General features: G+C 36.8%; 4 protein-coding genes across 4 annotated transcripts; 1 reads left to right on the top strand and 3 right to left on the bottom strand.

Annotated features, from left to right (window-relative positions):
- Positions 1–3,328: 3,328 nt before the first annotated feature.
- On the bottom strand, positions 3,329–4,258 carry LOC136151113 (putative olfactory receptor 2W6). The gene has a single exon (XM_065912047.1). The coding sequence runs from the start codon at positions 4,256–4,258 to the stop codon at positions 3,329–3,331; it is 930 nt and encodes a 309-aa protein (XP_065768119.1).
- An 18,546-nt stretch (positions 4,259–22,804) lies between these two features.
- On the bottom strand, positions 22,805–23,746 carry LOC136151106 (olfactory receptor 2B6). The gene has a single exon (XM_065912039.1). The coding sequence runs from the start codon at positions 23,744–23,746 to the stop codon at positions 22,805–22,807; it is 942 nt and encodes a 313-aa protein (XP_065768111.1).
- Positions 23,747–31,879: 8,133 nt separating this feature from the next.
- Positions 31,880–32,836, bottom strand: LOC136151233 (putative olfactory receptor 2W6). Its single transcript, XM_065912179.1, has one exon. The coding sequence runs from the start codon at positions 32,834–32,836 to the stop codon at positions 31,880–31,882; it is 957 nt and encodes a 318-aa protein (XP_065768251.1).
- A 19,138-nt stretch (positions 32,837–51,974) lies between these two features.
- On the top strand, positions 51,975–52,937 carry LOC136151232 (olfactory receptor 2B2-like). Its single transcript, XM_065912178.1, has one exon. The coding sequence runs from the start codon at positions 51,975–51,977 to the stop codon at positions 52,935–52,937; it is 963 nt and encodes a 320-aa protein (XP_065768250.1).
- The last annotated feature ends 4,451 nt before the right edge of the window (positions 52,938–57,388 follow it).

Raw genomic sequence — 57,388 nt, 5'->3', positions numbered from 1 at the left:
TAATGCTGCTATAAACACTGGAGTTCATGTATCTTTTCCAGTTAGTGTTTTGATTTTCTTTGGATATTAACATATATATATATACATATATATATATGAATAAAATTCAGCATAAAAAAGAATGAAATTCTGCTATTCACAACAATGTCAACAGACCTATATTATGCTTATGGATTAATCATAAACTCTAAACTTTAACTCCTCAGTACCAATTCAATTGATATCTCAATCTTTTGAGAGATTTTGACATAGTTTTTAAATTTCCCTCCCTACATAAAGGTTTGTCAAATACCTTTAGGGGAAAATTGCCTTGTAGTTCAAGCTCTCAATTCATTTTTGTCACTTTGCTGTACACAAGTGACAAATTTCTGAGTTTTTCTCCCTCTCTTCTCTTCTAATGGTCTTTTACCAGCTAAAGGTATCATCTTCTTATTTGCGTACAGAATCAGTAACTTCAGGGAAAAAGCAACTTCAGCTCACTTTTTCACAAGTTCTTCACTAATTGAACATTAATTGAATCAATACATTTTATCTTTGTTGTTCCTGTGGCTGCCTGGTATTTTAACACAAATGATTTTCTTTTTTATTATGCCTTTTCTAGTTTTTGAAGACTTCTGAAAGCAATTCTATCTTGCCTGGAAACAGAATTCTTGATGCAGATTTGAGCTAAGTTTGTAGCTAACAGCACAGATTTTGCTGATGTAGGTGGTTTCATGGGCAATGTCAGAGGTGGATTTACCATTAAACTGATTGATCTTCAGACCTTTCTGTGGGCCCCTTCTAAGACTCTGGAAAGGAAGGATCCTAGCAATGTGTTCACATAAATGCATGTGTTAGAAAAACTTGTAAAAATGAAAAAGAAACCAAGACAAAAAACGTATCCATAATTAGTTAAAACCACTAACTCCAATTCCCCCATCATAATTCTCATGTCAACTGGTAATAAAGTAGCTATAAGAATTTTTGTCAACTGACTAAGAGAAAGTTGTTTTAGAAATATAGTTATGAAGTTCACAGTCATTTTCTACATGTAGGTTAGTAACTGTTAGCCCTTCTGATATAGGAATGCTCTGATTCTAATGATTTTTAGGAATGCTCTGACTTCTGACTCTGCTGACTTACCCAGGACCATGATATAAGGTACAGGGCCAGGATGTAGAGATGTCTGATGATGCCAATCACCTGAAGTATGTGGACTGTGGGTAGTTATTAAACAACTGTTCAAGTCTTAAAATGGATACATAATCATTGTAAGGATTCCAACTAATGAAGGAATATATTTTCAGGCAATTAAAAGAGAATCCAGAACACAAATGAATACAAACAACTTTTTCAGAAAGTTGTTATTGCTCATGTGAAACTTGCAAGACTGTTTTGCAATGTTCAAATAAAATGAGTGATGTGGTGCGCAACCAGTACAGTTCCATCTCTGGAGGCAGTAGCAGCTTAGAACTCAGCCCTACCTGCCATCTTTGCTCAACCCCTCACCCTTACCACCCCCAAGCCATGCATAACCCTCCCTGTACCGTCTTTGGAAAGGAATGGCCAACTGAGAAAAATAGAAAGTAGAAAATCTTAAATTTTTTAATTAAATTTTTTAATTTTATTTTTATTGGAGGATAATTGCTTACAATATTGTGTTGGTTTCTGCTGAACAAAAACATCAATCAACTTTAAGTATACGTATATCCCTTCCCTCTTGAAAAAAATAGCATTTTAAACAAGAAACCAGAAAAAATAAGTTACTTTTTATGTTTTAAAAGTAAACATACTTTTAATTTAAATTTTCTATCAATTATAATTGTGATATTTAATTTCACACAGAATGGATGTGAATAGCTATGTCTGTGGAATTTGTGCCCTCTGTCTCAAGTTGATAAATATTATTTTCAATAAGCCACATAATGATGAGGGATAGACTCATATTATAGATTCATTCCTTTGAATAATAATTTTTAAAAAATGATCTAATACAATAAAATACTCCAGTGGAAAGAAACTTGAAAAATTTTGAAGTTCTCACCAAAAATAAGATTTTTATTAGCAACTCAGTACTTGGAATGGTGCTAAGAAAGAATAAAAAATAAATAGCCTTATCATCGAGGAACTCACAGTCTAATAGAAAACATAAGAAACCTAAATATTATAAAATTAGCTAGAAGAATGGTCATTTCATTGTATAAAAATACAATAGTTTAGAAGAAGTGACAAAGCATTTTAAAATCAAAGAGTCCCAGATAACTTTACAAATATTAGAATCTGCCTGGGTTAGGAAGATCCCCTGCAGAAAAGCATGACAGCCCATTCCAGTGTTCTTGCCTGGAGAATTCCATGGACAGAGGAACCTGGTGGGCTACAGTTCATGGGGTCACAAAGAGTCAGAGAGGATTGAGCCGCAGAGCACACACACATCATATTAGAGTTGACCACTGGAGCACGGGAAGGATTTGATGGGGCATTTGCACAGGACAATGTGGGAAGGGGTGATGTCATCGTATTAATAATAAGGAAACATTAGGGAGAATGGTGAGAATTCTCACATAAGTCTATGGCATATCCAGCATGATTGAAAGAATGTACAAATAAAGGATATAGGCTGGGGCTCATTATTAGGTCACCCCTACACACACCAAGCAGTCTAACAAAGTCACTGTTAGTGGATAATGGAAAAGGTTCAGATATTTATACAACACTTCTGAATTATCTTCTGAGTTATCTTCTGTGTGACTCAGGTTCATTTACATAGGAACTCTAGACTATTGTAGTGGTAGTGTTAGTCTGTCAGTTGTGTCTGACTCTTTGCAACCTCCAAGACTGTAGTCCACCAGGTTCCTCTGTCCATGGGATTTCCCAGGCAAGAATACTGGAGCGGGTTGCCATTTCCTACTCTAGGGGATCTTCCTGACCCAGGGGTCCAACCGGGTCTCCCACATTGCAGGCAGAATCTTTACCATCTGAGCCTCCAGGGAACAGTTTTGCCATTTAAAAAATCAGGATGAAAATAGCTATAAAGTTTTTATTAAGAGACTTGAAACTACTCAGTTTTACCACTTAGGATATATAGTGGCTTTCCCTGGTGGCGCACACGGTAAAGATACATCCATATTGTATGTACCTAAGGTTCTGGGTTGATTCACCTTGACTCTGGATACACTGCAGTGTATTTATCCACATTTAAAATACAAACCCAAGAATGTTTTATACATTGGCTAAATTTATTTTAAGCACAAAATAAACAGTAATGTTTGGGAAAAAAATTTCCTAGGACATTATATAGAACTGTACTGAACTGAACTGAGGACATTATAACTGAGCATACCTCTATATCTCATTGTTGCCTCCCCAAAACCTTTCTCAGCGCCCCTTTCACCTCCTTATTCCTTAAGGTGTAGATGAGTGGATTCAACATGGGAGTCACCAGGTTGTAGAAGAGGGTGAGAAACTTGCCTTGGTCTTGGGAAGAGCTGTTTCCTGGCTGCATATACATGTAGATGATGCTCCCATAGAACAAGGAGACCACAGTGAGGTGGGAGCTACAGGTATTGAAGGCCTTCCGGCGCCCAGCAGCTGACTTGATCCTCAGCACAGCTGCTGCGATGTAGCCATAGGAGACAAGAATAAGAGTGAGGGGCAGTAGCACAATGAGAATGGCAAAGGTGAAGGCCAGCATTTCCACTGCGCGAGAGTCCACACAAGCCATCTTGATCAGTGCCGGCATTTCACAGAGGAAATGGTTAACTCGTCGCTGACCACATCTGGAGAGGGTCATTGTCAGTGGGGCCATGACGATGGCATTGACCAGTCCACTTCCCCAGGCCACAGCCACCAGTCGTAAGCACAGCTGGGGGTGCATAATGACCGTATAATGCAAGGGCTTGCAGACCGCAGCGTAGCGGTCATATGCCATGACTGCCAGAAGGATGCACTCGACTCCTCCAACAGAAAGGAAAGAGAAAAGCTGGACAACACAGCCCGCATAGCTGATGGTCTTATCAGGGCCCCAGAGGTTAACCAGCATCTGGGGGATACAGCTAGTACTGAAGCAGAGATCTAAAAAGGAAAGATTTGCCAGAAAGAAGTACATTGGTGTATGAAGTCGAGAGTCTAATATGCACACAAGGATTATGGCTGAATTTCCCAGGACAGCCACTGAATACAGAGTAAAATTTACTATGAAGAGCACCATCTCCAGCTTGGGACGATCAGAGAAGCCCATTAAGATAAAATCGTACTCTGAGCTGTCATTGGATTTTTCCATTGCCTTCTTTTCATATCATCTGTATAACTGGTAAGAATGAAATAAAGAATACTTAATTTTTATTTTCTGAAAACCACTGAAAATCAGGATTTTTAAGGAACATGTAAGACATCAAGTCTCGCAACCCATTCAATATTTGAATAGCTTCTGCCCAGCCACATAATTTGTTTATCATTTGTTCAAACACATAGGCAGATTATTTCATTGTTGGAAAATTCAGAACTAGAATCAACAGCTTTTTATCAAGTAGAAAATTTCCCCTTATTCATAAGACAAAGTATTTTAATCTTATTGAACATACATGTTATCTTAATATCTCTTAATATGACCATCATTAAAATATTTTAAACGAATTGCCACACCTAATTTTTCTTTAGGCCAAAGCATTCAGTTTCCTTCAACAGTTCTTATAACAAGGTTATCAGGTTTATTATCACCCTAGTAGATCTTCCAAATACCCTAAATGTTGACAATGACCTTCTGGAAATCTGACAACCAGAACTAATCTCGGTATCCAAGACATGATTTGAAAATCACAAAAAAACTGCCTACCATGATCTGGACTGTTATAATCTTATTAATGTTGTTTAAGTATGTATTTACCTCATATTGTCATCATTTTCACTTAGATTATTATTGCATCTACTAAACATCCCAGTTCTTCCCATGAAATGCTGTCAACTCAGATCTCTATCATTAATTTCTTTGAAAGAAATAGAATTCTGCAATCTAGATTTCTAGGGTCAGAGAGGATATTCTATCCAGTAACAAAATGACAACTTTGGGTATAATCTGTCTTCTCTTAGGCTTTTAGAAACATCAGAACAACATGGTTATCTTACAGAAGAAAAGTGCATGGCAATCAGGATGAATGGAGAAAAAAGGAAAGATAGTGAGGTCCATAAAGAGTAACTTTAAAAAGTAAATTAAAAAAAAAAAGATTGACTCTAATATGGCTAAGAAGAATAAAGAGAGTTCTGGATTCATAAAAGACAGATTTTTATTTGGAATGAAGACCATTAGGGTAATAATGAAACTAAATATCACAATTATTTTCTTAAACAAGTACAATTGAAAGAAAATTTAAATTGAGTATATTTACTTTAAGTATGAAAGTAACTTCTTTCTTCTGATTTCTTGTTAAAAATGCCAATATTTTCTTCTTGATGATTATGAAGAAAAATAAAATTTTGATTTGTTTAAAAAAATAAAAACTGCTAAAAGTAAAATTTTAAGAGTCCCTAAACTTCCAGAATTGATTAGCTATCTGAAATCTCAAAATCTATGTCTACCATAATTTTTTTTCTACCACAATTTGTAATGCCATTATCTAGTGTTATTATCATATAAACTGTATACCCTCTGTTAGGGAAGTAGGGTAACCTTTTTAAAAAATATTATCTAAAGAGTTCCTGGAAAGACTGTATCCACAGAAGAATAAAATGAGGAATTTAATTATTCTGTGACATCAAACACATGCTTACCTAAGAATATAGAAATGTTGAATTTTTTAAAAAAATTTTAGTTGGGTGATTTCTGAGGAATTTCCATGAGAAGGATACAAGTGTGAAAAAAACAGAACACTGGGCACAGAAGAAAACACACCTCAAATTCTTAGTCCTGTTGATTCTTTGACAACTTAGGCATAAATAACAAGAGTAAAATTATTAAATGAATATTATAAAATATCTAGATTGCTGTGTGATTTAGGGGATCAAGACAATTAATAATAATATATTCAACTAGTAAGTTTGAAAAAAATAAAGGAAAGTAGTGTGTATCATAGTCACAAATATTTTTATTTTCTGAGAAAAAACTTATCTTTGGTGAAAACTTATCAACTTCAAAGTTATTATAACAAATTTATTTTCCACAGCCAAATACAGTATACCAAAGTGAAAGAAAGAAAATTTTTCTTAATTTTTCCTAGTCATTTAGGCTTACCTGTTTTCAGCTTTCCCAAGTGATCTAGGGAAACCACATTTTAATATTTTTTTTCCCCTGGTTGGGATTTGTTTTCTGGGATTTTGTGGAGATTGTGCAGTTAATATAGGTAGAAAGTAACAATAGGGTGATATGAGACTAATGCACCAGAAATCATATAGAAGTGGTTACAAAGATCTTAATTTTGTCAAGAAAGGGGATGACAATTGAGCTCCGAACTGTCTCCCATGCATTAGAGTCTAGTTTCCTCCTGAAGATAAGAGTTGTAAAGGCTGTGTTAATTCCTTTTCTTATAATTTGAGTAAAGTGATGGAGTAATGGTATATCACTGCCTCATAGAAAAGGCAAAGTGGAATAAGTGACATGCGGTAGTTAAATTATGGAGAAAAGAGGCAATTGAAATAGAAAATAGCATTAGCATTTCTTCTGTCTGCCTGCCATTTGGGCCAAATACCCAGCCTGCAGGAGGCCTTCAGGAGCTGTCAGCTAAAGCCCCAGAAGATAAGCAGTGCAGCTGAGGACACTCTTGTAGACCCAGATTGAAAAAACAAAAACAAAAACAAACCAACCGGAGGACTAATTTCTTAGCACCAAAAATGGTGCCTGAAAGCAGGCATAACATACTTTCTTCTTGAGATCATGGGGACTGAACACTCCTTTGGGTAATTAGCTGGGCTGCCAAAGGGAATAGAGTTTATTCTTAGGGGAAATCTTGCAATAACATCAGATGATTGAGAATCAAAACTCTTAGGTTCTTTTCTTGCTTTCTGGCTTCGGCCACAGTTGTCCATATCCTCATGATTTGAACCTTTATTTCTGTGGAAAAGTATTCCTGGTATTTGGTGGGGCAAAAAAATCAAGCTTGGCAACACAGTGCAAATATGAACAGCTTTTGGAAATCTTTTTATTCCTAAATTGAAATGAGACTTAGTCTTTTGTCTAAGGAAAGAATTTGAAAGTCTGTTTTTTCTCTATTTTAATCAGTTTTTTAAAAGATAATACAAAAAAACATATTATGTTTCTTTTTGTCACTTGACTTATAACCTTTATTTTTACTTAGATTGGTAAAGTTACTAGAATAGAATAAATATAGAATAAATATATGAGATTTGTTTGAATGATGTTCTTTTAATTGTATTCAAAGGAAACATGGAAACCACATTGATTATCTCTTGGAGAAGATAAAACTGTGGCTCCCCCCACTCCAAACCTCCAAAATGATACCATCATCTCCACAATCAGTGAAATGAAAGCCTAATCAATTCCACTAAGGGTGGTGCAAAACCTGAGAAAAAGCACTAATCATAGTCACCGATGTGACCCATTAGAGCTTATATATTTTCCCCAACCTGAAGTTATTTAAAACTCGGTGGTGGTGGCAGTGGTTTAGTCACAGCATGGGTCATAGCTTCATTGAGTTCTGCAAGCCCCTTTGCCATGACCGGACAGTGATACCTGAAGGGGAACCTCTATACTTAAATCAGTTCAGTTCAGTTCAGTTGCTCAGTCGTGTCTCACTCCCCACAACTCCATGAATCGCAGCACCCCAGGCCTCCCTGTCCATCACCAACTCCCAGAGTTTACTGAAACTCATGTCCATCGAGTCAGTGATGCCATCCAGCCATCTCATCCTCTGTCGTCCCCTTCTCCTCCTGCCCCCAATCCCTCCCAGCATCAGGGACTTTTCCAATGAGTCAACTCTTCACATGAGGTGAGCAAATTAATGGAGTTTCAGCTTCAGCATCAGTCCTTCCAATGAACACCCAGGACTGATCTCCTTTAGGATGGACTGGCTGGATCTCCTTGCAGTCCAAGGGACTCTCAAGAGTCTTTGTCAACACCACAGTTCACAAGCATCAGTTCTTCAGCTCTCAGCTTTCTTCACAGTCCAACTCTCACATCCATACACGACTACTGGAAAAACCATAGCTTTGACTAGATGGACCTTTGTTGGCAATGTAATGTCTCTGTTTTTTAATATGCTATCTAGGTTGGTCATAACTTTCCTTCCAAGAAGTAAGCGTGTCTTAATTTCATGGCTGCAATCACCATCTGCAGTGATTTTGGAACCCAAAAAAATAAAGTCTGACACTGTTTCCACTGTTTCCCCATCTATTTCCCATGAAGTGATGCCATGATCTTAGTTTTCTGAATGTTGAGCTTTAAGCCAACTTTTTCACTCTCCTCTTTCACTTTCATCAAGAGGCTCTTTAGTTCCTCTTCACTTTCTGCCATAAGGGTGGTGTCATCTGCATATCTGAGGTTATTGATATTTCTCCCAGCAATCTTGATTCCAGCTTCTGCTTCTTCCAGCCCAGCATTTCTCATGATGTACTCTGCATATAAGTTAAATAAGCAGAGTGACAATATACAGCCTTGATGCACTCCTTTTCCTATTTGGAAGCAGTCTGTTTTTCCATGTCCAATTCTACTTAAGTAACTACAATCAAAACAATAAGATATTATTTTTCTCTGATTATATTGCAAATACTTTTCAGCTTGGTGACATTCAGAGTTTGTGAAGATATAAGAAAATGGCACTCAAACGTAGTATTTGCTTTAAATTTTTGAAGGATGATTTTGCCAAATTACAGGTCTTTGACTCATTACTTTCACTTCATGGGATTAGCCATTAGGATTATCTTTATAAGTATACATAAAGTTCTATGTAGCAATTACATTGTAGCTAAAAAAGGAAACAGACTAAATGTCCATTGGCTGAATAGTGGTTAAATAAATGTTTGCAGAGTAGTAAAGTAACAGAAAAATCACATACACAAAAAACCCTGGTGTGTTTTATTGATATGGTCGACAAAATAAAATATTTAAGTATATTTAAGTATATTCTGTATTAAATATTTTAAACATATGTATTAACTATATTGACCATACTAAAATTATATTAAATTTAAATTACATTTAAAACAATATATTTAAATTAATAAAAGTAATAAACTATAATCACATTAAGTATATAAAATAAACTTTTCAAAGTTTCAAAATTTCAGATATAGTGCATTCCCATTTCTATGGTTTACATAAATATTCAAAGATAATTAGAGAGCTTGAAGGGAGTGGATTTTCAGTCTTCTAAATTAAAAAAAAATTAACATAACCATATAAAAATGTAACATATAGCCACGAGTAAATGTTACCTTAACATTTAAAAGAGTTAAACAAAATTGTGGAAGTGAATAAAAGCAATTTGACTGCAGTTTAATATTTAGGTTAGTCTCTAGGACAATTGTAACCTCCCAAAGAATACAAATGTTTGCATCACATCCATAAAGCATAAAAATTATTACAAACAGTTGCAGACATGTGGTATAGAGCCCATGATTTTGCCTTTTAAGACAGGATCACATTGATCCAGAGCTCTGCAGCTGCCAAGTTTTCTGACCCACATTAATGTAACCACATAATTAAATTCATCACTTCATTATTTCCTCACAATACCAGAAATTTGGTAGGATTTAAATAATTTTTACTGTTTCACAGATTGACATCTAGATAGAGAAAACATCTGATTTTCAAAGTCAAAGCAGAAAAATGATTTGTAGAACTGAGACCAAAAATCTATTACACTAGAGACTTTCATTTCCCTGTAAATTAAACTTCACTTTGATTCTATAAGCTCAAATGGAACTTGTAAACAAAAAATATTTTTACACAGATGGTTAGGTTTAAAAAAAAAAAAATTAGCTTGATTTCTTTCTTGGTATTTTTCAAGGTAAGTGTGTGTGAATAAATTTGGGAAAATGTTAGATGTAATAGTACATTGCTTTCTATGTTTAAATATTTTGCAGTTGTTTATATGAACATAAAATTGATAAATCCAAACCAAGAAGAAATGCAGGCTTTTGTTTGAGTCATTTGCTTTCTTCTTGTCTTCTAAATGAAAAGAAAATGTAACCTGCCAATTATTTCACTGAACAAATGACTTATTTGTCTTAACAGTTATGTTCTAAAGGAGATCAGGAAGAAAAGATAAAATTATAGATTGAAAAAAGTAAAGAATGTGAAATGTTTGGATCTATTGAGAAAAGTAATTTCTCTTAGGCCATTTCTATTTTCTTGTAATATTCAAACATGGCTACATTCACTCATGTGTTTCCCTCTGGATGATTATGGAAAATCTGAAGGGATTCTTAAGGTCATGACAAGGTCAATGAGTAATATTTAAAACTATAGCAAGAGGGAGAGCGATTTTCAACTTCTGCTGCTCTTTACACAAGTTGGAAGGAAAACAAGACCCTAGAGATCTCATTATAATGACAGAATTGAACTACTGATAATCATGATCTTGTTTTCTCTATGTCCACAGGGATTCAACTCTTTGAAGAGTAGAGCTGATTAACATGCTCTCCCCATGCTGTATGCAGTTATTAAAAAGTTTCAAATGAGTTTCATTATCACTCACAAAATGGAGCAGTCTCTAGGGTTTTAGAGGAGAATCAGTCAGTTAAGGACCGATGGCAGTGGAAAGCTAACGTGACTCAGCTCCCATCACTGTTGTGTTCCCTTTGCTTTACAAATGCCTCTAAGAGCTACCCAGCAGCCCTGAGGATTTACCCAACAACATCATGCACTCCATCAGATCTCAACTTTCCCAACATAAGTAGAATAATGATCCCTTTGCTTTTAAATGGCATTTTGTTGAGCAGGGATTTAATGGGAGTTTCTAGGAGGCCTGTTCTCTGATCAGTGACTTTTTGTTCTTTTGTGCTTTATCTTCAGCAGCAATTCCCATAAAAACTCCTAATGCAGAATTACTCCAGGGATTCAGTAAACTTTTATTTATCAAACATGTTTACAGGCATTGTGAAAGACAATTTGTATATGAATAAACATTATGTTATCTGTCTTTGAGGATTTCACAAGGAAAGTAAGGAGGATGATAAAGAAAAGTTACAACACTGTGTCAAAATTACCACCCTATTCAAGACAGAGAAAGAGATGAATATTGTGTTATTGGTTCTATTGTACTTCTTGATTGCACACTATTTTTCCACTCTACAATATATTTATTTCTCATTAAGCATTGTGTTTACTGTTGTATTCCCAGTGCCTAGCAAAGTTAGTGCTTGGTCATTAATCAGTAATTGTCAATTATGTCAGTCAATCTATAAGATGATAGTAAATATAACATGCTGAAGACTTGCAGTCTTTTACAATGAACATTTTGGGAAAAAAAGGTATAGGTAATTTTTAAAGGAATAGGCTGTAAGGGCAAAAAGGTACTAGCTTGCTTCACCAATTAGAATAATAAAGAATGCACTGAATAAATCATTACAGTAAAGAATTTACTTCTGGTGAGAATGGATGTTAGTTGCCTATGAGGGTTTGAACAACAGAGTGTCGAAGGATATCAGAGTTGTTTATTGCTGCGAGGTCCTGGGCAAACCTACACCTCTAGTCCTAGGTTTTCTCACCAGTGAAATAGGGGTGTTAACGTGGGTTAGTGTAGGAATGAGGCCTTGACCATGTAATCTTCTGTTATGGGCTTTATGACTTGAAAGACCTTTTAACTTATAGGGTATTGACTAATTCTAGGAAGAGGTATGAAGGATCTATTTGAATCTTGATGGGAGGTGTGCTATGAATTCTGCCAACATCAGTTGGAGATTTTTCCCATAAAGTAGGTGGCAGCTGATTTCATTAGGGACAAATGAACAGTGCTTCCAAAATCAGTTCCAATCCTGTCAGAGACTGAACAAATAAAAGATGTCTAAAAGTTATTTAATTCACCTGGTTGATTACTTTGATGACAAGTGTCCATTTCTAGAACTTTTTCCCCTTTTGAGAGAAAGAAATTTTGGCATGATACTTCTCTTAGAAATCTCAGCCTAATAAATGGATAGGGTGGACGTAAGAGTCTGTATCTCTCTAAAGGCCTAAGCTAAAGGAAATAAGTTCAGAGATACAAATCTCGAGGTTCATTGGAGATCTCTACTGTGTGAAATTTCTCAGTTCTCCCAGTCAGGGGCTGTTTTATTGTAGTGAGGCTGAGCACCCAGAGTGTGGCTCCAGATGAATTAGGACTAGAAGAGATTCATCCTCAATCAGGAATAATGTTTTCTAAGTTAATGTTTAAGGGGACTTCCCTGGTTGCTCAGTCAGTAAAGAGTCTGCCTGCAATGCAGGAGACACAAGTTAGATACCTGAATTAGGAAGATCCCATGGAGAAGGAAATGGCAACCCACTCCAGTATTCTTGCTTGGGAAATCCCATGGACAGAGGAGCCTGGTGGGGTACAATCCATGGGGTCACAAGAGTTGGACACGACTTTGTGACTAAAGGATTGGGAAGAGCACCTAAAGTTCTTTGGAACACTGTCTTTGAGAATTGGGAGGACTTTGGAAAGGTGAGCAGAGGTCTAAAGTTTGCAACAGTATTGAATAGCAGAAACTAGGAGGATTTAGTTTCACTTAGGAGGCTTCATTTACTGTAATTAAAAATTTTGATCATCTTTCTTGTAGTTGACTCATCTAGAGTATGAAAAAGCTGGTTTGCCAGATTAACTAAATCTGGATTGGACACAGTTTCTTATTCTATCTTGGTCCCCTTTTGACAAGACAGGAGAGTCCCAGTTCATCTATTAATAAACATAGAGTTAAGAGCTACCTGAGCAGAATGAACATCTGAAGGAATATCAGAATCTTCAATAAAAATACTGTGAAGTCCACTATAATATTCATAACCAGGTTCATCAGATTTTTTTGTGCAAACCTTCTCCCATCAACAAAGTTGAAAAAGCCAATCATTTGATGAAGCTGCCTAGCATTTGCCCAAGCCTGAGTATATAAATTAGTGGACTGATCTCCCGGTTGTAATTCTAGAAACCTTTTGGAATTTTCCCAGTTAGTGAGTTTCCATTCAATGCTGGGCCTAGCCTTCACTGCATATACACTAGCTGATACTAAGTCAGAGAACTCAGATTGATAGATTTGAATGACTGTATTAAATTCCTCAGCAAATCTGTGAGACTATTTGGTTTCTTTAGGAAAATCCTTGACTTCAGCTCAAAGTTGAGCTTTAGTTCTGAAAATATAGGAAACTGTTTAGCTTCTGGATCCTCAGAAGGCTTACATTTAAAGGGACAGGTTCTGATAATTCAGAGGAAAGGGGAGTGTGGAGAGTTTCAGAAAAAGGGGAAGTTTTGGTGACAGAATTATTGTGGGGGACTTGAGGATATAGTGAAGGCACAGGTATCATAGAAGGGAAGGAAGATAATGATGCCATAAGTGGAGCCTGAGACAAAGAAGGCAAGCTAGAAGAGCCTGAGCCTGCCTGAGCCATTTTATTTTTCCTTAGTCATTTCTTTGCCTTCGTTAATTTTAAAATCCTACTTTGCAAAGAGGCAATTTTAGACTACAGATTTGAGGGAAACCTTGAAATATCAGTTAAAATAACTATTCCATTCAGTTCTGGAAATTTACTGTGTTATCATAGGCCAATTCAGTTTTGAGGAAACTAAATTTAGGGATTTCAAAAGTCCCCCATAATGACCATTGATATTCCAAATTGCCTTTGGTCATGTCTGTCCACTTAGTTACAAATGTGTGGAAGGAAAGACCACAGTTAGGTCAGGGTGCCTGTTCTGTTCCATTCAGTTCAGTCACTCAGTCGTATCTGACTGTGACCCCATGGACTGAGGCACGCCAGGCTTTTCTGTCCATTGCCAACTCCCAGAGCTTCCTCAAACTCAAGTCCATCGAGTCAGTGATGCCATCCAACCATCTCATCCTCTGACTCCCTTCTCCTCCCACCTTCAATCTTTCCCAGCATCAGGGACTTTTCCAATGTGTCAGTTCTTCGAATCAGTTGGCCAAAGTACTGGAGTTTCAGCTTCAGCATCAGTCCTTACAATGAATATTTCAGGACTGATTTCCTTTTGGATTGACTGGTTTGATCTCCTTGCAGTCCAAAGGACTCTCAAGAGTCTTCTCCAACACCACAGTTCAAAAGCATCAATTCTTTGGCACTCAGCTTCCTTTGTAATCCAACTCTCATATCCATGCATGACTACTGGGAAAACCATAGCTTTGACTAGACAGACCTTTATCAGCAAAGCAATGTCTCTGCTTTTTAATATGCTGCCCAGATTTGTCATAGCTTTCTTCCGAGGAGCAGGTGTCTTTTAATTTCATGGCTGCAGTCACCAACTGCAGTAATTTTGGAGCCCAAGAAAAGAAAGTTTCTCACTGTTTCCATTGTTTCCCCATCTATTTCCATGAAGTGATCGGACCGGATGCCATGATATTAGTTTTCTGAATGTTGAGTTTTAAGCCAGCTTTTAAGAATCCGTCTTCATTGTGGGAGACCTGGGTTTGATCCCTGGGTTGGGAAGATCTGCCGGAGAAGGGAAAGTCTACCCACTCCAGTATTCTGGCCTGGAGAATTTAATGGACTGTATAGTCCACGGGGTCACAAAGAGTCGGACACGACTGAGTGATTTTCACTTCACTTCATTTTCATTTTCCTCTTTCACTTTCATCAAGAAGCTCTTCAGTTATTCTTTGCTTTCTGCCATAAGGGTAGTGTCATCTGCATATCTTGAGGTTATTGATATATCTCCCGGCAATCTTGATTCCAGCTTGTGCTTCATTCAGCCGGCATTTTGCATAATGTACTCTGCATAGAAGTTAAATAAGCAGGGTAACAATATACAGCCTTGACATACTTTTTGCCCAATTTGGAACCAGTCTGTTGTTCCATGTCCAGTTCTAACTGTTGCTTCTTGACCTACATACAGATTTCTCAGGAGGCAGGTAGGGTGAACTGGTATTCCCATCTCTTGAAGAATTTTCCAGTTTGTTGTGATCTACACAGTCAAAGACTTTGGCATAGTCAATAAAGCAGAAGTAGATGGATTTCTGGAACTCTCTTACTTTTTCAATGAGCCAACAGATGTTGGCAATTTGATTTCTGGTTTTTCTGCCTTTTCTAAATCCAGCTTGAACATCTGGAAGTTCTCAGTTCATGTACTGTTGAAGCCTGATTTGGGGAATTTTGAGCATCAGTTTGCTAGCGTGTGAGATGAGTGCAATTGTGGGGTAGTTTGAACATTCTTTGGCATTGCCTTTCTTTGGGATTGGAAAGAAAACTGACCTTTTCCAGTCCTGTGGCCTCTGTTGAGTTTTCCAAATTTGCTGGCATATTGAGTGCAGCACTTTCACAGCATCATCTTTTAGGATTTGAAATAACTCAACTGGAATTCCATCACCTCCACTAGCTTTGTTCATTGTGGTGCTTCCTCAGGCCTACTTGTTTTTGCATTCCAGGATGTCTGGCTCTAGGTGAGTGATCACACCATTATGGTTATCTGGGTCATAAAGATCTTTTTTGTTTAGTTCTTCTGTGTATTCTTGCCACCTCTTCTTAATATCTTCTGCTTCTGTTGCGTCCATACCATTGCTGTCCTTTATTGTGCACATCTTTGCATGAAATATTCCCTGGGTATCTCTAATTTTCTTGAAGAGATCTCTAGTCTTTCCCATTCTATTGTTTTCCTTAATTTCTTTGCACTGATCCCTGAGGAAGGCTTTCTTATCTCTCATTGCTATTCTTTGAAACTCTGCATTCAGATGGGTATATCTTTCCTTTTCTTCTTTGCTTTTAGAATCTCTTCTTTTCTCAGCTATTTGTAAGGCCTTCTCAGACAACCATTTTGCCTTTTTGCATTTCTTTTTCTTGGGTATGGTCTTGATCACTGCCTCCTGTACAATGTCATGAACCTCCGTCCATAGTTATTCAAGCACTCTATTAGATCTAATCCCTTGAATCTATTTGCCACTTCCACTGTATAATCATAAGGGATTTGATTTAGGTCATACCTAAATGGTCTAGTGGTTTTCCCTACTTTCTTCAATTTAAGTCTGAATTTGACAATAAGGAGTTCATGATCTGAGCCACAGTCAGCTCCCAGTCTTGTTTTGGTAACTCCAGAGAGCTTCTCCATCTTTGGCTGCAAAGAATATAATCAGTCTGATTTCGGTGTCGACCATCTGGTGATGTCCATGTGTAGAGTTGTCTCTGTGTTGTTGAGCGCCTATAGGGGGTGTGCTTTCAAGAAACTTAACTGGGATCTCATTTCCTCTAGAGTGGAGAATAATTTTCAAATAACTTAAACAACTTACAGCACAAATGACTCAATTCAAACAGCTTGCAAGCCAATCCCAGCCAGAATTAAGAATGCAGCTGAGTTCCAGAGGAATAATGGGTAAGGCTTTTTTTTTCCCCCAAAGGATAGGTGGAGGACTTCCCTGGAAGTCCAGTGGTTAAGATTTTGATCTCACATGCTGAGTGGTAAAAAAAAAAAAAAAAAGAATAGGTGGAAGGCTGAAAGACCCAGCACCATTTCAGAGAAACAACCCCTATTCAGGAAGGAATGTTTTGAAAGCTAACTGGCTTCAGGAGAAGCAGCCCCTGTCCGTGAAGGATTAGCCTGAAGGCTAGCCAGTGTCAGTGAAGAGGTCTGATCCCAAAATCGGGCCAAAGTGCCAAAAGAGTACTTGTATGAGGAACAGGGCCTTAACCAAAAAGACAAAATCTTTAAATAGATCCCAAATAAAGCCTGGAGAGCTTCAAACAAGACAGAGAAAGGAAAAAACAAAGAAAGAATAAAAGAAAAGAAAGGCCACTTTCAAATCCAGAAGACATAACTTCAAACTCTGGCGTCCCTTAAAAAAGCAGGGAGTGACAATGATCTTAACTGTGCGTAACTCATCTGTTTGTCCACCAATCCTGGAGACTTCAGAATCTTTCCTGGTCCCTGTCTGGGTCAACAAGATATTGTCCTGAAGCAAATGGACTGCTAGATATTTCTCCAACAAAAATGGATTTACTTGAAATCAGTGGAGAAATGCAGTTCAGGGTCTGCTATCCTACCAACCCACATTCAAGTCCTTATAAAGCAAGGGAAAGCGAATATTTTACAAAGGAAAAGGAAATTAGGAAGGCGGTGGATAAAAAGAATTCATGGCTTTTCATTAGCTGCGTCTGCCAGTAAAGAAGAGAAGTCTTTCTTCTACTGGGCTCTGCTAACAATGCAAAGTGTGAGAAGGGGTGATAGCTCCCCCTTCTGATGTCCAGATTCTATTTAATGGATGTTTCCATTTACTAACTTTTTACTTAACAAAGCCAGTCCTTTCAGTTGTTCTTTATACTCCATTCTACCTCACCTATTCAAGGGTGTTAATTCCATATTTATCCATATTTTATCCATATCCATATTTATCCAGAAATTTATCCATATTTCTATTATGTCACCAAATTCTGTTATTTCATCCTTCCCAGGAGAAAACAAATATACCAGTAATTCTAACATCTTAAACAAACAAACAAAACAAAACAAATACCTCAAACCTTTCCTGACCTCACTTCCCCAACCAGGTGCATTTCTAGTAATCATTCCCCTTCACAGAAAAATTTCTCAGAAATAAACTCTTTTGGACTTCCCTGACAGTTGGGTGGTTAAGATTCCCTTCCATTGCAGGGGCCATTATTTTATTCCTGGTTAAGGAAGATCACACATGCCATGCAGTGCAGCCAAAAAATAAATAAAATTGTTAGTGCTTTATAAAGGAAATAAAGTAATTCTATTTCTTCTATTCTTTTTAAATCTATTCTATTCTGGAATTTGACTCCACCACTAAACAAAAACAGCTTTTGTTAGTGTCAGAAATTGCCTCCAATTTGCCAAATACAATGGCGAATTTCAAGCTTGATCTTACCTCTCCTAGGAAAGCATTTGACCCAACTTGTCACTTTTTCTTCCTTATTACACTTTCTTCACTTGACTACTTCCATCAATAAATACTAAGTGTATGTTGAAGGGGGAGGGAGCATGAAGAAGATGTCTTTTATTGTTTGTCTCTAGACCAAGAGGATTCATGTAGAGAGACTGCTGTCTGGTTGGTTGCATGGAGTTCCTAGACTTTTAGCTAACTGCTGGGAATGACATAAATTTTGGAGATGTCTCTGTTTTGGAGGCATTGAGCATATCTGTGCATGTGTGCAGAAAGAAAAATAAATTAGTATTTGATAACTCTAAGAGCAGACTACAGTCTTTTGATAGAAACCACACAAATCAAGTCTAACTCTTCCATGTGACATTTTCCCATATGTTTAAATATATTTGCCGTTTCTGTTTCTCATTTTGTTCCTCTGATCCTCAGTAGAAATGGTTATCATGCATATAATTTTGGTACAAAAACTCGTTAGACAGAATTATAAGGATGTTATTGTTTAGTCACTAAGTCACGTCCAACTCTCTACCACCCTTTGGACAGTAGGCCACCCGGCTCCTCTGTCCATGGGATTGCCTACTCAAGAATACTGGAGTGGGCTACCATTTCCTTCTCTAGGGGATCTTCCTGACTCAGGGATCAAACCTGGGTCTCCTGCTTTGCAGGCGGATTCTTTGCCCCTGAGCCACCAGGGAAGTCTTATCATAAGGATAGATATACTTATGATAGGGGGCTTCCCTGGTGGCTCGCAGGTAAGGAATCTGCCTATAATTCAGGAGATACAGGAGATACCAGTTCCATCGACGGGTGGGGAAGATCCCCTGAAGAAGGAAATGGCAACTCACTCCAGCATTTTTGCCAGAAAAATCTCATGGACAGAGGAGCCTGTCAGGCTACAGTCCATGGAGTCAAAAGAGTCGGCCATGACTGAGCATGTACACATATTTATTATAAGGATTGAACTGAATTCATTTATTTATGCTTGATACAATGAATACATGTCCTCAGTTGTATTCTTAGGGAAATAACTTCTAAAACTATAATTTCTACTATCCCGTAAAATGTTTTAATAACATGCAGTAAAGGCTTTTGTATCAATGTTCAATCTCATCCTGTAGATTTAACATTCTTGATTACTCTTATAATTAGGTTTATATTTAAATTTAAATATATGTCTCCTATATCATTTGCAATTTCTTTCCCATTGTGTCATCTATGAATCTAATAAGGCTGCCTTCTTTGCCTTCATCTCAGGTTATTGATAACTGTATATTAGCAAAATTAATATTTATATCTTATTACAATAAGCTTCTCTTCTTGAGGAAAGTTGTTCTATTAATCAACTTAAATTAGACATGAACAAATAGAACTCTACTATTTTTCCTAATATTATAAAAGTATATCATGAAAAACTTCTCAAATTTTAGACTGCAGGTAAGATTATATTTATATTCAAAACATTTCTTTATCAATCTGACATCTCTATAAAAATATATGTAGGTGAGCACGTAGAGAAATTAGAACCTTTGTACACTGCTAATGGGATGTAAAATGGTGCAGTCACTATGGAAAACAGTAAGGCAGTTATTCAAAAAATTAAAGACAAAATTTCCACATGATCCAGCAGGCAGTTCTTCAAATTTTAAAAGTAGAATTTCCATATGGTCCAGTAATTCCACTTCTGGGAGTATACCCAAACTGAACTGAAAGTGGGGTCTCAAACAGATATTTGTATACCCCTGTTCATGGCAGTATTATTCACAATAGCCAAAAGGTGAAAGCAAACAAGTGTCCGTTGAAAGATGAGTGACCAAACAAAATGTCGTATATTTATACAATTAAATGATATTCATTTTTTTAAAAGGAAGAGAATCCTTACATGCTACAAGATAGATGGATCTTGAAGACATTATGCTAAGTGAAATGTCAGTCACAAAAATACACAAATACTTTATAATTCCACTTCTCTTAGGCACTTAGAGTAATCAAAATCATAGAGACAAAAAGTAGAATGGAGGTTGCTGGGAGCCTGGGTGAGGGGAAAATGGGTATTTTTTGTTTAATAGGCACAGAGTTTTAGTTTAGAAAGACAAAAAATATTCTGGAGATGGATGATGGTGAAGGTTGCACAAAAGTATGATTGTATTTAATGCCCCTGAACTGTACAATCAAATATGGTTAAAATCACAAATATTATGTTATATATTCATCACTACAATTTAAAGAAAGCAACATTCAGAATGTGCTTGTTTTGCTTAGTTGCTCAGTCCTGTCCAACTCTTTGCGACCTCAGGGACTGCAGCCCTCCAGGCTCCTCTATCCATGGGGATTCTCCAGGCAAGAATACTGGAATGGGCTGCCATGCCCTCCTCCAGGGAACTTCTAAACCCAGAGACTGAACTCTGCTTTCCTGCATTGCAGGCAAAAAAAAATTACTTGGATTAGGAAAGTAGATTCCTAAAGATTCTAAAGTTCTCAGAATTGCAAATAAACAAAATTAGCTTACATTTACAATTAGTAAAATTAGACCTTATTCTAAATGAATATATTTGTTATATTTTTAATAATCACAAAGTAACTAAAAATAACTTAGTTATAGAATTTGCCTGTAAATCATTTTCTACCACTATAAAATCAAACCAAACATATGAAATTGCTGAATCAATTAATCCTTCATTAGGAAAAATTAAAAGCTATTTCAATTTTATTTTTCTTCTGTATTCTCAGAACTCATCAAATTTCACCGACTTTGGTGCTGAAATGCACATTTGCTTCTAGATATTTGATAAATTATTTATTTGGACCTTTAGCAGTGAATTTATCTTCAATGAGAAAAGTAGTATCTTATGTTTACATTATAATCTATTAGCATTTTGCTTCCATTTACTCATTTAGTGATACTTATTTCTCATAAGAAGGAGAATAGAAATTAGGACTTGACATATGCGATTTATTTCTCATATCACCATTATTCTGTGGCAAAAGTACATGATATCACTGTGATGTTTTAAGGAGAAACATAATAAATGTATGTTTCAATTATTGTATTTTCTAAATGTGTTATGTATTATAGAAGAAAACAAGGGAAAAAAAGTGACAGAAGCACAATTAAATATCTATAATGTGAACAAATCACTTAATAATCGAAAGAACCAACTGATACATAAGCACATGTAACCCTCAACACTTTGATGACTCCTAAAGGTGATATGGTAAAATGTACAGTGTGGTAATCCAATACTTATGGTATAGACTATGTTCTCTCAAGAAGACTAAAATGCGATGAAGCTGTTGTTCAAGAAACATGTGTATGAAACAAAAAATCATTGGAAATCATTAAAGATGTGCTATTTTAAACTCTAGGCTGTGTTCTGGAGTTATGAGAATGGTGAAAATATTAATAAATGGGGAGAATATGAAAAATATTTCAAGGAAGTGAAAATTAATGAATGCCTAGGATTTGATCTATGAAGGAAATAAAAAAGAATGTTTCTAACGAGGAGGAAAACATGAGGGTAGAGAATGGAAGAACTTCCCTGGTGGCTCAGATGGTAAAGAATCTGTCTGCAACGTGGGAGACCTGGGTTCAATCCCTGGGTTGGGAAGGGATCCCCTGCAGGAGGGCATGGCAACCCACGCCAGTATTCTTGCCTGGAGAATCCCCATGGGCAGAGGAGCTTGGCAGACTGCAGTCCGTGGGGTCACAAAGAGTCAGACATGACTGAGTGACTAAGCACAGAGAATGGAAAATCTGAGTTTAATCCTAGAATAAAAATCATTGTGACTTATAATATTATGTTGACATAAGTGTGGTATTGAAAATTTTAAACTAGGGTTGTTAATTTCATATCCAAATTTAAAGTTGTTATATTTCAGGGTTTTGGTAAATTCCCTCGAATTGTGTGAAAAAAAAAGTGTGTGTGTGTGTGTGTGTGTGTGTGTGTGTGCGTATGATATTACCAGAGAAATGATTGCTGGCTTTTGTCATATTCTTAGAAAGGTCTAAGTTATGCCAAATTATACAAACATAAAAATAAAGTTGAAAATATTGAGGTTATACAGTTTCTTGTGAATTGGAAGACTAATTCTGGATACTTGTTCAATAAATAGGTTTAGGCAACAAAAGGCTAATGTAACTTCCCATCAATAAACTTTTATTTGTGGGAGGTAATCAAAACAGTTGTGGCTCAGCTGGTAAAGAATCTGCCTGCAATGTGAGAGACCTGGGTTTGATCCCTGGATTGGGAAGATCCCCTGGAGAAGGGAAAGGCTACCCACTCTAGTATTCTGGCCTAGGATATTCCATGGACTCTATAGTGTATGGGGTTGCAAAGAGTTGGACATGACTGAGAGACTTTCACTTCACAATCAAAATAGTTCTCTTGAGGGATGATGGAAACAAGACAAGTCGAAGAAAAGTTAATAAGCTGCATGAACACTAAACATTTACAAAGTTTATCAGCATATTCCTCATGTCAAATAACAAAATTCAATCAAATGAATTTTAAAGACCTAGTTGGCTTTACTGAAGGATTCATGAATCAGGTAGCATCTCTCCGAGCAAATAAAAAATACCTCTGCCTAGCTGTAGAAAGGAAAAAAAATTAAAGGCATAAAAGGGGCAAAATGACAACAACAAACACCCAAAACCCAAAGGAAATTATTAGCAAAAAATGCTTTGTTTCAGGCAAGGTTGCCCTTAGTGTTAACCAGATAATTCCAGGTTGTCTGAGTAAAAGTTACATTCTTGGTGGACTGAGATGGCAACTATGTTAGCTATTCAAGTCTTTGTACAGTTACATGGACTTAGTATAACTGACTCCATTTTGGGCCTATTTTTTCTTTTTAATATTTATTTCCTGATTGAAAAGACTCTTGCCAGTAACCTTTTAAAGGCCTCCTTTACCTCTTTGTTTCTAAGCGTATATATCAGGGGATTCAGCGTGGGTGCAACAATTCCATAAAAGAGGGAAACCATCTTTCCCCGGTCCTTGGAGCTGGGTGAAGGTGGTTGCAGGTACATGGAGATGGCTGTACCATAAAAAAGTGACACCACAATTAGATGGGAGCCACAAGTTCCAAATGCTTTTTGTCTGCCTTCAGCAGATTGGATCCTCAACACTGCTCGGGCAATAAAAGCATATGATATAACAATAAGTGTCAGGGGTACTAGATGGAATAGCACACTTACAAAGAAGAGTTCAGCCTCATTTGCTGTGGTGTCAACACACGACAATTTGAGCAGAGCAGGGACTTCACAGAGAAAGTGATCTAGTACAAAGGGGCCACAGAGTGGCACTTGGAGAGTCAGGGTAGACAACCACATTGAGTTGCTGAAACCAGTAATCCAGGAGGCAGCTGCCAACTGGAGGCAGAGCCTTTGGCTCATGATGACTGAGTAACGGAGAGGTCGACAAATAGCTACAAATCTATCAAAGGACATGACGGCCAGCAGAACACATTCGGTGGCCCCCAAAGCCAGAAACATGAACAGCTGGGCCACACAGCCACTGTAACTAATTACCTTCCTGGTGCTGTGTAAATTTACCAGCAATTGTGGAACCGTACTTGTGGTGTAGCAAAGATCTAGGAGTGACAGATTGGTAAGAAAGAAATACATGGGAGTCTGGAGTCTGGAGTCCAGGCGTGACACTACAATAATGATCAGATTCCCAAAGATAGTCACCATGTAAGAAATGAAGAAGACCACAAAAAGTTGAAACTCCAGCCATGGTCGATCTGAGAAGCCTAAGAAGATGAACTCCAGGGGGATGCTCTCATTTACTGGAGTCATGATCAGTGTTTCAATCCTTGATTTCCTGAAACATAAAAATTCAGAAGGTCAATGAACAAATACCTGTTTGAAGACATTTACAGAACTGCTATTGCTTGTAACATGAAAAATACATAATTATCTAAATATGTCTAAAATTCAGTCTTTCTATCTCTATATCAGCACTTCAAAAAGAAAAGCCAAAATGTCAAAAGAAAATACCTGATTTAAACAGTTCCAATAAAATTTGTTCTTTGATTTTTCTTTTCCTGTCATTTGGTTAATTTTTGTTTGTAATACTTGCCACCTAGATAGCAATTAGGAATTTTCAGTCCTGAATATTCATTGGAAGGACTGATGCTGAAGCTGAAACTCCAGTACTTTGGCCACCTGATTCGAAGAACTGACACATTGAAAAAGACCCTAATGCTGGAAAATACTGAAGGCTGGAGGAGAAGGGGACGACAGAGGATGAGATGGTTGGATGGCATCACTGACTTGATGGACATGAGTTTGAGGAAGCTCTGGGAGTTGGTGATGGAAAGGGAAGCCTGGCATGCTGCAGTCCATGGGGTTGCAAAGCACTGGACATGACTGAGCAACTGAATTGAACTGTTCAGAGTCCTTAGCTTGCTGGAGGTACTAATACATTTGTTCCTCCAAATCCATGAGGGGTTGATTCCAGGACCCCTGTAGATGCCAAATTCCAAGGATGCTGAAATCCCTTATATAAAATGGCATAGTGTTTGCATATAACATATACACACCCTCTCATATACTTAAATCTTCTCTAGGTTACTTCTATCTTCCCAGGTGGTGTTAGTGGTAAAGAACATGCCTGCCAATGCAGGCGACCTAAGAGACACAATTTTGATTCCTGGGTCAGGAAAATCCCTTGGAGAAAGGCATGGCAACCCAGTCCAGTATTCTTGCCTGGAGAATCCCATGGACCCAGGGAAGTCTGGTGGGCTGCAGCCCACAAGGTCACACAGTATCGGACACAACTGAAGTGACTTAGCTTGCACACACTAGGTTATTTATAAGACCTGATATAATGCATATACTATGTAAATAGTTGGGCAGCAAATTTAAGTTTTGTTTTTTGGAATTTTATAGAATTTCTTCCCAAATATTTTCCATCCTCAGATGCAGAACCAACAGATAAGAAGGGGCAATTGTATAAGCCAAACCCACCAGTGAAAGTTTATTCATCCCAAAATTGTCTACCTTGTTAACACTACCTTAAAGTATTTTTACTATTATTTTGTTGATATAATGATGTGAATTTAATGATAGGAATGTAAGTTTTGAATAATTATTCAATATGTATTTTAACTTTGCTCACTTATTCTACAGCTCTCAGGACAGTGTTAATGAAAGCTTTTGCTATGCCTGTTGCTATACAACTATCAATAAAATGAGGTCTGAGATATAGATATAAATATGAATCTGAAAAAAATCCTCAATCTTCAAGAGAAAAGACAAACTTCTTAACATCTATTTAGCATGCTTCCATGTGTTTACATAAGGCAATATAATGGTACGTTTTCAGTATTCACGTGTACAAAAATTACCTAGAAATATACAGAGGCATTAAAGTTTAACTTCGCAGAGTAGCAAAAGGGAGAGGGTAAATCAGACTTTAATATTTAACTTTACTCCTGCTCATTCTATTGTTAATAAACAAGTATTATAATACCTATCTTAATAAAAATTATTAGGTATTATATAGTAACTTTAAATGTCTTACTTGTACTCTGCATTTTGCTATAAGGATCAGTATTGCTTTAGACTTTAATACCATAAGAAAGCAAATCTGATATGAATATAGTCTTTATCTCTTAGTAGATCCTTGATTAAAGATCTGAATTACAGCTCTACACAGAGATTTTCTAAAGGCTGGAATATGGGAGCATTGGGAACCTGTTGGCAAAAAAAAAAAAAAAAACTGCCACTGATTATAAGAATTTTGAAAAGCAGGACAAATGTGTACCTAAGGATATTTCAATTTATACCACCTAGTTAAATATAAATATTATCACCTGCTTTCCTGTACATCAGTGACATTGCAACTACTTCATGACTAAGACTCAAGAATTCATAATGAGCAGATCCAACAAAGTCTTAAAAACTTTTTTAAAGCTTTTGCTATGGAAAGAGTTTCCAGATAAGAAAGACAAAAGTTGTAGTTCCCATCTTGCCACTAAGCCACAACTGGGCAAGATAACAGCTTTGGAAAGTAATTTAATCTTCTGAAACACTGGAATTTTCTGTTTTTCACTTACATTTCATTTCATTTACATTTATGTTTTCTCAAGAAATTACCATGCCGCTGTGAATGTATAAAGTTCTAAATACTTCTTGCTGGAGCATAAGAATAAATAATAGTAATTTTTTTTCACACAACATTGTAAGTTAGTTTAGAACAGAGAGGGAAGTTTTGTTTGCATTTCACAAGAAGTTAATTTGGGCAGAAATTTGAATTAGGAAGCTCAAAGAGTTCATTTTCCCAAGTTAGTACATGCATATAAGACTGAAGGTTAGAATTCAAGACCGTTCTACTCTAAAATTTTAACTTTCAGTAGAGATAACAAATATATGCAAAGTAGTGTTTGAAATTAAGAGGCTGAGTCAATTTTTTCTAAAATACAATGCTGAAAGAGTCCATAAGCTGAGTGCTCAGAATAGCCAAATTTCAGTATGTTTTACAGAAACATTTTTAGAAAAGTGCTCTACATACCTTCATTTTAAGCACTGGCAATAGGATGATTTGTGTGTCTGTATGTGTCCAAGAACCTTTGGATTCTAATAGCACTAATTAGAAGCATGTGAAGTTAACAGCCTCTTCATAAGCTATTCAGTTATAAAATGGATATGATTAAGTTTGTTCAGTCCTTTGTTCCAGTCTTTAAGTGGCAAATTACGAGCTCTCCATTCTGGATTAACTCAGAAAATAGAAGAATAGGAATAAAATATTGCAGTCAATCAGAATAGATTTTTCTAGCATCGTATTGCAAATTCTTACGGTAGTAACTACTATTTTCAGAATTTTCCTCACCAGATTTGCAAACTAAATGAGGATAGGAAATGTTCTCTGTTAATGTTGGTGTGTGCTCTGGCTTAAGGGAAAGCAGCAATCCTCCTGTGTTTAATGGTAATTGACCATGATATCCAATGGGAAGAGGCAGAGAGGAGCTAGGTCTCCATGAAGGGATATTTCACTTTTAGCTTAGATTTACTCTACAATACCCTTTCTCTGGAGACTGTCTCAACTTTTTCCAAAACAAAAAAGAACAAAGTAAAATACTTTATCAAATAATGCTTGGATTTTGAGCTATCAAACTGGAAGTTAGGTTTTTTTTGTAAGCTAGTTAGTGAAGCCACATAAAAAACTGAAATTCTATCTGAGGTCAATTTCTATATAGTGAAATAGACTTCTGTTTAATTTACCATAGAAATATTTTTATTACCCTGATTTACATAAAGCAGTTTTATTATATCCAAATATTTCTATCATTTTTTTTCCATAGATTCTTGCTTAGTGTCTAGCATTTCTAGGCTTAGTTAAGAAGCTCTCTTTTGGTTTAATCTAGTTTCCTATTTGGGTTTGGGGCAGGATTTTAAAAATGATTCATATTTTTCTAAAGTCTCTTCTATCCAGGATTTATTCTTATATGTTCTACTCTGAGGTTCCAAAACAATTTTTCATGAGTAGACACAAGAAAAACATATCTATAATTATGAAAAAAGCTAGTACCTACAAAATAAAAAGGGTTTGTAAAGTCTAAGAAAAAATACAAATAGCACAGTAGAAAAATGTCAAATAATATGAACATACAACTCAGAAGAGCAAATCTGTATGAGATTTTGCATTTCCAAATAATCAGAGAAATACATTATGATAATCACTTACTAGATTGAAAAAAAAAATGTAACCAGCAGTAACTCCCAGGCCTAACTTTGCTTGAGAAAAATGGCTACTCTCAGAAATTCTGGATAGAAATTCAAAGTGTCACTAGAATTTTAGAAATAAATAAGACAGTTAATATCCATCAGCCTAGCAATATCATTCATGGAAATTTATCCTATGGATTAAATTATCAGTCTATAAAGACACAAGAACAAAGAGTTTTATTGCAGCAATATTTGAAACAGCCAAAGATGGAGAAAAACTTACTCCCTCGAAGAAGAATTGACTGAATAACAATCTACACCAGTGATTTGCCAGCAATATTACTGAGTGAGAAAATAAAGATGCAAGAAAGATTGGATGACATAATCTTTAAAAAATAAGAATTATTTTGGCTGTGCTGGGTCTTTGTTGCTGCCGCAAACTTTTCTCTAGCTGGGGAGACCTGAGCCACTCTTTATTGCGGCTTCTCACTATGGTGACTTCTCTTGTAGAGCACGGCTTCTGGAGCACAGACTTCACTAGTTGTGGTAGGGTGGGCTCAGGAGTTGTGTTTCCGAGGCTCTAGGGTAGAGGCTCAATAGTTGTGGCGAATGGGCTTGGTGGCTCTGCAGCATGTGGGATCCTCCCGGATCAGCGATCCAACCCATGTCTCCTGCATTGGCAGGCGAATTCTTTCGACTGAGTCACCAGGTAAGTCCTCAGCATAATCTTAAGTATTTAAAAAAGGACTGAAATGCTCTAAATATGATTTTAGGTATTGTATGCCTATATAGGATTATATGAGAATGAAGAAAATATGAAGGATACTTATTAGATGTTTAACATGGACAATCCATAGGGAATAGAGGCTGATATCTGTAGAAGAAGGAAAGCTTATCAAGTAAAACAAGAAAAGGAAAAAAATAAAGATTTAATCCACAAAAGATAATGTATAATAACTCTTGACTTCATAAACCAGTAACAGAGCTCACCTCTGAGTGGGCATGAGGGTGTAATTAGTCAGGGGGAAAACGCTCCTTTTAATGTAGAAATTCCTTTTTGTTTTCACAAGTTCTTATAATGGGTAATTTAAAGGAAATAGAAGTTTAAAAGAAAAGAGAAGACCAAACAAATTAGAAAATATGGATATAGACAAGTCTTTAGTTTGCTGAATAGACGAAGATAAATAAGCCAAAAAATTTCAGTAGTCTTAAAGTAAAACATTTAAAATAATGCCCATTTAACTAGGGCCTGGAACTAAGAAAGAATCTGCAGAGTTTAATAATAATAGCAATAATGTCTCATTGATGCTCACTAATGCCAACAACACCCTATAAAATAGCAACACTTTTACCTTCCTTTTATTGATATGGAAACTGAAACATAGAGAAGTTAAACTTTTTAAAATTCACGAAGTATTTCAGGAAACTGGAGATATACTATGAAATGGGTATTGAATTTTATCAAATGCTTTGACTGAATCTGTAGGTTTTCTTTCCAATTTAAAAAAAAAATTGACACATAGCACTGGTTTTCAAATGTTATTCCACTCTATTCCTGTGATAAACCCCAAATGTTGACAATATGTTATACTTTCTATGTAACACTAGATTAAATTTGCTGATGACTGTTTAGGATTTTTGTATGTATTTTCATGAGCTATCTATCTGCAATTTTCCTTTCTTGTAATGTCCTTGTCAGATTTGTTATCCAAGTTATGGTGACCTTGTAAAATGAGTCATAAAATTGTATCAGTTATCTATTTCCAGAATAACTGTGTAAGAAATAACCACAAAATCCCAGGGTACACAAAAATAGCAAGATGAAAAGTGATCTGATAATCTGATTAATAAGCATTTATTGAGCTGTCTTCTCATGGCTTTTAATTTAAAATCACAGTGAGAATAAACATACACATATATACACACACATACACAAGCATATGTATAATATTTATTTCTCTTGGAGGAAGTTTAAGCACCATAGCTGAGAGATAAACAAATGCGCACAATGAATGAATCTTGATGTTCATTTCTACTTGCTCTATGGAAAAGATGAGTCTATGAAGATGAAGCACAGTTTAGTGAAAGGAAGAATTTATAGAGAATGAAAATGAAACATTTCTATTTTTATTACAGAGAATATTCTGTTATTCCTAGGAGATGGCAGAACAGTTAGAATACAGTTCATTATTCCTACTTCATATGTAAATAAGTAAACTAAGTGAACTTTTAAAACATTATAAATTAAGAAAAAGGTGATTCTGGATATCGTAATGTAATTAAGGACACAGTGACCTTTCCCTTTGAGATACGACACTCAATATTTATAATCTATAACAGTGATTCTAAATTTTCTAGAGAAGAGTGCTATGAAAATTGTTCCTTGTGGGGGAAAAAAGGGAAAATTTGAAACGTATTAGGTGCGAATTCCATAGGGAGCTTCCAAAATTGATATATTCATAGAGATTTATACTCTGTGTCTTGATTTCTTGCCTCCACTTCAAGATACCATTGACTCTAGAGTAATGCATATCTACGTAGTGTAGAGATGATGTAAAAAGTTAATTTTTATCATTGTTCAATAGGGAATGATTCTAAAAGGTATTTCATCTCTATCCCTGAGTCATGAAGATCTCCTGGAGAAGGGCATGGCAACCCACTCCTGTATTCTTGCCTAGAGAATCCCACGGACAGAGGAGCCTGGCAGGCTGCAGTATGTTGGGTTGCACAGAGTTGGACATGACTGAACCAACATAGCATGCACGCAGCATACAGTTTATTTTTATGGCAGTAGGACACATACTAAAAGTTGTTTTTAGTGAAAGACATGAGAAATGCTAAACCAGGAATATGTATATTCAGTACATGGGCAGCATTAATAATGTCCTTAGTAAACATTATCACGGCTTAGCATCACCTTTCACTTAGTTTATAAATTAGGAAGAATCAATTATATTCCATTTTTTCTACCTTCTTGTGTGAATAATAAAAACTAAACCTAAAACTCATTCTTATAAGCCCTAATTAATCTAAAATAAAAACTAATCTATTTGGACAAAGTACAAGAGTTAGTGCTCAAAATAGGAAAATATTCACTTTATGTCTAAAAATGATATGTTTTGAGAAAAACTTATTAGATATTTGGTATTTTTTCTAGGGCATCTAGATAAGTCTGCTGCTGCTGCTAAGTTGCTTCAGTTGTGTCCGACTCTGTGCGACCCTATGGACGGCAGCCCAGCAGGCTCTGCCGTCCCTGGGATTCTCCAGGCGAGAACACTGGAGTGGGCTTTCTTTAATATTTTTGGGTAGGCTTAAATGAGAACTTGCTAAATCCATGCTTTATCCAGTTCTTAATGATAACACTGACCATGCTCCCAAGTTTTGGAATCCTATTCACTTGTCATGAAATTCTAACATCATATATGTTTTCCTAGGTTATGAGATGGGATTTATCTGATTGACAACATTTCAAGTCTGAAGAAACATGTTTGCCTTTAAGGGTCAAATATATTTTCCTTACAACTGGTGAGGTACTGCAATTATTAATGAAACTGTGAAACATTCAACATACAGAAAACACTCAACCATAAATATCCCAACAGTCCCCCAGAGTTCATCTTATTGTGGCATTTGGCACTATAAAAGCACATTTGAACTTTCTAGGAATTTTTCTTCACTAATTCTAAGTTCATTCTTTTCACTTATATTGAGCCTTAAAGTGAAAATAAAGTCACTCAGTCTTCTTTGACTCTTTACGACCCTATGGGCTGTAGCCTGCCAGGCTCCTCTTGGAATACGCAAGAATACTGGAGTGGGTTGCCATTTTCTTCTCCAGGGGATCTTTCCCACCCAGAGATCAAACTCAGGTCTCCCACATTGCAGGCAGACTCTTTACTATCTGAGACACCAGGCAATCCCATACTGAGGACCTAATCAGTACAGATCATTGTGTCAGAAGCTGGACTAAGTACAAAAATGCCTGGTGTTTACATTCATGGCTAGTATTTTGCAAGCATAGGTCACTGTCTGATCCTGGATTGCAGACCTCCTTGTGATGAATTCTTGACTTAGAAGGACTTGAGAGGAATACAAGTGATGGTCTACTCAGGAATTTGCACTTTCTCTACCTAGCTAAACCATTGAATTCCCGCATCTCATTAAGTCCCTTGCTCTGTTATGTCAGAACACGCCTTTATTTGCTAGGTCTAGCAGTATATATAGAAGGTGGATCAAAAGACAGTCCCCAGATTTGATGACTTTTTACTCTACTTCTGCCTCTCCCTTCCCTAGTACCTTCTTCATGGCCTCTTTAACATCTTTGTTTCTCAGTGTATAGATTAGGGGGTTAACACTGGGAGTGACTATTGTGTAGAAAAGAGTAAGGAACTTGCCCTGGTCCTGGGAATAAGTGTTTGCTGGCTGGAGGTACATGTATATAATCGTCCCATAGAAGAGAGAGACAACAGTGAGGTGGGAGCTACAGGTGTTGAAGGCTTTCTTTCGCCCGGCAGCTGACTTGATCCTCAGCACGGCTCGTGCAATATAACCGTAAGAGACGAGGATGAGGATGAGTGGTACCAGGATGATAAAGACTGCCAAGGCAAATGCCAGTGCCTCAAGGGTCATGGTATCGACACAGGCAATGCCAATTAGTGCTGGCATCTCACAGAGAAAGTGGTCCACCCGCCGGCGCCCACAGCGAGGTAGCATCAACGTCTGCGGTGCCATGATGAGAGAATTGCCGAAGCCACTCAACCACGCCACTGAAGCCAGCTGCCCACAGAGTCGCGGGTGCATGATAACAGCGTAGTGCAGGGGTTTGCAGACTGCAGCGTAGCGGTCATACGCCATGACAGCCAGGAGCACACACTCCACTCCTCCCAGAGCCAGGACGAAGTAGAGCTGGATGGCACACCCCAGATAGCTGATGGTCTTATCTGTACCCCAAAGGTTGTAGAGCATCTGAGGGATGGAACCTGTGGTGAAGCACATGTCTAGGAATGAGAGGTTGGCCAAAAAGAAATACATGGGTGTGTGTAGCCGGGAATCTGCAACTGAAAGCAAGATGATGGTCATGTTGCCAAGAAGAGTCAGCAGATAAAAAGTGAGGACAACCACAAAGAGGATCAGCTCTAGGTGGGGACGATCAGAGAAGCCCACCAGGATGAAGCCTTCAAAAGCACTTGTGTTGTCATTTTCCATCACCTGTGGCCACATGTTACCTGGTAGGAGAAAGATGAGTATCTGTGAAGGGCATAGATATACAGCCTTGAAATGGAATGACTGGTAAAATGGTAGAACAGAGACTTCTGTGGAAATGTTGGATGCTTGACCCAGAAGTTCAATAGGTGTTAGTTAAGTTACTACTGGATCTGAAAACATTATTTGGGAATTTTCAGGCTCTGGACTGTGGTTTTTTTTCCCAATATTTTGCATCACTGTTTCTAGTTCTGCAAGATGTAAAATGTCACTTTCAAATCCTGATTATTTTACAAGGGAATAAACACAAAATTATCCACCTTTAAAAAAATTTTAAAGGGAAGCCTTGAATTAATTCTTCTAGTGGCATGTAATGTATAGATGGGAATAGTGGCTTATGTCTTTGGATCAGAGAACCAGTCTTGCTATTAGGTGAAATTTCATTCTGTACATTTAATGGATAGAACCCCATGGATAAGTTCAAAATCTCTCTCCAGCTTCCTCGTAGAATGAAGATTTGATCAACCTTATGTAAATAAAGTGCATAAGCATTTAGGCTGTGAAGTATTGGCATAATAAATCTAATTGCCCATGACACAGTTATGGTCTAAAGTTCAAGAAAATATCCCCCCAAAACAAAATAAAAAGCAAACCAAAACAAAAATCCTCTAAATGATAGGAAAGAGGCGTAGGTTATATTTCTTCCTACACAGAATCCCTAACTTACCAAATTTGACTGCAACCTCAGAAATCCCATGTCCACAGTTCTTTCTCTTTCTTGGGACTTTACTTGGAAGTCCAAGTGAGATGACCAGAGTGAAAACAAAGAGAAGAGAAAGATGACATTTAGGAAATCTATGAGAGGGAGAGACAGCAAGAAGGCAACTGTACCCAGCAGAGGCAAATCTGAATGAAGAGAGAATGTTGATAAGTACACAATAGTTATACCACCTGAAGCCCCCAAATATCCACATGCCCCCTCCCACTCAGATAAGGAGTCAGAGAAGGAGCAGGCCAGGGGTAACTCTGATGTACGCTCTGTACAGGAAACACTTGAAGAACGGAGGGTTCACATTTGAAAAGGAAGAATTTATATTGGTTTCAAAGTTGATATTAGATTCGATTCTTCCTTTTCTGCCTCACCCTATGGAGTAAAACTTTCCATTCAAAATTCCCTGAACTAATTATTTCTAACAAGCGATGGGAGAGTATATGGTCTCAGAGGAAATATCACTTTACTAACACACACACACACACACACACACACACACACATTACAGATTCATCCTAGAGAGAGATGGAGAGAGAGCACCAAATCTTCCCCTCCTGGTTTCATCAAGACCAGTAGTTAGTGATAAGCATTAAGGCATGGAACTTGGTCACCTCATAATTCAGAATAGAACCTAGAATCAATGAAAAGATGCATAAGGATCTATATTGCATTTTTAGAGCATGTAGTGCAGAGAAGTACTATTCATGGCCCTTTAAAATTTTGTTGAAGATTAATTTTCTATGCAAATTTAAGGTTCATAATAATAAAGCTTAACTTGAAAGAGAGATTAATTTTGACATTCAAAGTTAATGTACAAACTATCTGTTACAATCGTAAGGTGAACAATATGGAAACTATTGCATCTCAAAAATGTTTTCTATATTTAGCTTTCAAAGACTTCTAAGGGAGATGAATCTCATGTTTCACCTCAACAGCCAGAGATTTCAGCTGGTATACATGAGATACTATGTATAAATGTGCTTTATACTTTGAAAATATTGTTAGATTTTGATAACCAATATTATTAATATCCTATGGCCGACTGACTTCAGTGACCATTTCTATAGGTTTTTATCAAGTAAAAACAGAACATATATGATCATTATCAGGTCAAATACTATGTTTTAAACATACAAATATTAATGTCATATAGTATAAACTTAATACCACTAGTTATATTGGTAGAGATGGAATATACTAGCTAGAAACAGTGATGGTATTATCATCTCCTTTAATTTATAAACAAATGACATGCAATGATTGTTTTCTGTTAGCAAACACTGAAATACATAGATGAGCAATCAAAGCGAATCAATATTAATTTTGTATTCCTGCAAATTTCTTGACACAGTGGGGTGACCCATTCCCCTGAGAATTGCTTCTTTTACTTACACTAAATTGTTAGCTTGCATACCATCTCAATCTAATGTTTTGTCATGAAAAGTAGGGAGAAATACCTAGAGAATTTGATGCTTTCAAGAATTTCCTTTCCGAGATAATAAGTCCTTCTGAGAAACGAAGATGAGATCCTCATGGAGCACTTAATGAAGGATGTAGAATTGTTAGCCATGGAAGAAACTTTTGAAGCAATCTTTAAATTTTTTTGCCACCTCATTCTTAGCCATTTTAGTCACACCTGGCCCATCACTAACCCTAACCGATTACAAATACATTTAAACTTGTAACTGATGGAAATAATATAGTCACAGAAAGTTATTTTCTGTGAAATAAAATAATACAATCCAAGCATTACAGTGATTACAAGAAATGTTTCCCAGTTGTGATATGATATCACAGAATGTTATCAGAGCGAAAGGGTGAAAAGATAGAATTGGAGGCCCCACAGAGAGGATGAAGAAAATGAGGAAGAAGTACTGTAACTGAAGAACCAAAGAGATTCAGGATGCAGGAAATGGCAAAGGGATTTTCTTTACTTGAGGAGGCACTGTTAGTTTTTTAGGCACATGACCCCAAGGAATCAGAGCCTGTGCTATCAATGTCAGGCTTGAAGAAACTTCCAGTTGCCCTCCGACTCCTATCGCTGATGATCCTTCAGCTCTGCCATCTCCCACCTCCTCTCCTTTCTCCAGTCAGTAACTTTTCCTGCCTGATCACTGATGCCAGCCCCTGGATGCCAGCTATTGGACTGTACTGTACATTTCAAGGTCCTATACTGTAAGAGTAAAAATGTTTATTTTTAGTGTTGGTTTGTTTTTATGTATTATTTGTGTGGAAAGTATTATAAACCTATACAGTATAGTACAGTACTGCATAGCTGATTGTGTTAGCTGGGTACCTAGGATTACTCCGTTGGGCTCACGAATATGCTCTTCGAACCGAACTTGTTTGTATGTAGGGAACTTATTGTATTTCTCTTTGCTAAAAAAGGAATCTTTCTAAAATATGAATGCTATACTGTCAGTACTTCAAGTCCTGAAGGGACTCATTGTCTAGAGAAATATACACTTATTTCTTAATATTGATGCTACTTCTGGGCAAATTTACATTTCCAGCTCTTTCTAAAAGAGATTCTGTTTACTTTATATTCCAAATATTTTGAACTAGTCAACATTTCCCCTAAACAATAAAAAATTGAGTTATATCTGAAAAATAATTTTGAATAAAGGGGAAGGAGAATAGCCTTTGGAGATAGAATAGCTCAAACTCCAGAACAGAAACAATGCAGGCTTAAAAACTAGAAAGTTTAAAAACTAAAAGCTTTACTATCACTGGGGAGAAAAATTACTTTGAAGGATGTTTGTGAAAGTTAAATAAATATTAAATATCGAACATTTGTCCTTGACAATATATAGTAGATCTTTAATAGTTGTGATTTTTCCTAACTATATATCTTCTTATCACATTCACTTTGATGAGGATATTTGTTCTATAAAAATAATACTCATAGAAAAAGCAAGGGAATTCCAAAAAACATCTATTGCTGTTTCATTGACTATGCTAAAGCCTTTGACTGTGTGGATCACAACAAACTGGAAAGTTCTCAAGGAGATGGGAATATCAGACCACCTTACCTGCCTCCTGAGAAACCTATATGCAGGACAAGAAGCAACAGTTAGAAACTGGATATGGAACAATGAATTGTTTCCAAATTATTAATTAATTTATGCTTTAGGACTGTGGTGTTGGAGAAGACTCTTGAGAGTCTCTTGGACAGCAAGGAGATCAAACTAGTCAATCCTAAAGGAAATCAACTCTGAATATTCACTGGAAAGACCGATGCTTAGGTTGAAGCTCCAATACTTTGGCCATCTGATGCAAAGGGCTATCTCATTAGAAAAGATTCTGATGCTGGGAAAGTTTGAGGGCGAGAGGAGAAGGGGACAATAGAGGATGACATGGTTGGATGGCATCACTGGCACAATGGACATGAGTTTGAGGAAACTCTGGGAGATACTGAAAGATAGGGAAGCCTGGTGTGCTGCAGTCCATGAGGTGCACAGGCTTCTCTAGTTATGGCCCATGGGCTTTGTTGCCCTGCAGCATGTGGGAATCTTTGCTTCCTAATCAGGGATCAAACCTGCCTCCCCTGTATTGGAAAGCAGATCCTTAACCACAGGACCAACAAGGAAGTCTCTATCTTCCCCTAATGTTGAATCTTGCATAATCATGGTACAATTATCAAAAAATGGAAAGTTAATATTGATAAAAGGCTATTAGAATTTTACAAATTGTCCCACTAATATTCTTTTATTGCTCTAGGATCCAACACAGGAAACCACATTGCATTAGCTGTCACATCTCCTTAAGTCTCCTCTAACTTGGGGCAGTTGCTTATCCTTTTTTTTGTCTTTCATGACCTGGACCCTTATGAAGAGTAATAAAGTGACCATGATGTTAACTTTGATCATTTGGTTAAAGTAATTTCTACCAGGTTTCTCCATCATGAAGTTAGCATTTTCCTTTTGTAACTAAAGATTACTTTGTGGGAGAATGTATTGAGATTATGCAAACATTTATTTCTGATCATGTTTTTACATTTATCTTAGCATTCATCAGTGATTCTTCCCTGCAACAAATATTTCTATTGCATCTACTTTCTATTTCCATCACTCTTTCTTCACTTAATAATTGAAATTCTATTGTAAAGAAGAGCTATTACTACTTCTTCTGTTTGTTTAACCTTTCATTAAATCATTATTTAATCAGTATAAACTTGTGAATATTTATTGTATTGGTTATAGTCCAATACTACCATTATTTTGCAGCTGTAATTGTCTTATATTTGGCCTTTAAATTTCCTTCAAGGTGGCTCATCCTTTCCCCATGTTATGTTACTTTATGAGCATTTCCTTGGGACTATAAGATATGCCCCATTCACTCTGTGTTTAACCTACTGTTATAATTAATTAATATCACTATTTATACTGCTGCTCAAGTTGTCCCATCTTTGGCCTTTGGGAGCTCCTTCAAGCTGATTCCCATGTTCTTTCAATGTGCCCTGAACATTGCTGGCATCTTGTTCCATCACTTCATGGCAACAAGAAGGGGGAAAAGTGGAAATGGTGATAGATTTTACTTTCTTGGGCTCTAAAATGACTGCAGACAGTGATTGCAGCCATGCTTGCTCCTTGGAAGGAAAGCTATGACAAACCTAGACAGCATATTAAAAAGTAAACATGTCATTTTGCCAACAAAGCAATGGTTTTTCTAGTAGTCATGAACCGATATAAGAGTTGGACCATAAAGAAGGCTGAACTCTGAAGAACTGATGCTTTTGAACTGTGGTGCTGGATAAGACTCTTGAGAGTCCTTTGGACAGCAAGAAGATCTAACCAGTCAATCCTAAAGAAAATCAACCCTGAGTATTCACTGGAAGGACTGGTGCTGAAGCTGAAGTTCCAATTTATTCTGGCAAAGATTGAGGGCAGGAAGAGAAGGGGAAAAAGAGGATAAGATAGTTGAATAGCATTACTGACTCAGTGGACATGAATTTGAGCAAACCCTGGGTATAGTGGAGGACAGAGGAGCCGGGCGTGCTGCAGTCCATGGGGTCGCAAAGAGTTGGATCTGATTTAGGGACTGAACAACAACATTGCTGAACACTTCTCTACTCTGTGGATATCCCAAGATCATCTTGTGCTTTTGTAGTCCAAGCCCTAAAGCCAGACATTTTACCAAGGACCCCAGGTTCCTTTTACTGTATTAGAGAATGTATTCAGAAATCAAAATCTGGGTGCTAAGTATGCTCATTGCTATTTTATTATTCTTTCTAGGCTCTCTCAGCTAACAGAGTTTAGAAACATCTATGTATACTCACATATACATTCACACATATATTCTTATTTCTTTATATCTGTTCATCTGTTTGTATGTTTGTGTGTGTGTGTGTGTGTGTGTGTAGCCACAAGTTCATACTGATGCCTCCAATTCCAGTAAAATATCACAGAGCTTGTTCTAGCCTCCATCATTTCCTTATCTGTAACTTTCTCTCTGACTGTGAAAAGTTGGCTCTCATGATCTGTAACTTATTTACTTATCTGGTCAGTTCTAATATACACTCAGTTTCAGAAGTTCTAACCCCTACTCCTGCCAATAACAACTTCACTAACTAGAGAACACTACTTGTGCACAGTTCTTTTTTTTCACCTTAGAGTCGTCTATACTGAGCGTGGTGGTCAAATGCTCTTTCAGAAAGTTAATTTAGCCTAATTCTTTTCTTCTTTACTTTCTTTAGCATGGCTATGCTGTTCATCCATAACACTGGTGGGTTCATTTATTACTGTTTGTATCTCTTTTGGGTACCTCACATTCGGGTTGACTTTTAATTATTTATTTAAATTTTAAATATGTGAAACAGTATCATGGTTATAAGGTTAAGAATTATATAAAACACTGTATTCAGAAAAGGATCACTCCTCTCTTATCCCCTTCTTTCTTATATGAAAGGTAACATATAATACATGGTCTTTGTATTTTGCTTTTTTACTTAACAATATAACCTGTAACACTCAATAGTTCATACAGATCTTTATCTTACTTTAAATTATCTTTATTTTGAAAAAATTATATATTTTCAGGAATTTGAAGCAATAATAATACAGAGAGGTCCTGTGTACCAAATACGCCACTGGGACATTTAACGTAAATATAGTACCATGTCAAAACAGAAAATTGACGTTGGTACAATTCACAGATTTTTTTTTTTTTTTCAGATTTTACTGGTGTCACATGTACTCATTTGTGTGTGTGTGTGAGTCCATGCACACCTCCACAATCAAGATACACAGGAACCCAAATGGAAGTGAGAGAGTCAATTCCTAGGTAGGTTGATAAGAAAAGTTTGGGGTCCCAGAGGAGGAGAGGGGGATCTGAAATTCTCAAGGAGGAGAAAAGGACAGATTTTTTTTTTTTTTTTAAGCCCAGAGCTGATGACTGCAAAACAAAACAACTCTTCTTGCTCAAGGATATGCTTTCCCTTAAACTCTGTACCAATGATTATAAAACAATGTATCCTGCTTGAGGACTTGTTTCTCCTTGAGAACCTTCTGACTAATCCTGTCATTTTAAAACCTATGTTGTGGAAGTGGGTCTGGTGAGACCTTTCTGCTGTTAGTTCTAATCTTATTAATTTAAGATTTATGTTGTGGGAATGGGTCTGGTAAAAGTATATAAGGCCTTGACAAGACTAATTAGTGGGGCACTCTCCGCCCCCTTCTCATGTCTATGTCAGAAGCTTTCTCTGTCCCTTTTTCACTTTAATAAAACTCTGCTACACAAAATCTCTTGAGTGATCAAGCCTGGTCCTTGGTCCCGAAGTTAAATCTTCTTCGGAGATCACGAATCCAACATCGTTCACCGTAAGCTTTCAGAAGGTTAGCCAAATATAACAATGAGGAATAAGAGAATTTTCCAGGAAGAATATTTTAACTGAGCCTTTATTATTTTAGTATTATTTTTGTTGCTATTCAGTTGGGAAGTTGTGTCCAACTCTTTGTGACCCCATGAACTGCAGCACACCAGGCTTCCCTATTCTTCACTGTCTCAAGGAGTTTGCTCAAACACATGTCCATTGAGTCAGTGATGCCATCCAGCCATCTCATCCTCTGTCACCTCCTTCTCCTCCTGCCTTCAGTCTTTCCCAGCATCAGGGTTTTTTCCAATGAGTCAGCTCTTTGCATTAGGTGGTCAAAGTATTGGAGCTTTGGCTTCAGCACCAGTCCTTCCAATGAATATTCAGTACTGATCTCCTTTAGGATGGACTGGTTAGATCTTGCTGTCCAAGGGACTCTCAAGAGTCTTCTCCAGCACTGCAGTTCAAAAGCATCAACTCTTTAGCACTCAGCCTTCTTTACGGTCCAACTCTCACATCCATACGTGATTACTGGAGAAACCATAGCTTTGACTATATGAATCTTTGTCAGCAAATGAAGTCTCTACTATTTAATACACTATCTAGCTTTGTCATAGCTACTTTTCCAAGCAACTAAAACATCTTTTAATTTTGTGACTGTGGTCACTGTCTGCAGTGATTTTTGGGGCCCAATAAAATGAAATCTGATACTGTTTCCACATTTTCCCCATCTATTTGTCATAAAGTGATAGGACCAGATACCAACATAGTTTTTTGAATACAGAGTTTTAAGCCAGCTTTTGCATTCTCCTCTTTCATCTTCATCAAGAGGCTCTTTAGTTTGTCTTCATTTTCTGCCATTAAAGTGGTACCATCTGCATATCTGAGGTTATTGATGTTTCTCCTGACAGTCCTAATTCCAGCTTGTGATTCATCAAGCCTGGCATTTTACCTGATTTACCCTGCATATAAGTTAAATAAGCAAGCTGACAGTATACAGCCTTGACATATTTCTTTACCAATTTATATTAGTTACCGTTTAAAACACTAACTTAAGTTTTTCTACTTTCTATTTTCCTCAGTTGTTCATTCCTTTCCAAAGATGGTACAGGGAGGGCTATGCATGGCTTGGGGGAGGGAGATGAGGGTGTGGGGCTAAGTAAGGGTGGCAGGTAGGACTGAGTTCTAGACTGCTACTCCCTCCAGAGATTGCGCTGTACTTATTGTGCACCAAGTCACTCATTTTATTTGAACATTGCAAAAAATCTTTCAAATTTCACATGAGCATTGCCGACTTTTTGAAAAAGTTGCTTGTATTCATTTGCATTCTGGATTCTCTTTTAATTGCCTGAAAATATATTCCTTCATTAGTCAGAATCCTTACAATGATTATGTATCCATTTTAACAGCTGTATAATAACTATCCACAGTCCACGTACTTCAGGTAATTGGCATCATCAGACATTGCCACATCCTGGTCCTGTACTTTATATCATGGTCCTGGGAAGTCAGCAGAGTCAGAAATCAGAGCATTCCTAAAAGCCCTTAGTATCAGAGCATTCCTACATCAGAAGGGCTAAGAGCTACTTTGACTGTGAACTTTATAACTATATCTCTAAAACAACTTTCTCTTAGTTGACAAAAATTTTTACAGCTATTTCATTACCAGTTGATGTGAGAATATGACAGGAGGAAGTTGGAGTTAGTGGTTTTAACTAATTATGGATTAGTTTTTGTCTTGCTCTGTTTTTTGTTTTTACAAATTTTGTGAATACATGGGTTTATGTGAACACATTGCTAGAATCCTTCCTTCCCAGATTCTTAGAAAGGGCCCATGGAAATAATAGTCTGAAGATTAAGCTCAATCAGTATAATGGTAAATCCACCTCCGACATTGCCCATGAAGCCACCCACATCAGCAAAATCTATGCTGTTAACTACAGACTTAGCTCAAATCTGCTACAAGAATTCTGTTTCCGGGAAAGATAAAATTGCTTTCAGAAGTCCTCAAGAACTAGAAAAGGCATAAAAATAAAATAATTTGTGTTAAAATATCAGGGAGTCATGGTAACAACAAAGATAAAAATATTAAGATTCAATTAATGTTCCATAGTGAAGAACTTGTGAAAAAGTGAGCTGACGTTGCTTTTTCTCTAAACTTTCTGATTCCGTATGCAAATAAGAAGCTGATGCCTTTAGCTGGTAAAAGACTATTAGAAAAGAATAGAGGGGGGAAAACTCAGAAATTTGTCGTTCGTGTACAGCAAAGTGGCAAAAATGAATTGAAAGACTGAACTACAAGGCAATTTCCCCCTAAAGTTATTTGACAAGCCTTTAAATAAGAAGGGAAACTTGAAAACTATGTCAAAATCTCTCAAAAGATTGAGAAATCAATTGGGACTGAGAAGTTAAAGTTTAGAGTAGTTAAAGTTTAGAGTTTATGATTAATCCAGAAGTATAATACTGTCTAGGTCTGTTGACATTGTTGTGAATAGCAGAATTTCATTCTCTTCTATGCTGAATTTTATTCTTTCATATGTGTGTGTGTATATTAATATCTGAAAAAAATCAAAACACTAACTGTAAAAGATATATGCATCCAGTGTTTATTGCAGCATTATTTACAATAGCCAAGATATGGAAGCAATCTAAGTGTTCATCAAGAGATGAATGGATAAAGATGTGTACTAAATATGTGTTTCTTTTGGCAGAATGCAGTTAGGCAAGGAAATCATTGTGATGTCTGTCCATGGGGCAAACTTCATCATTCCCTTTTATTTCTTGGAATACTACCACTCTCTTGGGACTCTAATGCTAAAAGTTCATTTTATTTATTTATCTTTTAGCTATGTCACGTGGCATGTGGGATCTTAGTTCCCTGACCAGGGATCACAGTTTTGCCCTTTGCATTGGAAGCACAGAGTTTTAACCACTGAACCACCAGAGAAGTCCCTAAAAGTTTATTTTAAACTTTAGTAGAGTTTGAATATATCTCTACCCCCATTTCCTCCTAGATAAGCCATTATCTCCAGCCTTTTGTAACATTTCTCTTACAGAAAACACAGCTGGTTTGCTTACCTTGCTACTGCGGACTTTTATTCCCTGCATACCTCACTGTTGCAGGCTTTTGTTCCAATATGCAATATTAAAAAGTCAGATAGTCAAAGAGTAACAAACCAAATAAGCTTCTTTTAGAGGTTCTTTCCAAGTAAAAGAAGAGAGCTACACTAATTAAATTGATTTCTTAAAAATGAGTCTTGGTGGTAATGAAATGGAGCAGGACTCTATGCTCTTGGTCTACCATGTCATCTCTCTGCCTTTTGTCTGTGGAAAAACTGGCCGAAGAATAAATTAAATCAGAGAAGTGAGACAGTACAGGAAATAAGGAAAACAAAGGAGACCAAGTATTGGTTTAGTCATTAGCATAGTCAAAGACCTTTAGTTCCTTCTCAAGGGCTATAGATAGTATTCTGAACCATATCCTGGGGACTATTTATAGATACTGAACTCCCACCAGGCGGAGAGTTCACTACATGGTGACCAGACTGTGGCCATAACAGAAGCTGCCACAATTCCTCAAGAAATGGAAACAAACATACCCTGGAATTGAAGATTGACTGTACTTAAAAAAATCAAGATGACGCTGGTCAGACCACCAATGACCCATTCCAAGATGGCTGTGCTGTTTCTGCATGTAGGTCCTTCCTCAGCCTGTAGAAGTTCTTGCCCACTGATTGTCAGTGAAGTTGGCCTTTGGACAGGAGTCTGTCCCCTCCTTGCCCTGTGCTGGTTGCCAATATCCAAAATAAAACAAACTTTCCTTTCCACCACCTGGCCTCTTTATTGGCGTTTTGAGTATTGGAGCACCTGGATCCCACTTTCAGTTACAGTAAGAAGGGAGGCACATAACTCTTTGGTAGCAAAGCCAGAAGGTTAAAAAAAAAAAAGAACAGAAGTGGGACTTCCACTTTTGTAATCAATTTCCTAACACATTTTATTTTAACCACTCTAAGCCTCTATTTCTATATCTATGTATCTTTGGAAATAGTGAATGAAATAATTGAATAATGGATGACTGTGTCACAGGGCACTTATGAGGACTGAGTGAAACAGTCCTTTCAAAGGACTCAGCACTGGTGTCTGGATAATAATAATAACCTCAATAGATCCTTCCCTGTTTCCAAGATCTTCAATAAGTGTGCATCACTTGGCAGTTTCTAAATTTAAAGAATTCTGAAACAATTTCAGTTTGTGTATACTTGGTCCATTCTGCAGAATAAGTATTTACCTTTATTCATATTTTCTTTAGTCCTTTCTTTACTTTCTTCTTACATTGTGATTTTTGTTCACTTAAATGCAATCTGTTAAAAAAAAACTATAAAGATAATTCACACTCTAGTTCAGTTTGTCCCCTAACCAACTTCAACCTTACTCCTACTCTTGTATAGAGAAGTAACCAGTGTCATTAACTTTTAAAACTTTTAAATATACACAAAGTCTCAATTTGTTTCTTTTCTAGCTTTACTTCATGCCCCATCTTCCACTAGATGTTACCCTCTGCCCCTTTCCAGATTGTTCATGTTCATGTTATTTCGATAATAATGTTAATTAAGAACCAGTCATTATTTAAAAAAAAAAAAAAGAACTAGTCATTATTCTTAAAAAAACTAGATATTTTCTCATGTAATCTTATACAGACACACAATACATGATAAAATCATATTTCAGGGTCTTAAATTATTGTTTTATAAAAGTAGGACCATGTAATGTATTTGTTTCAGCATTTTTGATTTCCTCATTCAGCAAAACCTCAGGAAAACGTCTCCAAGACATGTGTTAGTGCTATAATTCCTTGTTTCAGATGAATAAATATTTTCCATTCTGTGAATGTATTATGTAGTAAACTTGCTCTCAAAGGACCCTATATTTTTCTTCATCATTGGTCATTAAAGTATTTCTACATCAAACATTATTGTTCATTTGTCCTTTCTAGCGGAATGATTCCAGCAAATAACAGCACTAGATTGGGAGTTTATGTAGTTTTTAGAAGCCATTGCCATATTTTCCCCAGGAAAACTTGTAACTCTTTGAATTTCCACCAGTAACCTGTGAGTAGCACTTTTCCTTCATTCTCATTGGCAATAAAATTCAATTCTTTTGCTTCCAGTCTGGTGAGTATGAAGAGGCTTGTCATCATTATTATTTTTATGATTTTGAAGAATAACTTTATATGACAAAATAAAGAGAAATCTGTTTCCAGGTGCTTCTCAAACTAAGGCTGGACTCCATGGTTCTGGCTCTTCTTCTCAGATGGTTTTGGTGAGAAAACCTGGCCTTTTTGTTTCTCTTGCTTGATTGGGTGCCACACAGCCCGTCCCCTGAGAGGAGTTTGTGGCTCCGCAATGCAGTTGTATCCAGGGCTGTTCCTGCCTCAGGGCTACGTAGGCCAGGTTTATCATCATTATTTTAATATATCTTTCTCTATTTGAGAATTTGGTCACACTGTCTTATATATTGTGTTCATTTGGATTTGCTATTCTAAATCACAAAGAGACATGACTCGGTGGCTAAACAACAACAACAAATTGTCTATTCATACAATTGCTTTTTTATTGGGATATTTGTGGGTTTTTCCCATGCTTGTTAAAATAATAATCTTTTTTTCTGAATTATAAATATATGTCTTCTAAATCTACTCACCTGGAAAAGAAATTGAAAAGAACTTGAATATGATAGCACATAAAAATACAAATATATTAATTTGGCCAGAATAAATACTATAATAGAAAACATTTAAATCCTACAAGACAATCTATTTATTTGTGAGTTGAAGAAGAACTTTCTACCAAATCTGGAAATTTTAAAAATCCATGAAAAAAATATAGAATATATTGGTTCTACATAAATTCTTTAAAACTGCTTTATGTAAAATGTGTCATAAACCAAGTTAAGCAATTTTCTTAAGATAAATTAAATTGAGGTCTATTTTCTCATACACAAATCAAAGGGTTGGTACCATAACCTCAGATGGGTTCTCAGGAAATTTACACATGGAATAAAAATTCCTTCCTGAGAGAAATAGTAAGTAACTTTAGACTAGAAAACAAATTCCAATTCAATAGCAGAAAGTCCAAACTGTCTTTGAAAGATATTTTAGTCCCCACTGTCTTAGACAAAGTTGAGGATTCAGTCCCTGGAGAAAGGGTTTGCTGAGCATATCAATGACGAAAGAGGAGTATCACTTCATAAAGCTCTCCTCTTTCTCTCTTCCCACTGGGTATGTGGTTATTTGCTTTAAACTATGGGGGAAGACTTTTGCAATTCAGTGTTTGAGATTTCTGCCAGAGACCAAAACAAATACCAATATTGATAGAGAAAGCACATCCATTTTGAAAAAAACAAACAAACTTGAAAACAGCAGTTGGTGCACTAATTACAAGTGATGCTAGAACACCATTCAGATCATCTGTAATACTTCATTCTTATCTTCCAGTTAACTCTGAATGGAGACATCATGATTTGCTACATTGTAAGTGTAACTAAAAGAAGCTGAATGAATTTCATCAAATCAGTTATACAGCTAAATAGGATATGAAGATGTCATTTTATCTGTGCACTTTAAATTAGTCCTATTTTGAACTCAAGTCTTCTTGGACATAAAATTGATCTATCTCCAATGTTTAATATGGAGGTAAGTAGCATATATTTCAAAAAAAAATGACACTAAAATTTGAGTATTCTAAGCATGCGTTTCATGGACCGTTTATATTTCAGATCTCAGCAAAGACCAACAACCTATCCGTTAGAAAAGATCTGATTTATCTAGCTTCAGATTCTAAAAATCTTTTTTATATAATTTGTATAAGTATATATTTTATATGTGATATAGTTTATATATTATATCATATGTTTTAAGAATATATTACATATGTACATACAAATTATATTATGTACAACTATGTTCAAATGTTTTTTATACAAATATATTTTTAACATATCTGTAAAATCTAAAGGAAATAAGAACTTTAGAGCAGGTCGGTCTTAGGTTCTAATCTTTAGTCTGTTATTTACTAGCTCCAGGACCTGAGGAAAGTAATTTCTCTAAGCATATAAATTCAGTTCCTGCCTGCAAATTTAATCTTAATAAAATGGAAAAAATTTTTGACAAACTTCCTTGTGTTGATAAGACAATCTACAATGTATTAGCCATGTGAAAAATTACTCCTATTATTCATCTTTTGGGGCTTCCCTAGTGGCTCAGACAGTAAAGAATCCTCCTACAATATGGGAGACCTGGATTCGAGCCCTGGGGTGGGAAGATCCCCTGGAAGAGGGCATGGCAACCCATTTCAGTATACTTGCCTGGAGAATCCCCAGGGACAAAGGAGCCTGGTGGGCTTCAGTCCATTGAGCCACAAAGAGTCAGACATGACTGAAGTGACTGGGCAAAGTATCCGAGTTCCCACATCACAATCATACTTTGACTAACATAAGCATATTCATCCCTTTACTCCTGCAAGAATATGGTATCTATGTGGTATTTGGAAGCCTACCTCATAGGGATATGAAATAATTTGAGAAAATGTAACAGTAAACAGTTTTCATGCTAAAAGAAAAATACCATGCCCATAGTCTTACTGAAGGTAACTGAAATCCAAAGTTATCAATCAACTTGCTCAATTATACAATGATTTACTGGCTATTTGGGGACTAAAATTCTTGTTACTTCTATCGTCTCAAGTCTCTTTCCATAGTGTTGCTTAAAATGATGCTTCCAAGACTCTGTTGAACTTTACCTTTCTGAATGTTCAAGGTTAGATATGGGATAAGAGAATTCAGAAGAGAGATGATAGATATAAGATTAATGCATCACAGATAAAATTTCTTAATATCTCATCAGCAACTTTCTAAACTTCTATCAACTTCCAGTAACTTCTGTATTAACCTAGTTATACTCCTTTTCTGATCCCCTTGATATCTCACATAATTCAAATGTTTTCTTCTGCTGCCCTCTTGAATGCTTCTCAAAATGAGATGAACATTATCTTGAGATTCTGGCAATGTATGTTTACTCGAAAGCAGAGGAATCTTCTCAGTGGTCTTTCAGGAAATAGCCACAATTGCAAGCAATTGGAGCAGATGTCCACAGGTAATACTCAGGAGCCTGTCTGATATAATCTCAGAGAAGCAGATAAGAACTTCCTAGGTTTTTGTTCTTTTATTTTGTTAATAAACACTTCAGTCGTAACACTGGAGATTTGAATCAGATTTCAAATTACTTAAAATTTATAAAGTGCAAAAATGATACCACAACCACTTAATCTAAAGATATACTTTCCAGAATGGATAAATATTTGAGGTTTCTGTGTGTTTGAAAGATGGGTGAATGGACAAAAAAAAAAAAGAGTAAAGCAAAATACAAGAATTCAATACTCTGAAATCTCCCATTTCCTCTCCTCATTACTTTCTGACTCCATCATCTTTATTTCTTATTCTGCTCCAGTGCTTTCTGCTAGAGTGATAAATATTTTCCCCCTTACTGTGCCCTCACTGATTACAGAACTTAAGAGGATATTACATATGACAAGATATGTGAACTAATATATCATATTGATGCAAAAGCAGTTTATCATGTTTGTAAGTAGCAAATCTCAGAGGGAAGGGGTATGGTTGATTATATTAAAATTAACTGATTCCCTCCACAGTAATCTTCCATAGAAAGGACTTTCTTGACTGAGATCCAGGAAGTAACATCCTATCTAGGATCAGTCAGGAAAGAACATTGTCCATGTGAGAGGAGGAAATACACGCAATGTCCTCCATGATGAGATACCTCCTGAGCAATAATATAAGAATTGGGTCACTCTTCAGTATTACATTTAGAGAGATACTGCACCTTATCTGAACAGGAATACTGAGAAGGAAAGTGTCTCTATTACCAAACTGTAAGCACAGTAGGAGATAACTCAGCCATCCTGGGTAAACTGGGGAGTGTCATTCACCCCAGTCACATGGACTAGAGGGGATCTGTTCAACACTTGTGCAACTCAAGGAAATTATGGGTTGTGTGAAATCTCTCTACTGATGCCATTTATCCTGTTTAACCTGATTCCTCCATTCCTTGGCAACATTTTCTTTTTCCCCAATAAAATTCAAAATGCCCTCCCCCCACCATAATCCATCCCTTAGAAAAACTCCTTGCAGATTCAGACATAATTTTAAGAAAACACGAAGAGTGTAAAAAATTAATTCTTCTTGCAAAAATCTGCACCCTAGTGGGGATCAAAGTATTAAACTAAAGCAATACTGGTCTGAGAGTAAAATACAGAGAGTAAATTGAAGTGTGCATGTGTGTGTGTGTGTGTGTGTGTGTGTGTGTGTGTGTGTGCACGCGCATTCAGTCCCTCAGTCATGTCCAACTTTTTGTGGCCCCAAGCACTGTAGCCCACCAGACTCTCCTGTCCATGAAATTTTAAGTCAAGATTTTTTTTTTAATGTTAAAGGAGTAATGTCTGCTTTTTAAAAATTAGAACAAAAAACAGGTAAATTTATAAATAATTCTGCTTACTCTCCACCATCCCCATTTCTTAGGAGTGACACTTTCTTCTGTATTCTTCAAGGTAATTTTTACTTTATGTATTAGTATCTTTATGTATGTATGTGTAAAGTACTGTTTTATAAATTGATAGAATCATGCTATACAAATGTTCAGTAACTCTTTTTTTTCTTTTAAAGATACATTTAAACATCATTTTACATCTATATCTATGACTACGTTTCTCAAAGATTTTGTCAAATGAGAGCAAGGCAATTTTTAGGGGACTAGTAGTCCCAGAAAAAGTAGAACAAAATTAAAATACACATTGCTAACTTTCAAATGAACCTGAATAATCATGAAAATTTTGAATTCTGATATTGATAAAATAAAATAATTTAGAGTGTCCTGTTAAGATTTCTTCAGGATGAATACAAGTTTAGCAGGTGGAACTGACATATCAGCAGTTTTAGGAAATTCAGAGTGCAGAACAGCTTTTGCTTAAAGCATCTCAGGAGGGCTTCCTGTGTGGCTCAGAGGTAAAGAATCCACCTGCAATGCAGGAGACACAGGAGATGTGGGTTTGATCCCTGGGTTGGGAAGATCCCCTGGAGGAGGGCATGGCAACCCACTCTGGTATTGTTGCCTGAAGAATTCTGTGGACAGAGGAGCCTGGCAGACTACAGCCCATGGGATCGCAAAGAGGCGGACATGACTGAAGTGACGGGGCAAAGCGTCTCAGAGTCCCCTCATCACTATCATACTTTGACTAACATAACCATATTTCTATATTCCAGGCACTATGCCAACCAATTTTCACTGAAAAATCACATTTATACTTCGCAGCAGGTGGTTACTAGGATCCTTACTCTGAGGGTTGATAGTTTGGGGGCTAAGGAGGAAAAAGGAAGGTGAGTTTTCAACTGGCAGAGCCATCTTTCATTGGTAACCTTAGAAAATGTATAGTTTTATAAACCATAAGTAATTCCTCTCCAAGCAACCTCAGAGACCTTGAAGCACTCTAACTTCTTTCATTCACAGTGCTCTGTTTCTAAGGGCCAGAGTCTAGACTAAGCGATGTGTGTATATGTTTCACATCAAGACAATGTAAAAAAGCAGTACTATCTTCACAAGTGAGAACTTAAAGATCAGAGGATAAGAAACATTCCCAGTGTAATGTAACTAATTAGGTGAGGTAGCCTATGAACCCAAGTCCAGTTCCATACTATTAAATAATCTTATATGAATTCTGAGCTTCTAAAATAAAAAATATATATATGTCCTCAGTTGTGTCCATTATTGATACTTTCTACATGTTCTTTTTTTTTTTTTTTTTTTTGGAGGGGGGTGAGATTTACACAATTTTAATTAATTTTAATTTATACAATTTTTAAACAGGGAATCTCATTGGCATTAGGAGAAAATAGATGTCGATTGGGGTAAAGAGCTCACCTGCCAAAGAAGGAGACACAGGAGATGGGGGTTTGATCCCTGGATTGGGAAGATCCCCTGGAGGAGGACATGGGAACCCACTCCAGCATTCTTGCCTGGACAATCCCACGGACAGAGGACCCTGGCGGGTTACAGTATAGGGTCGCAAAGAGTTGGTCATGACTGAAGTGACTTAGCAGGCATGCACAGAATGAATTCAAATGGCAAGAACTGTGTCTATATCTATCTAATAGTAGGTACCCAGGGTAGAAAGAAGTGAGGACAATGAATTTACAGGATAACAAAAGATCAAATTTTGATATTTTATATAGATTAAGTTCTGTGAATATGGAAATTGATGATACCTTAAAATTTTTTTTAATTTATTTTGCTAATACACTTAACAGAAACACTCCAAATACTTGAAAAGATAAATATGTATATTTTTGTCAATATATTTTCACATTATTAATAGCATCATTAATAGCATCATTCTGTTAGTTTATACAAATTGTTAGAAAAATGCTTAAAACTAACTGACAGTAAATAAATGCACTTGTTAACTTACTTTTTATATTCCAGAGAACCAAGAGCTGAACCATTTAACATGAATAGGATCAATGAGAGTGTCCCCCAAGAGTTCATCCTCCTAGGTTTCTCAGATCGACCATGGCTGGAGCTTCCACTCTTTGTGGTGTTCCTGATCTCCTATATCTTGACCATCATGGGCAATCTAGCAATAATTATTGTGTCCCGTCTGGATTCCAAGCTCCATACCCCCATGTATTTTTTTCTTACCAACCTCTCACTCTTGGACCTTTGCTACACCACAAGTACAGTTCCACAGATGCTGGTGAACATATGCAGCCTCAGGAAGGTGATCAGTTATGGCGGCTGTGTGGCACAGCTTTTCATTTTCCTGGCTTTGGGTTGCACCGAATGCCTCCTCCTGGCTGTCATGTCCTTTGATAGGTTTGTAGCTATTTGTCGGCCTCTCCACTACTCCATCATCATGCACCACAGGCTCTGCCTCCAGCTGGCAGCTGCATCGTGGGTTAGTGGCTTCAGCAACTCAGTTTTGCAGTCCACCTTGACCCTACAGATGCCACTCTGTGGCCACAAAGAAGTGGATCACTTCTTCTGTGAAGTCCCTGCTCTGCTCAGGTTGTCATGTGTAGACACAACAGCAAATGAAGCCGAACTATTCTTTATCAGTGTGCTATTCCTTCTAATACCTGTGACACTCATTCTGATATCATATGCTTTTATTGTCCAAGCAGTGTTGAGAATACAATCAGTGGAAGGTCGGCAAAAGGCATTTGGAACATGTGGCTCCCATTTGATAGTGGTGTCACTTTTTTATGGCACTGCTATCTATATGTACCTGCAACCACCATCCCCTGCCTCCAAGGACCGGGGAAAGATGGTATCCCTTTTCTATGGAATCATCACACCCATGTTGAACCCCCTTATATACACACTTAGGAACAAAGATGTAAAGGGAGCATTTAAGAGGCTGATTGCAAGGATTTTCTTAATCAAGAAATATCCAAATGATAGGCCTTGTTAAATCCTTGAAGTGTACTATTTTAATAATTTAATAAATTTAATAATAATTTAAGTTAAATGAAATATGTTGAAGCTGCTTTAGTCTGACTACTGTTAGAACTACTATGGTGAACTTCTTCAAATAAAATGTCACTGACAAAAAACTATACTTCTTTCCTACTGTCTACCTATAGTCATTGGACAAGTCCTGAGAACTGGTGCATTATGATCTCCTAAAATAGTGTAAGCTTAAAATATTTAAAGTCTCAGGCTTTATAAAACTGGTTTGTGTACTTGGTAAAGAGTCTTAAACTTCTGTGAGTCTAGAATAAAAGCTTAGGAAACAAAACATTTTTATACACATTCAAATATGCTTACACACACCACAAATATTTTCTTAATTATAGGTGATAGAAAAGAAGTCCATAAAGCCATACAAAGCTCCCTCCTCTTATAGATATAAAGTTAATGGTAATAGCTTAAATTTTAACACTATTCCTACATCAACACAATATTTGGGTTCCACAATGATTTTTCTTCCACAGTTTTACCTGGATCTCCTCTCATGTCTATACTTTCCATTCATCCTAAATTGAAGTATCTTATCCTATTCCATCTACCAAATAAATTTGTAGCTATATTTTAGACCTGAATCACACACTCTTTATTGGAATTTTTTTCATTATTCCCTTACTGTCTATGTTATCTGTCTCCTTTTAAGCCCTAAAGCAATTAGAATCTAAATCATAAAACTAGCACATTATATCATGATATTCATTGCTTATTCAATGCACTTTTCTTGTGTAAGAAGAAAACCTTATTATGTTAACCCCTTAGGTAGCATAGATTATAATTTATGCTTCTTCCACATGGCCTTCAGAGCTCATCAAAGTGTTGAGAATAATATTTGCACACTTTGAGTTGGGTTTTGGCTGATTTTATGAATAGCTGTCGTGCTGCAGTCCGTGGGGTAACAAAGAGTCGGACATGACTGAGTGACTGAACTGAACTGATGAATAGTTGCACTGTAATAATTTTAACTACTTCTTTTTCTAATTACTTCTTCTACTAAATCCAAAAACAGAAAATACAATAACTAAGAAACACAATTAGCTTGTTTCCTTTGAATACCTTACAGTAACAAGGTACATTTCTGCCTCAGTGTAATTTTCTGACACATCATGGTAGATCTTAAAGCCTGCATCAAGACCATCTGGAGGGCTTTTAAAATCCAAGATCCCTGGGAGTCAACCCACCTACACTCCTAGAGTTTCTAAAGTAGGAGGTCTGGAGGGAGAGGCTGGGAATTGCATTTCTAATTAATTCTCAGGTTGTCCAGATGTTCAAGCTCGTTTTAGAAAAGGTAGAGCAACCAGAGATCAAACTGCCAATATCTGCTGGATCATGGAAAAAGCAAGAGAGTTCCAGAAAAACATCTATTTCTGCTTTATTGACTATGCCAAAGCCTTCGATTATGTGGATCACAGTAAACTGTGGAAAATTCTGAAGGAGATGGGAATACCAGACCACCTGACCTGCCTCTTGAGAAACCTGTATGCAGGTCAGGAAGCAACAGTTAGAACTGGACATGGAAAAACAGACTGGTTCCAAATAGGAAAAGGAGTACGTCAAGGCTGTATATTGTCACCCTGCTTATTTAACTTATATGCAGAGTATATCATGAGAAACGCTGGGCTGGAAGAAGCACAAGCTGGAATCAAGATTGCCGGGAGAAATATCAATAACCTCAGATATGCAGATGACACCACCCTTGTGGCAGAAACTGAAGAGGAACTAAAAAGCCTCTTGATGAAAGTGAAAGAGGAGAGTGAAAAAGCTGGCTCAACATTCAGAAAGCTATGATCATGGCATCTGGTTCCATCACCTCATGGGAAATAGATGGGGAGACAGTGGAAACAGTGTCAGATATTAATTTTTTGGGCTCCAAAATCACTGCAGATGGTGACTGCAGCCATGAAATTAAAAGACGCTTACTCCTTGGAAGGAAAGTTATGACCAACATAGATAGCATATTAAAAAGCAGAGACATTACTTTGCCGACGAAGGTCTGTCTGGTCAAGGCTATGGTTTTTCCAGTGGTCATGTATGGATGTGAGAGTTGGACTGTGAAGAAAGCTGAGCACTGAAAAATTGATGCTTTTGAATTATGGTATTGGCGAAGACTCTTGAGAGTCCCTTGGACTGCAAGGAGATCCAATCAGTCCATCCTAAAGGAGATGAGTCCTGGGTGTTTATTGGAAGGACTGATGCTGAAGCTGAAACTCCAATACTTTGGCCACCTCATGTGAAGAGTTGACTCATTGGAAAAGACCCTGATGTTGGGAGGGATTGGGGGCAGGAGGAGAAGGGAACGACAGAGGATGAGATGGTTGGATGGCATCACCAAATCGATGGGCATGAGTTTGAGTAAACTCTGGGAGTTTGAGATGGACAGGGAGGCCTGGCGTGCTGCGATTCATGGGGTCGCAAAGAGTCGGACACAACTGAGTGACTGAACTGGACTGAACTGTGCAGATCAGGGACCGCACTTTAAGGACTGCTGTGCTAATGGTTAAAATGAATAAAGAGGTCTTACTAGTACTGGGGCTTGGGGTGGGCCACCTCCTAAAATATCACAATGGTATTATTTTGAGTTGAAGTTGCTTGAGAAGCAGCAGATACAAGAAGGAAACTCTGACCCTCCTCTGTCTCCCAGAAAACAGAGAACAAATCTCTCATGTGAAAGGCACACTCCCCACATCTGGAGGTAGGAGGACACCCTGATCACCGCAGATAGGGAATTCGGGCTGAGAAGTCAGTATAAACCAACTGTTGTTAATTAAACATACAAATCACTGACTTCAGTTCTAGGATTCATATTTTGAGAGATACATATATTGTAAAACCAAAATGCTTCTGCAGAATAATGACTAAAGAACTGAGGAATCAGAACATCATGTCTCTTGAAGAACTACTGAAGGTCTAGGTTTATTTAACATGGAGTGAAAATGCTTTGTCAATGTTTGATGAAATAATTCTCTTCACGTATAGTAAGGGCAATCATGTAGAGTATTGTCTGTTCTGTGAAGGATAGGATTCACATTAATGGGTAAAACTAAAGTTGGTATTATATAAAAAGGGATTCACAATTTACATTATACCATGATGAAATAGTTACATATCTGGCAATATGGAAAAATAGAAATCTATATAAAATAGAGACTCAACTAGTCTACCTAAGGCTTTTCCTTTTTAAAACATGCTTTAGAAATTTTCTGTAGTTAGATCACATGTCATAACCATTTCTGTGAAAGACAAAAGAATAAAAGTAGACATAGAGAAAATGATAGATATAACCAAGCCTTTAGAAAAATGGATGATGCTGAAATAAAGAAAACTAGAAAGAATTCAGCATGACTCTAAAGCAAACTAAGGCAAGTCATGAAAAATGGGACTAGCTTTTTAGTTATATCTTAAATCCAGTTGCTTTAATTTTTTTTCAATATTATGTAAGCTTATTTTCCCTAGTCCATGTCATTTGGCAGAAACAGCACAAAAAGTAAATGGCAGAAAAATGCTCTACTTCTCATGCCATAGGCATATATGTGGTTTCTCTCACATCTGAGATACACATCTGCACACATACAAAAATCCAAGATATCTAGAATACTTTGGCATTTGGATTCTTGTGGAAACAGGAGCTTACTCATCTATGGCTGTCCTTATTTCTTGGACTTCAGAAATATGCTATTATTTAAAGAATAAATAAAACTAAATGTTCTTATTTAAGGGATATAGCATTGAAGTCCAAGCAAGTTCCAATTCATTAGCCCTGAAAATTTACTGCTGAGGAAAGCAGAAAGGAAAACAGGATAGTTAAAGAAGCCTTAAGCCTTGCCTAGTGGCTTAGATGGTAAAGAACTTGACTACATTGCAGGAGACCCGGGTTCTATTCCTGGGTCAGGAAGAGCTCCTGGAGAAGGGAATAGCTACCCCCTCCAGTATTCTTGCCTGGAGAATTCCATGGACAGAGAAGCCTTGTGGGCTACAGTCCATGGGGTTGCAAAGAGTCAGACAGGACTGAGCAACTAACACTTATGTCAAGAGTCATTTCTGGAGAAGGCTATGATGCATAGCTGAAGCTATCCAGATAACTTTTTGTGAAGAAGGGGGGGGAAAAAAAGCCCTTCCCTAATTTTTAGACTTCCTGTTTACAAACTAAAATGAATATCTTTGAAATGATTCATCTCAACCAGTTACAGGCAGTTAGACTCTGTTAAGTTAAAGGTATATATGTAGGGGTAAAATGTAAGACAAAAATAACATAACAGATGGATGAAGTGGTAAAATATTATTTGAAGCCAGATTGTGATAAGTTAAAGATATATTCATGCTTATGTCCAACTCTTGCAACCCATGTACGGTAACCTGCCAGGCTCCTCTGTCCATGGGATTTCCCGGGCAAGAATACTG

This window comes from Muntiacus reevesi, chromosome 20, assembly GCF_963930625.1.
Source record: "Muntiacus reevesi chromosome 20, mMunRee1.1, whole genome shotgun sequence".
In the NCBI taxonomy this organism is placed as follows: domain Eukaryota; kingdom Metazoa; phylum Chordata; class Mammalia; order Artiodactyla; family Cervidae; genus Muntiacus; species Muntiacus reevesi.
The sequence above is the reverse complement of the archived record's forward strand: the minus strand, read 5'-3'. Positions and strand labels throughout refer to the sequence as shown.

Excerpts from the sequence above, each read along its gene's own strand:
- LOC136151233 (XM_065912179.1), bottom strand. The coding sequence starts at position 32,836 with ATGTGGCCACAGGTGATGGAAAATGACAACACAAGTGCTTTTGAAGGC.
- LOC136151113 (XM_065912047.1), bottom strand. The coding sequence starts at position 4,258 with ATGGAAAAATCCAATGACAGCTCAGAGTACGATTTTATCTTAATGGGC.
- LOC136151106 (XM_065912039.1), bottom strand. The coding sequence starts at position 23,746 with ATGACTCCAGTAAATGAGAGCATCCCCCTGGAGTTCATCTTCTTAGGC.
- LOC136151232 (XM_065912178.1), top strand. The coding sequence starts at position 51,975 with ATGAATAGGATCAATGAGAGTGTCCCCCAAGAGTTCATCCTCCTAGGT.